The sequence below is a fragment of the Camellia sinensis genome, chromosome 8 (assembly GCF_055761805.1).
Source record: "Camellia sinensis isolate YWXY chromosome 8, ASM5576180v1, whole genome shotgun sequence".
Classification (NCBI taxonomy): Eukaryota; Viridiplantae; Streptophyta; class Magnoliopsida; order Ericales; family Theaceae; genus Camellia; species Camellia sinensis.
In genome coordinates this window covers 158651538-158723626 of record NC_138968.1, presented here as the reverse complement: position 1 = coordinate 158723626, position 72089 = coordinate 158651538, and the positions used below count along the sequence as shown (strand labels likewise).

The window sequence follows — 72089 nt, the reverse complement described above, 5'->3', positions numbered from 1 at the left end:
GTGCTTTTAAATACTTTGAAAACTCAAAACTGACAATCTTCTTGCTTTTTCTTCTTCTTCCTTTTTTTTTTTTTTTTTTTTTGAGTCAATCAAGGCAAACAAGAAATCAAAATGGCATGAAAATTGTTACATGACATGAATATTATAAGTTTACCAGGTGGGGTTCCACAACATAGTCTCCTGTCATCTATATGCTGCACATCAAGTCCAATGAACCAAGATCCCAACGAAACATCCTCATTAGCATACTTGTGTAGTACATGCCTGAGATCATCAGAGACCCAATAATCATCAGAAAAACAGCGAGACAAAGTACAAATTGTTTTTTTGATCTCTCATTTTTAACACCATGTGAGAGTGTAACTTAACTGGTTTATCGAGATGTAAGTAGCCAAATCTTTTGAAATGGCATATAGTTGTCCTGTAGCATGTCTAAAATACCTGTTTCCTGCCTCCCCGAATTTCCAATATTCAGGTTCATGGTACCTCACTCCCCTGTTCCACAGAGTGCACAAATAAGACATCTAAAAGCTTAAACAGTTTCTCAACATCCAGTTAACAGCAAGAATTTTAGGACAAAATTTCACTTACTTCTGAGCAAGGACAGGACCAGATTTCATACATCCGATATACACCCGTGGCTTTTTCCTGTATCTTGCCAAAGTTTCTCCTAGTGTTGCTGCAAAATTTACAACATCTTACCCAATGCAACAAAATAAATAAATAATTTGTAGAGTTACACAGACATATAATTTCATTTTCAAGTAAAACTTGTTTAATCAATCATATCAGTCATAGATTTGAATTTAGAGGTTCAGATGAACATGGGCATCTGAAGTTTCTACCCTGATTGGGAATTTAAAAGTTGTTACACATTAAGTGTCTTGCATCTATATATTGGATTTTAGACCTTCATGTATGCATTTTATTTTTATATCAAGTACTAAAAGAAAATTTATTACCTATATTTACATGAACATCATCATCAACTTTCACATAAAAATCTGCATCCCATAAAGCAACAGCAGTAGCAAAATATGACTTTGTCTTCGCAGACAGTTCAAGGTAGCCCTCAACATGATCCTGCTCACATTATGGTAACATAAAGTAAATAACAAAAGGATTTTTAAAGTGACCATAGTGCGTAGCAGAACAGCCAATAGTAGACGTAGAAGAGAGTTGGAAGAGAGGAAGTATTACCAGCCTCAATAAATCTCCATGTTTTTTGTCCTCTGCTTCAATGGCTCTGTCCAGTATGCCTCCAACCGTGTGACTGGTAATGCAGAAACAGCAGACTATATCATTCAGTATGTCTAAAACTGTACTCTATGATTGTTAATCTACAAGGACATGACAATAAGATTAATTGCCAAATGTGTGATGTATATGCATGGGATTTGAAGAGACAGTTTTCAGCGAATAAAGTAAGATTACAATATCATGATTGTCAAGTTATATTTGCAATTTCAAACTAAACTGGGAAAAAAAAAATTGCAGATAAAAACCTTTTATCTTCACCAAATGGATCACTAAGGTGCATTAAGGACTGTTTTATACATACAATTTACAACTAAGTAACACAGACTGAGTAGGGAAAGAGTTCGGCTTTGCTTCATGAATGTAAGTTACAGAAGCATGCTAAAGAACCGACAAACCTTTCAGCTGTAATAACATTGGGATATGATCTATTAATTGCAACCCATTGGCTGTTGATATGGTTGGCTACAAAATAACTATAATATGGCTACCATCCTTTTTTTTTTTGAAGCAAATGTAATTATATCATGTGGCTACATATATCGGATCATTTTAATTTTTATTTTAATGATCCACATATGGGAGCCTAAAATCTTAACAGATAGGATCATCAAAAATGTAGGGCCCATGAACTGGGACTAGACCGTCAAGGACTGGGGAAAAGCTACATTCTTAAAAATAGTTTAGTATTGGGAGAAGCATTGATAAAGACCTTCAAGCATAAAATGAGGGTCTAGTTAACAATAAAATCAAAACAAAACTTATACACTACCTATGACCAATGACAAAGCGAATAATGACACCCTTCTCTTCCTCCAGCTTCTTTCTTTTTTCACCTATTTTCAAGTTTTACAAAATAAGAGTCATCAGATATCACCTCCAAAAAAAAGCAACCAAAATAGCATTAAAAAATAAAATCAAGAAGTTAGGAGGAATCCTTGTTCAAAAAAGAAGTTAGTAGGAAACTAAAGAAAGAATCAATCCACCAACCTTGTAACATCCATGTAGTCCGAACTGAATCTCTTCTTTTCCGGCTGCTAAAAGCAGTATTAATTCCAACAACCATAAAATATTTTCTTTTAGAGGATGAGTCAGTCTTCGAGTCTTCTGATAGAGGAGAGCCACTGAGAATAGATTCCTGCGCGGCCCTTGCAGCAGCTAATTCCATCTCTAAATTTGAAATGGTTTTATCCAGTGTTCTACATTCAATATAGTACAGTATAAGGTCCACTCCAAGGTACCCAAAAATCAGATGGAAGTATACACACAGAATCTACTTATGTAAACAAGCACAAGAAGAACTTACTGTATAGCATGATGAGTCTTAGAAACTTCCCCCACAATGTCCTTAGATTCACGCTTTACAACCTTCCAGTCCAACTAGAAAAGCTCAATGAGATCAAATCATAGTGCAACAGGAATACAAAATTAAGAATCAAGATAAACCCAAATAGAAAGTGAACAGTGGAGATACATACAGCTTTTGGAACACAACCCTCCGAAACCAACTTTAGTTTTTCAGCTTCCACTGCAGTTGTCCTTGGGATACTTCTGGACTCAGGCAATGCCCACATTCTGTCCCCAATTTTTGTCATCGTTATAAAGACATCATTATTCCCAAAAAAATAACAGCTCCAACTGTTGTCTTAACAGTTGATTTCAAAACAAAAACATTTTTTTTTTGGTACTAATCAAAGCAAAATTGCAACAACTTTAGACCATAAGCCGATCATATGACATCAATGAAATGAGTGTGTGGCAGTAGATGTTTTTGTAATCCAATTTGCTTTATCAATAATTGAAAGAAAAATATACTATCTAGGGAGTTTTTCCAGATGATAACTACGTCTCATCAGTGACTTCCTGATCCATCTACCAGTAATAAAAATAGAGTATGGCAAATTATGGCAATTGTCAGACGCGTTGCCGCCTATTAATAAGGGTATGAATAGCAGAAGAGCATCATGCAATTTTTCACATGGTCCACAAATGCAGCCATCAATTAATTATGGGAACAATAGCATCAGAAATTGAGATGAACTAACAATAATAAATGATGATGGAAAAGGCACAAAACTGCCAACTGCATTTTAACCAAACTGTTATCATCAATAACCCAATTTGATCATCAAGAGGAAAACTGCACCCATTAAGGTTGGACTGCTTGGTTGTGTTTTTGTTTTCATTTACCACAAACACACAAAACTTGTTTTTGAATACTGCTTTTGGGAAAATTTTGTGAAAATCACTCACTTTTTAAGAAAAATAAAAAAGTTATTTTTCAATTTTCGAAAATTGTTTTCGCACAAAAGTGAAAACATATGAAAATGGTGGTTGTTTTCAAATTTTTTATTATTTTGTTTCCAAAAACAAGAAAAACAAAAACGAAAACACAACAAACAAGTGGTGTGCAGCCCATAGCCAAACTTATATTTTAGATCTATCCTCCCTCTTATCATCAAATGCCCCAGATTTATTAGCAAAAGGTATGGGAATGGGGAGGAGAATAATACTATCAAACAAATAATAAAAACCAAAAAATATAGGTCATGAAATAATGGAAACTCAAACTAAAAGCACCATGATGAGATGTCCAAACATCCAAAATCTTGAAAAAAATCACTGCTACACAACCCTCTAAACTAGTTACCCTGTGTTTGGTTGGGGACTTGGGAATTGATTTGGAAAAGAAAAAAGAAAAATAGATAAAATGTGAATAAAATACCACATTTCACCTAATTTTACAAATATTTTCCTTTTCATTTCTAAGTCACTTCCCAAATCCCCAGCCAAAAACAATGTAATGACCAGAATAACCAACACTTTAGTTAAGAAATTTAAGCATCAGTTCAATTTGAATCTTAGAAAAAAAAAATGAATAAAATACAAACGGCAAAATCATTCCCAACGAACTTTTAAATTCATAAAAATGGCTTATACCCATTTCACACACACAAAAAGCCCTCAAATAATTAATCAATCAACTAAAAACAGAGAAAGAACAAGAACAAGAACAAGAATTAAGTTCCATAAGAATAAAAGTAGTGATTAAGAATTTAAATAAAAATAAGAATTGTAGAAGAGATATATACCTGTTGGTGAAGAGCATGCCAACACAGAAACTAGCTATACAGAACAAAATGGTCCATTTTTTAGATACAACACTTCTTGAAGATTGGTCTCCTCTGCTCTTCACAGACATTTTCTTGAAATTTCTCTTCTCTCTCACCGAACAAACAGCTTTATCATCAAAAACCCATATGCAAAACACAAAGAACGAGCCACGATGAAGAGACCCAGAAGCCCTTTACGTGCTCAGAATTCAGCACCCTGAATCAATTCCAAGTGATCTCTTTTTTGGAACAAAATTTGAGGAAGATAGTGTGTGTGTGAGAGAGAGTGTGTGAGAGAGAGAGGGGGGGCTAGAGGGAGAAAAGGGGTGCCCTGTTTTTACTTGTAATTTGTTCCTTTCTTTTATTTATCCTTCTTTTTTCCTGTTCCTCTCTCTCTCTCTCTCTCTCTCTCTCTCTGTCGATTGATTCTGTCTGTCACTACACTTTGCAGGGAAGGGACATCGAACAGAAATGGGAAGACCCACTAACTGTCCAGGTCTTATAGCAATTTTACCAAACGGGGCCTTGCGTTACCTCCATCCTAACAGTTTGCTCCAAAGTGACATAAATGCCCTTCTACACTCCATGTAAAAGATGTTCAATGGAACAAAATAAAAATAAGAAAAAAATTATAAATTAAAAAAAAAAAAAAACTCAAGATTTGACATTCTGACAAAACAAATCTTGAATTTTTAATTGGGTAAATTACAATTACACTTTTTAATATTTGGGTTTAATACATATCATCTCATAATATTTGAGAAATTATATTAACTCTCATATCATTGTAATATTTATACGAAATGAAAATATTGAACTCATGCAATCTCTCTTTTCTTGCTTTACTTTATTTCATCTCTTTTTTTTTCCATTTCCTTTGTTTTACCATTTTTTTAATGTAATTTCATTTGTTTTTCTATTAGGAATTGTTTCCTTTTATATAAGCATGAGATTTGTGAAATGAGATTATTAACCACAGGAATGGGAATATAACTTCCAAAATGTTAGGGATAGAATGTAATTGGGCCAAACCTCAGGAGGTATCAGTGTAATTTACCCTTTTTAATTTTATTAATTTAAATTTTATTTATTTATTTATTATTTAAATCATCTGCCTGTTTTTATTAAATAAAATTTATTGAAAAATTATATTTTAATCATTAAATTCAATAAAAAAAATATTTTAGGTATTTTATGTATACCTATATTAAGTTTAATGGCTAAAATATTTTTTTCATTAGTTTTATTTAATAAAAATAAACGAATGATTTAAATTTAAAATAAAGCAAAATATTAAAGTTTCAATTGATAAAATTAAAAATTCATAATTTATTTTGTTATAGAAATCAAACTCAATATTTGTAATTTTTTCAAACAATTAATAAAAGATAAATTCAAAATGACCTACTTTAGAACCCTTTTTTAAATTTTTTTTTTTGGGCAATCTTTTGTACAAGTTTCATATCATTTTTTTAATATAATTTTTATAGGGACCCATTTAAAGTAGTCAAAAAATTACTATCAAAAAGTTAATAAATTTTTTTTTACTTTTTTTTATGTCTTTTTATAAAAAAAATTAAAATAATTAATTTCCAAAACAATTCGTAGACTAAATTTTTTTTTTTTAAATAATGACACCTAAAAATGCAAAATAACAAAAAAAAAAGGTTAAATTTTTTTTAAAATGGACTTTAAAAACAGGTGTCAAATCGACGCCCAATGAGATGAATTTCAATGGACAAATTATAATAATTGGTGTTTGATGTAATCATATGGTGCCGTGTTAATCACACCTAGCCGTCCTAGGTCAATAGTTCTTTTATTTATAAATTAGGTTAAGGATTCTAAATAAATTATTAAATTTTTTATCAAATTTTTTATTCTTACATAGGTGTGGGACTTATATACATATAATTTGTATGGATTTCATATCCATGTAAGGGATTTGATAGAAAATTTGATAATTTATTTATGCTGTTTGGTTAGGGAATTTGGAGAGTGATTGGGAAAAGGAAAGAGAAAAGGTGTGTGAAACTAGGTGAAATATATGCATGTTTTATTCACATTTCACCTACCTTTCCCATTTTCCTTTCCAAATCCCTCCCCAAATCCTCTAACCAAACACAGCGTTAGGGATGGTTTGGAATGTTCTGTACTTTTTAACTTTTTATGAAATATAAGTTGGATTTCGATTTAGATTGGATTTGAAGTAATGTGATAGAGATGTGATATGACTTAAATAAGATGATATGACTTAAATAGAGTAGTGACTTTTTAACTTTTTTAATATGTGACAAACAAGGCCTTAGAATCCATAATATTTTCTTTTATTTATTCATTATACTAGTTGACCAAATTTGGGGGCGGGTTTATATAATTACAAATGGGTTGTTAGTTTATAATTAATCTTAATGTGGAAACTACCTAGACTTGATGACGAATAAGTGTCCTTGCATATGTTTATAGGTTGTGACATTAAACCTAGTACTCTATCCAATCTTGGAAGATGCACCAAAAAAAAAAGGCTTATTACATCACAGTGATTAAAAGGACTTTAAATAGAGTGTTTATAATTACCAATTTGCTAATCATTTTAAGACTTTGAGTTGATATGAAATGATCTCATGCGCATTAACCTTTGACTATTAAAAAACCAAGACACAAAAATGCACTAAGGTTACATCATACAATTATGCATCAAGGGTTGTGAATGTTAAGCAATGTTGATAAGATTATAAAGTTTTACTTGTGAAATTAGCAGGGGTTTGGAGTCTGCTTGTTTCGATAGTTTTTTTTTGTAGTAATATTTTTTTTTTAAATTTCAAATAATTGTACGTTTTTAGATTAAATTCAATGAGATGAATTGAAAAATTAAAATTTTCAAAAAAAAATAAAAAATAACAAACTTTTTGAGTTTTTATATTTATCTATACAAGATGTACTAGAAAAATAAAAAATTTTGATATAATTTTTGAAAAAGTCATTAAAGACAAAAGAACTTTGAAAAAAATGTGACTATTTTATGACATCCCAAACACCGTTTGGTTTTGAGACCATCTCTAATGTTTGATGTCAAAATTAAATTTTGACATGTAAAAATTTTGAAATATATTAGTTTAAAAATTATATTTAAATTTTGTAAATGTTATTTCTTGTACTTTTCAAGATATATATATATATATATATATATATTAAAGGAAACTAGTATCATGAGAGAGGTAAAGAGAAAGAGGTTTTTTCAAATTTTAAAAATTATCAAATATTATAGAATAAATTACACTTTACCCTCTTTATATTTAGTTATTTTATTTTATTTTGACCCTTAAATATTTTTTTTTTTTCACTTTGACCCTTTATGTTTTAAGTTTTTCTTAATTTACTCCAAAACTAACTTATATCTAAAATTAAACAAAAAATAACACATTGACAATACGTGACATAAAAATATTTTATTATATATAACTCATGCTTCTAACACAAACCTAAACACTAATATAATAATATATTTTTATGTTATATAACAGTTAACATGATAATTTCTGTCTAATTTTGATCAGAAGAGAAACACTTAAAATAGAGAAGGCCAATGTACGGGGAAAAAACTCCACAGGTTAAAGTGATAAAATAGCCAAACATAAAATACGCAAAGTGTAATTCAATCCATATTATGTCAAATTTAATACAAACTTTGACAATAATTTTGATAGATCGTGGAGAATGAATTTTTAAAGGTTTTAGTCAAATTTTAAGCTTGTCATGGGTTGTAGCATAAATAATGAATAATTGCAATTCTACATAAAAAAAAAAAAAAAAAAAAAAAACATCTCAAAATAAGTGCATGCATTTCTACATTTGCTAGGTTGCCTTGCTATGTGTATCTCATGTTCTTTCTGTGGGTGCACTCAGCAAGTCAACATATCCCCCTGTAAGAGATTACAGTTCCATTACATAAATAGACTAACTTCCTTAGACTAGTATGAGGCCTTTTAAAGCCGAAAGGGGTTAGCTGTTAGCTTCCCCTAACTCCAAAGCAGACAACATCGTGCTAGTTAGGAAGGGTTAGCTGCTTCATTTGGCGCCGTCTGTGGGAACTCACTGCTCAGGAAGCCAATCCACTGGGAAGTTATGTGGGTGCACTCGGCAAGTCCACGCATCCCATATCGCTCTGTGAGAGATCACAGTTTCATTACATAAGTAGACTAACTTCCTTAGACTAGTATGAGGCCTTCTAAAGCCGCAAGGGGTTAGCTGCTAGCTTTGCCTAACTCCAAAGCGAACAATATTGTGCTAATCGGGAAAGGTTAGCTGCTTTATATGGCGTTGTCTATGGGAACTCCTTACTCAAACAGCCAGTCCATTGGGAAGTTATATGGGTGCACTCAGCAAATCCATGCATCCCACATTGCTCTATGAGAGATTACAACTCCATTACATAAGTGTATTAACTCCCTTAGATTAGTATGAGGTCTTTTAAAATCGTAAAGGATTAGTTGTTGGCTTCGCCTAACTCCAAAGCAGTCTACTGGGGAGTTATGTGGGTGCACTCGGCAAGTCCACGCATTTCGCATCGCTCTGTGAGAGATCACAGTTCCACTACATGAGTGGTCTAACTCCATTAGACTAGTATGAGACTTTTTAAAGCCGTGAGAGGTTAACTGTTGGTTTTGCCTAACTCCAAAGCGAACAATATCATACTTGTCGAAGAAGGGTTAGCTGCTTTAAAAGTTTAACTTCAAAGCGAATAATATCGTACTAGTCGAGAAGGATTAGCTGCTTTAAAAGGCCTCACGACTTTAATATCATTTGTGATATAATTAGTTGAGTTAGTATTGAAGATTTAGGATTTAATGTTGATAATAGTGGAGTTGGTATATTAAAACTATGGGTAAATTACATTGACAACCCCTGAGGTTTATGTTTATTACAGTTCTCCCCTTACCTTTTGACAATTACATCACCCTCCCGGAGGTTTAAAATTTCATTACAGATTGCTCCCTCAGTTAGTTGACTTCAGATTTTGCTAATGTCAGCAATTTAATTTTTTTAAATACCAATTTTGCCCTCACTGGGTAAATTACAGTGACACCCTCCACATTTTAGAAATTACAATCCCCTCCCCAAGATTTAAAGTAGCATTACCAATTGCTCCCTCAGTTATTAGTTGAAAAAAAAAATCATTGAAAAAAAATTTAATTGAAAAAAAAGAAATATTTGAAAAAAAAATTGATTGCAAAAAAAAATTATTTGAAAAAGAAAATTAATTGAAAAAAAATTTTGTTAGTCAAATTTTTAAATTTCTATTTAAAAACCAACGTAAATTCATTACGTTTTTTCTTCAAATTTACAAACTAAGGCCAAGTTTGGCATTCCCGATATAATCCATCTTTTTATCTTTTTTCCATCACATCACCTCTCTATTTTTCTGCACATCTTTCGTAAAAAGACAAAAAGTACACTTATTTAGATCATCCCAAACAACCCCTAAGACAACCATTTATAAACTAAAAAAATTACCAAATAAGTTTTTATGACAGTTTTTTTAATTTTTGTAAATATAAATTGAAAACGGAAAACGAAATGGTTACCAAACAGGATTCAGATGGTAAAAATGTCATAAAATTAATAAATAATTAAATAAGTTACCAATGTAAGAAATGACTTATCAAAGATTCTTAGGCTATATATAGTTTGATTTTTAGAAATTTTTTTAAAAAAATTAAAAATTAATTTGGTTAAGAAATAAAAAATAATTATCATTTTTATATAATTGTTATCTTTCAAGTGGTTGGAAATAATTTTTTACAAATTAAATATATTTCTTCATATTTATTTTTATTAATTAGTTTTTTTTTAAAATGTCAGGAGGGATTCGTATTAAATTGAAACTTCAGGGAGTGTCAATGTAATTTATCCTTTAAAGTATATCTAAAGGTTAAGGGTAAATATGTCATTTTAACTTAAAAATTAACATCGTCAAATAATTACTTTGACAAGAGGAGTCAGTGTAATTTTTCAAATATAAAAGGAGAATCGTAATAAATATAAACCTCAATGGATGTTAGTGTAATTTATCCTAAAACTATTGAATAGGGTTCTAAGCCAACAAAATCATGGCAACGTCGATGAAAATTGGATTCATTAAATACATATCATGTACTCTTTTTTTCTTTTTCTTTTTTTTCGATGGCGGAGTATGCATGTACTTATGTTTCTTTCTCAAGATGCATTCTCACTTCGTAAAATGTCTTTTTATAGAATTGTGTGGAGGAAAAGAATTTATGTAATCGATTTTAATTGATGTGATTTAAGATTTAATTTGGTTTGGCTTAGTTTGGTATTCTCACTCTATAAAATCTAGAAGGACCATTCTCAACAATAAATAAATAAACATTAATTTATTTATTTTTGCATGGAATGGACAAAAATTGTAAAATGTGACTGTTTATTTTAGTGTGTTGTAGTCAAATTTATGTCACACGCTTTATATCTTTGTTCATATATTTAATTGCTTAGGCGTTGAAAATTAAATCAAAAGTAAAGAAGTCTAACAAGACAAAAATAAAAACTAATTAAAAAATTTAACTTTTAATATTTTTAAATTTTTAGTGGGACTATTACTCTATTTCTGCAACTTTGAGCAACCTTTAGAATCGATTAAAAAACCAACACTGTCAATGAAAATCTTAAAAATAAATAATCAAAGGAAGATATAGCGAACGTTTAGGAATTAGCTATTTTAATTGATTTTTTAATTTTATATAAAAGGGTGTGTAAAAAAATAAAGAAAATAGTTGATTTTTTGATAGAGATTTTTTGGTTAGGGTTTGGTTTCTTCCAAATTGCTATCTTAACTTGAGAGAGTATTTGAGCTTGATAAGTCTATTTTGGAACCGATTTCAATGATCAAAATCGTTCACTTTTGCTTTGGCAAGCTAGCAAAAAACTTATGGGTGGTTTTGGGATGATCTAAATAAGTGTACTTTTTGACTTTTTATGAAAAGATATGCAAAAAAGTAGAGAGGCGATGTGATGAAAAAAGATAAAAAGTGTGTAATTATTAGTACACCCCAAACAAGGCCGGCTTTTTTAACCAAAAAAGTTAGCTTTTTTACCCAAGTCACTGACCCCGTTTGGTAGAGCTGTGAGAAAGTGATTATAGCTTATAACTTATAACTGTGAACATAAGTTGATTTTTGACTTATAAATTCCTCTCCCACTCAAAGAATAAGTTGATTTTTTACTTACAAAAAAGTATAAACTATATTGTTAAGCTGAACCAAACACATCAAAATAGCTTAAATTAAGCTAAAAGCTTAAATAAGCTGAAAATAAGCTCTACCAAATAACGCCACTACCCAAAAAGCTAGTTTTTTTGGCTAAAAAAGCCAAAAGTTAACTTTTTACTAACTTCTCAAAACACCACTACGACTCGTTGACTAAAATATTTATCCAAACAAATAAGATGATTGGATATCAGTAATTATATGTCTAAATCATATTTATTTTTAAAAATAGACGATAAGTATAATTTTAAAAATAATTATTCATTTTTTTATAACGCAAATGTGATTAAAATATATAGTTACCGATATCTGATTATTTTAATTTTTTGCATAAATATTTTACTCAATGAATCCAAAACCGATCTTAAAATGGATCTATCAAATCTAAATATTCTCTCAAATTAAGATGGCCAACTTAAGATAAATAAAATTGTTTTAGCTATATTAGCCACTTCTCAAATATCCTCATAGTTAGTTGTTGTTTGACAACAATTTTTTTGCCTAAATAAGTACACAAAGACAAAATAGGCGAAATAAATTAATAAGTTAAAATATCATATCTAAATCATAATTATTTTATTTTTTCTCTTACATTATCACATCTAAATAATAATAATAATAATAAAATTTCCCAAACAAAACTAATTTAATCAGACTAAATTAATTAGCCTTCGTTTGGCTAGCTTAGTTGGGCTAAAAAAAACACAAAAGACAAAATAGGTTAAATAAGTCAGTAAAACAAAATATTACATCCAAACTATAATCATTTTATTTTTTCTCTCACAAAAGTCAAAAAAATTAAAAAAATCAAATCAAACGAACTTTTTAATCTCAAATTAAAAAAAATACCAACTCAAAAAAATCAATTAAAAAAGTGAATACCAAACGGCGACCAAAAAAATCAAAAATTAGACTAAATTAATTATTCCCAAACGAAGTGTTAGGAAGAAAACTCCAATATGATTGGTCAAAGGCAAGTGATTTGCCCAGCTTAATTAGCTGAAATGCAAATAAACAAAGACAGGCACGTGATTAATCTGACAGTATAACACGTGTCAATCTCCCATTTGGAAACTCGCCATGAGGCGCGAGCAAGGATCCTCCCCTCCATCTCTTTCCTTCATTCCCTCCTTGCAGCGGCCTTCGGGTCCACTTTGAGTCCCAATTTTGATAATCCGAACCGTACATATTTTAATATTTATTCAGTATATCATATCTGTAAAAAATCAAGTTGATCGGATATTAGAAAGTATGCGTTCAGAAAATTGGGACTACAAACTATTTTTTAATAAACAGTTTTCCGAACACATACTTTTTGATATCCGATCAACTTGATTTTTTACAGGTATAATATACTGAATAAATTTTAAAATATGAACTGTTCGGATTATCAAAATTGGATCTCAAAGTGGGCTCGAAAGCCCTACAAGGAGGGAATGAAGGAGAGAGATGAAAGGGAGGATCCCAATTCATGAGGCGCACCTTAGCTTTGTTGATTAATCCAGTAACAGGCTCCATTCTGTCCCACGTGGATGCTGCATAAGTGGCCCCACCTCACGAGCCGTCCTGACACATGCCATAATGTGGTGAACTCCCTTCCCTACGAGAAATTATCAACTTTTCATGATTCTCCAACAACTCAGAATAGCAGACATCCCGTTTCACATTTCACACTCTTGAGGGCAATTCAGTCACTTTACATCCCAAATTTTTTTCGATTTCTTATTTTTTATTTTTTTATGGGTAAGAGATTGTGGGCTCATTAGGAATTTTATTTTCGTAACTTGAAATATTTATAAGTTTGTGGACGGAAAGAATTTCTTACGTGGTTTGATAATAAGATGATCTAGTACGAGTCTTCGATTTCTGCAAAAGAACACGACCGTGAGGACTACCCGATGATATTCGCCTCGAAGAAGCTTTCTAATATTCAAGTCAATACATTTTTATTTTTTACAATATAGTATTTTTTATTTAAAAATTATGGGCATGTAAATCAATGAAAAAAAATATATTCAGGTCTCGTTTGAGAATTAATTATTTTAATTGATTTTTTAATTTTTTATGAAAAAATATAATAAAAAAATAGTAATGTGACAATTTATAATGACTTTTTGATTAAAATTTAAAATCTAGTGTTCACGACATCATATTTTATTTTGATCACCTAAATTAAATAAGATTTGGAGTTGTTTGGGATGAACTATATAAATACACTTTTTGACTTTTTGAAAAAAAAAAGAGAGGAAAAAAATATACATGTTTGAAATAACTTTATGATTTTTTATGAAAAAATATGTATTAAAATATTGTAACAAATAGCAAAATTACATTTCTACCCTTGAGTGGACCTCCAACAAAGTTGCAGCGCCTGGTAGCTTTTACATTTCATTTTTTTTTTTTTTTTTACATACTACTGCAAATTTTGTGTGGCCCAACGTGTGCCACGTGTGTATAGATAGGGTGATGGGATGTCACAGTTAGAAGGGGGAAAACTGTCTTTTTGCTGTCTGAATTTTTAGACATACATTCCCACCCAAACAAGGTAAAAAGATGAATTTTTTGATTTTTTAATAAGTTTTTGATTTTTTTGATGTTTTATTTATACCTTTTATTTATTTAAAATCCTACTTTATTTGAAAATCAGTGAGATTATGTGATTAGGATAGATAATGGCATGTTGATTCTAGATTGTAAATAAAATTACTTATATGTCCACGCTTCAATTGCCACTCCATGGGTTTGTATGTTTGTACCATAACTTCTTAGGAAGTGAAGACTGTTGGGAACATGCATCTCGGGCTTACTTCCTAGTGTTAATAGAGGATTTCATTAGAGTGCTCAATTTTATGAATATATTTCTTGAGAAGTTTTATACAGTTTGGATAAACTTTTTTTTTTAACGAAGACTGCGTGATTGATCGGCTTAGAGAGGATTAAATGGATCAAACGAGTCAGATGTCGGTGAAAAACAACAAGGATCAAATTTATTTATGTTATTGTGTAAGTTAAGGTACATCAATTCTTTTGAATTAGTTTTATCATTAAGATGCGCTCAAATTTCAAAAAATACTCATTTTAAGCATTGCCCAATGATATTTGCCAATTGAAATGCCAATATAAGGCATAACTTGGCTTTTCTTTCTTTGAATTTAAAAAAAAATAAGAGCATAGTTTTATATGCCAATACCTAATACGGAATATCATGTGAGTGTGCATGCATTATGATGGAAGATCTAATCTAATATGGAACATGTAAAAAGTGTACAGAGAGAGAATTTGCCATAAGCTTAGATCTCATGTTTAGGTTCCATGAACAAATGTAGGAAGAGATCAAAGGGTTGGTATGATGGATAAAAAAATTTCTTATTATTATGTGTGATGTTTATATTCGAATTTAAGTGTTGTATTCAAAATTCATAAAAACACTATTCATTACTACAATCCTAAAAGTTATAGAGGATGATAATGTCACTATTCAATCTATAGAATATACGGCAAAACGAAAACGAAAACGAAAATGAAAACGAAACCAAAGTATATACTGTTTTTTTTATAGAAATGGCAAATAAGGTTGAATCAATAAACATGTTTGTGATATTGACCTTGTCTGAAGTTTTTCATTGATATTACAGGGGTTGGGGATATATATCATCCACTTTTACCCCCAATTTTAAATTTCTATTATGCTACTAATGATTGATTATGAGTATAGACTACGCAATTGGGGTTTTTCTAAGTTAATAAACATGATCAACCAAACACATTTGTTTAATTTTAATTAACACAGCATTCAGTCATTCTAAACTGTAAGCATTTATGGTGGATAATAAAAAATAAAAAATGAAAAAAAGAAAATGAAATGAATTTGCAGGAAACCCTGCTTGAAGTTATAAGAGTGTCGGTCACTTTAGTGTATCACAAGCTCTCTGACATTCACATTCTGTTTTTAAGGCTTTAAAGCAACCCAAAGCCTGCCAATGCACCAAACGGTTGCTTGTGCCCAACCCCAGCATACACAAAAGTGCCCTTACACAGTGGTCTTAATAGGGAACTGTAATAAAAGACACTTTTTAACAATGTATTCGGCGGCACGAAATTGGATCTTTTGTTTATCTGTATCTTGAGATTTACATATTTTAATTTTTTTATATATAATTTGACATGGATAGGCCCACAAGGCACACGGCCCACGGTAAACCACCCCGAACCCAGTGCTTGGGGCCAATGGCACAACCCGGTTGCTTGGGTGACAAGGCCCAGAACAGCTGGAGGCCACCTAGGCATGAAGGGCCAACGGCATTTAGGCACACGGCAGGTGGGACACGGGCCACATCAGCAGACAAAGATCTGCAGAGTTATTATCACAACACATCACCATTAATGCAACCCATCACAGCATTTATTACAACAGCACTCCCCGCCGGAACAGAGCCTCCATCACCCTAAACAAGATGAGCTATGGCACAGGCTTTCGGCGGAAAAAGCACGTCACAAGAGACAGGAAAAATGATGACAAAAGGATATAAGCAAGGATAAGAGGAAGAAAAAGGAGGTTAAGTGGCTCTCTCTCTCTTGATCTCTCGATATACAGTCTTTTCGTACTCTGCTCTTCTAATTCTTGCACCGGAGGGTTCACTGGGGGACTACCCCGTTCCCCCCCTGAACTTGCTTGCAGGTCATCTGGCGGAGCCCCCCTTTTTGAGTCGGAGTCTGGAGAACCTGGGCCGGTCCGACCCATCCACCCGGGAATCGATACATCATCAGTTGGCGCCGTCTGTGGGAACTTACTGGTTTATTCGCGCGGTAGTTGTGTTCACTACCGCCGGAGCCCTCCCTTCTCACTATCACCTCTCCTTTTTGCCCATCTAGGTGTATGGTCACGACTAGGTCCATGGCTTCTCACCACAATGCCTCCGGCCACCAAACAGACCCCTCCCACCCGATCAATCCACCACAATACATCATCGAGCTCACCAACAGCATTAACCGCATGGCCGAGCAAAACCAGGCCCTGATCAATGCGTTACTCCAAAGAAACCCCCCCGCTCCACCTCCAAACGTTCCACCCAACCAAGAAACAGCCCCAGACCATCTCGCTCCACAGCCCCCTCCACCTAACCCAGAAGGTTCGCAGCACCTTCCTCCCCAACATGAAAACATACCACCTCCACGCCCGCCGGTTGCAGTACTGACCCCTGAGGGGGAAGCTAGCAGCGTCCAGCCTCCATTGGCCGACCATGGCGACACCACCCCCCTCTGGGACGCTGAAATCCGAGCTATGAAACTCCAACTACAAGGGGTCATGCAGAACATCCAGCACAAGCCCTCGGCCACCGCCAACTCACCTTTTGTTGCCTCCATCCGCGACAAGCCATTGCCTGCCAAATTCAAGATGCCTACCATTGACTCCTTCGATGGCACGACGGACCCAGTCGACCATCTGGAAACCTACCGCACCCTCATGGTCCTCCATGCCTTTCCTGATGAGATCATGTGCCGAGCTTTTCCAGTGACACTAAAGGGATCAGCTCGGCTGTGGTTTAGCCAGCTACCGGCGGAGTCCGTCTCCGCCTTTCAACACCTCAGTGACTCCTTCCTGAGCCATTTTATTGGAGCCCAGCGTCAGAGGCGCCCGGCCACCCAGCTCCTTAACATTCGTCAGACTGAGGGGGAGTCGCTCCGCAGCTTTGTCACCCGTTTCAATACCGAAGCCCTTCAAGTAGCAGAAAATGACGACAAGGTCATCCTCACCGCCTTTATGGCCGGCCTGCGGTCGTCTGACTTCCTCTTCTCCCTCTCCAAAAACCCCCCAACCACCATGGCAACCCTACTATCCAAAGCTCAGAAATACATGAATGCTGAAGATTCCCTGGCCGCTCGACAAGAGCCGACCCCTAAAAATCCGACTCCCAGAGAGAAGAGGAAAGACTCCGAGCCCAGAACCGCCCAGTATAATGACCACCCCCCCCGAACTGACCGATCGATTCCGACCCGACCGCCCGGTCGGTTCGAGCGGTACACCCCTCTCAACTCCCCTATGGGTCACGTCCTAAACCAGATCCAGCGGGACTACCCCCTCAAATGGCCCCTACCATCCCGAAACCCTTCCACCCGGAAAGATCAGTCCAAATACTGCCGTTTCCACCAAGACCATGGCCATACCACCGACGAGTGCATTAACCTCAAAGACCAGATCGAGACCTTCATCCGCCAGGGCCGTCTCAGCCGATTCACAGACCCCCGTCCCCCACAGCGACAAAGAACTGACCATCCCAGGAACAATCGCCGACGCACACCGCCCCGCAATCCAGCCCTACCAAACGAAGGCCACGATCGCCCCCCACCACAGCCTCGACCTCCGGGCAATCCCCCCCCACCAGTCGGCGAAATTAGAGTCATTTCAGGAGGCCTTGCTTGCGGGGGGCCATCCCGCTCCGCCCAGAAGGCAGAACTCAGAAAAATCAGACAAGGCTCAGACAAATCAGTAATGACGGTGGACCGACCACCCAAACAGTCAAAACAATGGATCGAACCCATCACCTTCACTGATACCGACTGTGCCGGAGTCCGTTACCCACACGATGACCCCCTTGTCATTTCCGCCATCCTCTCCAACTACAAAGTCAGACGAGTCCTCATAGACAACGGCAGCTCTTCGGACATCATCTTCCTCAATTGCTTCCGCCAACTCAAGGTTGGGGAAGAGAGCCTGTCCCCTCTCCAAACCCCTCTGGTCGGCTTCACCGGAGACCGAGTGACCTCCATCGGCTCCATCGATCTGCCTATCACCATCGGTGAGCACCCGCGGCAGACCACTAAGCTGCTCACCTTCCTCGTGGTCGACTGCCCCTCCGCTTACAACATCATCCTTGGCCGCACAGCCCTAAATACCTTCCAAGCCATCACTTCCACGTACCATCTGGCCATGAAATTTTCCACCGACCTCGGCGTCGGAACCATCAAAGGCGAACAAACCACAGCCAGGGAGTGTTATGTCGCCTCACTCAAAGAAGTCAAGCTAAAAGAGGCCATGATCATCGAAGGGCTTGACGTCCGAGACGAGGACGAGCTGGTCAGAGGTGAACCTGTAGAGGAACTTGTTGAAGTCAACATTGATCCCACCAATCCAATCAGAACCGCCAAGATCGGCAGCCAATTACCCGCTCAAGCCAAGGCCGACCTTACTGCCCTCTTAACCGAGCACAGAGATGTATTCGCCTGGACTCATTCTGACATGCCAGGCATCGACCCCTCCTTCATAACCCATCGCCTTAGCATCGAACCTCATTTTCGACCCCACCGCCAGAAGCAGCGCATCTTCCATCCGGAGCGCAACACCCTTATAGCCGCCGAAGTTAACAAACTCCTCGAGGCCCAATTCATCAGAAATGTGGACTATCCTAGGTGGTTGTCCAATGTGGTCCTCGTCCGAAAACACAATGGCAAATGGCGGCTTTGTGTCGACTACTCGGACTTGAACCGAGCATGTCCTAAAGACAGTTACCCCCTCCCTCGCATAGATCTGTTGGTCGACGCCACCGCCGGTCATCAAATGCTCAGCTTCATGGATGCCTTCTCTGGGTACAACCAAATCCTAATGCACACATCCGACCAGGAGGACACATCATTTATTACCGACCGCGGTACTTACCATTACCGGGTAATGCCGTTCGGATTGAAGAATGCTGGGGCCATTTATCAGCGGCTGGTTAACACCATCTTCCATCACCAAATAGGCCGGAATATGGAAGTCTACGTCGACGACATGCTAGTCAAAAGCAAATACTCCTCCGACCACCTCACTGATTTACGAGAAACCTTCACCACCCTGCGTAAGTACCAGATGAAGCTCAACCCAGAGAAATGCGCGTTCGGCGTAGGATCTGGCAAATTTTTGGGTTTTATGGTCAGCCAACGCGGCATCGAAGCTAACCCTGAGAAGATCAAAGCCTTGGTCGAGATGCAGTCACCTCGGACGGTCAAAGAAGTTCAGAGGCTCACCGGCCGAGTGGCAGCCCTTAACCGCTTCATATCCCGCGCGACAGATAAGTGCTTGCCCTTCTTCAAAGTCCTTCGGCAGACCTTTGAATGGACAACTGAGTCCGAAGAGGCCTTCCAACAGTTAAAGCAATGCATGGCTAACCCCCCCTTCTCTCTCAAGCAATCACGGGTGAGCCTCTCTTCCTCTACCTAGCAGTATCTGAAACCGCAGTCAGTGCGGCTCTCCTCCGAGAAGATGGCTCAGTCCAACGACCGGTCTATTACATTAGCCGAGCTCTCAGGGGCGCGGAGCAGAACTACCCCTTGCTGGAAAAACTATCCCTGGCCTTGGTCATTGCCTCTAGACGACTCCGCCCATACTTCCAAGCCCACTCCATAGTGGTCCTCACCGACCAGCCCCTGAAGAAGGTCATGCAGCAACCGGAACTCTCAGGCAGATTGATGCAGTGGTCAGTAGAACTCAACCAGTTTGACATCTCTTACCGCCCTCGGACAGCAATCAAAGGGCAAGCTATAGCTGATTTCATCATGGAATTCACTAAACCGACCCCGACCACCACACCCCCGCCCTTACCAACTCTAACAGAGCCAGAAGATCCTCATTCCTGGACCCTCAATGTTGATGGGTCGTCCCGAAGAGAAGGAAGCGGTGCCGGCATCATCCTCACCTCTCCTGAAGGCGGTCACTTCAAATGTGCCCTCCGTTTCCTGTTTGAAGCAAGCAACAATGAAGCCGAATATGAGGCATTAATAGCAGGACTCCGCCTCGCCAAGGACATAGGGGTCAACCACCTCCGAGTCTTCAGCGACTCCCAACTCGTCGTCGGTCAAATGACGGGGGACTTTGACGCCAAGGACGATACGATGCGAGCCTACAGAGACCTGGCACTCCCTCTTGCTCGCCTCTTCAATACCTTCCACATCAGACATATTCCTCGGGCAGACAACTCCAAAGCAGACGAAATGGCTCAGTTGGCTTCAGCTGACCATCCTACTCTCAGCCATGACGTCCGCATAGAATACCTACACCACCCGGCCGTTTCACCGAGTCTACAAGCTATACAACACATTCAAAATGAACCTATCCCATGGGCATCCGACATCCTCCTATTCCTGACCACAGGAGCACTCCCAGAGGACCAGCAGCAGGCTTCCAAAGTCCGATCCCGAGCGTCCAATTACGTCATCATCGACGACATATTGTACAAACGCGGTTTCTCCCGGCCATACCTACGCTGCCTCAATCCAGCGCAAGCAACTTACGTAATGCAGGAAATCCATGAGGGGATTTGTGGCAATCACTCAGGAGGCAGGTCCCTTGCCCAGAAGATACTCCGTACTGGGTATTTTTGGCCAACACTCAGTCAGGATACGACTGATTTCGTGCTCAAATGCGACAAATGCCAACGCTTCGCCAACATCCCTCATGCTCCTCCTACAGAGTTAATCACACTCTGCAGTCCTTACCCGTTTGCCAAATGGGGGATTGACCTGGTCGGTCCCCTTCCCACCGGTCGAGGTCAGACCAAATTTGCAATCGTTGCCATCGATTACTTCACCAAGTGGGTCGAAGCTGAACCCCTTGCCACAATCACCGAGCGGAACACAACCAGGTTTATCTGGCAATCGATCATTTGCCGATTTGGCATCCCTCAAGCCATCATCTCTGACAATGGCAAACAATTCGATAACGCGAAGTACAGAAAATTTTGTGCAGATCTCCAGATCCAACCGTGCTTCTCCTCCCCCGGTCACCCCCAGGCAAACGGCCAAGTTGAAGTCACCAACCGTTCCCTTCTCAAAATCATCAAAACCAAGCTCGAAGCTGCTAAAGGCCTTTGGGCCGAGGAACTGCCCAATGTACTCTGGGCTTACCGAACCACTGCTCGCACCCCCACCGGCGAAACCCCTTTTCGCTTAACATATGGCGCTGAGGCGGTTATCCCGGTAGAGGTCGGCCTCCCCACTCCTAGGGTTTTACACCCGGATCTGGCCTCAGCCGAAGAGCTCCATCGAACACACCTCGATCTAATCGAAGAGCTCAGAGAAACCGCTGCTGTCAGATTGGCTTCTTACCAGCAGAAAATGAGAACACACTACAACCGCCGAGTCCGACCTCGAGAATTCTCCGTCGGGGATCTTGTCTTACGAGAAGTGACTCTCGCCACAAAGAATCCAGCCGAGGGCAAACTGGCAGCCAAATGGGAGGGCCCCTACATCGTCAAAGCCCGACCACGACCAGGCACTTACCGACTCCAAGACATGGAAGGCCGAGACCTGCCCCATCCCTGGAATGCAGAACATCTGAAGCGTTACTATCAATAAGTTCATATTTTTGTATTACCAATATTGTTGTGTTCCCCTTTTCTTTATATATAAAGCAAATTCCGATTGCAGATCTACACTGTCATAATTCAAATGTTTGTATGACGATCCCATAACATTGCCACCGACAGCAACTCAAAACTTCACAACCTCGGCCAGCCTCAGCACTTCAAAGCCTCGGCCAGACCGAGCAGTCAAAACCTCGCCCAGACCGAGCACTCAAAGCCTCGGCCAGACCGAGCACTCAAAGCCTCGGCCAGACCGAGCACTCGAAGCCTCGGCCAGACCGAGCACTCGAAGCCTCGGCCAGACCGAGCGCTCAAAGCCTCGGCCAGACCGAGCACTCGAAGCCTCGGCCAGACCGAGCGCTCAAAGCCTCGGCCAGACCGAGCACTCAAAGCCTCGGCCAGACCGAGCACTCAAAGCCTCGGCCAGTCCGAGCACTTCAAAGCCTCGGCCAGTCCGACCACTTCAAAGCCTCGGCCAGACCGAGCACGTCAAAGCCTCGGCCAGACCGAGCACTTCAAAGCCCCAGCTAGACTGAACACTCGACCGAGCACTTCAAAACCAAACAAGGCTACATTTTTTCACACTTGGTCACATTTTTAAACTTCACCACAACACTTACTTACTCTTACCTTCATGTTTACACGCTCACTCGTCCGTTTTGAAACCTCCTCATAACACTTACATTTTTCACATTCACTTTCAAATTTACACTTAACTGTCTAGCTACTACTTGTAACTTACCCTTTACCCTCATTTGTGGACTTTTACTGCACAAAATTTCTTACTCATTTTTACTGCACAAGGTTTTTATTCACTTTTGCTGCACAAACAGTCAGCTGCCAACAGACACAAAATAACATTCGTACACAAATTCATCTTAACCAAACTCTTCACGTATTTATTCATTCACTCATAGAATTACAATGTAAAAAAAAAAAAAAAAAAAAAAAAAAAAAAAACAATGCACAAAAATTACAATGTATACACTTAACCAAACCCCACAGAACACGCCCAGCTCTTCTTCTCCTTGGCTACTCTTCCTCGCTGGATGCTAGATCCTCTTCTTCAACGCCTTCGTCCAGGGGGGTCTGGGCCACATCATCTTCGCCTATTGTCACACTACTCAGGTCCAAGTCTGGAAACAGCTCCTCAGCTCTACGCTTGAACATTTTCCAACCACTGTCCCAGTACTCGGCCATTTCATGCTTATAGAAGTCGGACTGCTGGAAGCTTTCAATCACCTCTGATTCTGTCCTACCTCCAGCAGTCTTCATTGACGGGCCCAACCCCCCAGGCTCTTGACCAGCCAGACTCCTGGCGACAGCAGCATCCACCTCCATTTGAAATTCGGAGGATCCTTTATACTACTCCACTGCTGCGACGCATAGATCAGGGTAGGCCGCCTTTTCAGACGCCGCCTTCGCCCTCTCCTCGTCCAGCTCCCTTTGCAGAGCCACCCTTCCAGCAGCTGCCGTCGCCCTCTCCTCTTCCATCCCCTTCCTCAGACCCTCTAGCTCCGCCGCTATCTTCACCTTCTCCATCTCTCATTCCCTCAGAAGCCTCCCCTTGTCCTCCTCTGCTCTGGTGCGCTCCTCCCCCAGCTCCTTCAGCAGGTCTCCAATTCTGGAGTCCGCTTCATCCTTCTGCCTGACCAGCTCTTCATTGCTGGTCATAGCCTCCTCATGCCTCTCGACCGCCACCGCGCAGGCCTTCTCGGACTCTTCCAATTTTTTGTGCTCACCAGCCAGTTGGAACTCCAGCGACACAACCTTACGGCGTGTGTCCTCCAGTTCCAACTTGACTGCTGGCAGGTCGGCATAGGCAGTCTCCCAGTCGGCACTATCCTCCCTCAACTTGGCCAGCTGGACCCTGACCTCCTCAGCCTTCAACTTGGCGGCCCCAGCTTTCCTGAGAAGAGCCCCCGCTAAGGTAGTCACCTCCATTTGGGCGGAGCATAACCCCCTCAGCAGGTCGGCCTCACTATACCCAGATGCCGCGCGCAGAGCTCCTTCGTCCACAATCCTCACCAGGCGGTCGGCTCCCGCCCTGGCTGGGCCTTCTTCTCCCTCCATCCTCCCAGCTACCGCGCGCGCATGATAAATAGCCGTGGCCACACGAACCCCCCCTTCCTGGGGGTCGGGCCTCCTCTGAACCTGTTCCCTCCCGCTCGACGCCGCCTCCCCCACCCCAGCCTCCGCTTGTACTGGTGGACCCACCTCCACAACCTCCACCGTTGGGATGATCTCCACTTCCTCTGGGGCGTCCTTTGCCGCCGACTCCTCTGCATCCGTTGGGGCCACCTTCGCCCTCTTGGCCCCAGACTCCTCTGCAGCCTCCTCTGGGGCCCCCCTCTTCTTCTTCTCCTTCTTTTTCTTCATGGCCGTCACAACCCCTCTGGCCTTTTCCTTTACAGGGTCTACAGGCGGCGGAAGCGGCTCAAAGCTACCCAAGTCTTTTTCCCCCAAAGGCCTAGGGCGCGGTCGGATCCTCTCCCGCGAGAGCGGTTCAGCCGGTCGGCCCCTCTGCGCCTCTATCAACTTCGCGGCCTTGGCCATAATGGCTCGATCCTCCATCTCCTGTGCTCTTCTCCTCTCTTCCAACTCCCCCCGGTCGAGGTCTCCACCTTTCGGCTGCGGTCCCAGCCCCGCCTCAAACAGTGCTGACGGCTGGACAAGATCGTCCCACCTGGCTTTCTCTCTCTCTCTCCACTCCCTCACTTTCTTCACCCTCTCTTCCGCCACCACCCCCAGCCTAGACTCCATCGACCGATTTGGCACCTTCCACATGGTGCGCACCCCCATCCCCCCATTAACTGACACGAAAAACCACCGTGGCCGCCACCCCTTGATCGACGTAGGCAGCCCCGCCACCAACCCCCTGCCCATCACCGCCTGTAGGGTGACCCACGTTTCTTGCTGCCCCGACGCTTTGTAACATGAGAAGAACTCGTCGATCGTCATGGCCTCTCCTCCATTCGCCTTAGGCCACGCACTCGCACAAGCCATCAGAATCTTCCACGCATTGGGCATCAACTGCCCCGGCGCTACCTCCAGGCGATTTAGCACATCAACCACCACTTGAGGCAATGGCAGCCTCAGCCCCCCTTTCAGCGCCTCCTCGTACAGGGAAAACTCCCCTGGCTTCACCATAGACGGCCTTTCCTCTGGCGTCGGCAACCGTAAATCTACCTCCGCCGGAATCTGGTATCGCTCCCTAATCGCCTCCAAATCCGCCACCGTGAGCGTGGATCTGTCCGCCTTAGTGTGCCACTGCCCCGACTCCACCTGGTTTAATGGCTTTGGGGCCAATATCAAGCCCGATGCCTCTGCCCTGTACTGCGCTGCTAACTCCTCCCCATCATCGTCCCCCAACGGGTCTACCCTCACGTTAACTACTCCTTCTCGTGCCATTTCTAGGGCTTGCTCACAAAACACTTCTGACGCAACCACAAGAAAGTTGAGAGAATGCTACACAGATATGTCGCACGCCGTGAAAGAGTTGGATATTTTGAGTTCTTGTCCCACGGTAGGTAAAACGCATTATACCTAAAACCTACGGTTTTGCCCGTATTCCACGGATCCACATTAATTTTCACCCGTTTCAAAACCTTTCAAATCAACCGCCAAAAACGCCTTTTCAAAACCCCCCGTGACCTATCGCTTCATTTCCTGCTCCAACGCTTCATCTTCCCCCACGACACTGCCACGTGTATGGCCACGATGCACTGTCCCCTACCCTTACCCTGTCTTTTCCATTTTCACATCAGCACATTTTAGAACCCCACGCCCCCCTGGTCGGCACACCTCACGGTCGACCCCTGCCGCTCGGCCACCCTCGTGGTCGGCCCACCTCACGGCCGACCCCTCCCGCTCGGCTACCCTCATGATCGGCACGTCTCACGGCCGACCTCTCCCGCTCGGTCACCCCCGTGGTCGCCCCGCCTCACGGTCGACCCCTCCCGCTCGGCCACCCTCGTGGTCGGCCCGCCTCACGGTCGACACCTCCCGCTCGGCTCTCCTCGCAGTCGGCACACCTTCCAGTCGGCCTCTCCACCCGTTTCACACTTCTCTCCCTTCTCACTATTCCCTTCGTTGGTCTAAAGCTGCACTCGGAAATGGGGGACTACTGACATGGATAGGCCCACAAGGCACACGGCCCACGGTAAACCACCCCGAACCCAGTGCTTGGGGCCAATGGCACAACCCGGTTGCTTGGGTGACAAGGCCCAGAACAGCTGGAGGCCACCTAGGCATGAAGGGCCAACGGCATTTAGGCACACGGCAGGTGGGACACGGGCCACATCAGCAGACAAAGATCTGCAGAGTTATTATCACAACACATCACCATTAATGCAACCCATCACAGCATTTATTACAACAGCACTCCCCGCCGGAACAGAGCCTCCATCACCCTAAACAAGATGAGCTATGGCACAGGCTTTCGGCGGAAAAAGCACGTCACAAGAGACAGGAAAAATGATGACAAAAGGATATAAGCAAGGATAAGAGGAAGAAAAAGGAGGTTAAGTGGCTCTCTCTCTCTTGATCTCTCGATATACAGTCTTTTCGTACTCTGCTCTTCTAATTCTTGCACCGGAGGGTTCACTGGGGGACTACCCCGTTCCCCCCCTGAACTTGCTTGCAGGTCATCTGGCGGAGCCCCCCTTTTTGAGTCGGAGTCTGGAGAACCTGGGCCGGTCCGACCCATCCACCCGGGAATCGATACATCATCATAATTTAATAATTATTAATGTATTGAGACAGAGTAATAGAGAAATTTTAGACGAGATGAAATTTTTTTGATAATCATATTTTGATAGTGTCAATATCATTTCTTCTATTTTTCTCAAACAATGTCTTATAATAAATATTATTGATTCCTTATATTAGAAATTATCATTAAAAAAAAATGAAAGCAAGACTATTATCTCACCATCTGCCTAATTATATAATATAAAAGGATGAAAATATTCCTTGATATATAACTTCTTTTAATATTTTTTTCTCCCAATAACATGCTGCTTTTGGCATTCTTTAACTACGAGACAAGGTAACTTGGTATATCTATCAAAGACCATGCATTACAAGACTAATGATTATTTATTAATTATATATATTATAATAAATATGGCCAAGCCATGTAAGCAACCAAATCACATCTTGAATGTAGTATTCTTCTGAGCTTGTTTTGCTTGGCACATGATATGCTCGGCTTTCAAAGTGCTAAAGTATTCAATGGTGTTAGATGGCACATAAAGTGTCAAACCAAATGGTTATTGATTTAGAAAGGCTTTAATAATGATAGATTATTGAGATGTGCTGTGGATTCAAATGGTCGCTCTCGAAGATAGTGGATCAAGCAACCAAGAATCATGTGATGTAGTATGACAAATTGCATGTGAAATACAAAAAAGGGAATTGGGATACCAAGGGGACACCAATAAAGTGAGAAAATGAAAACATGTATCTAGGAAGGGTAAAGTTGGAATTTTATGGGATGGGAACAGAAAAGGGTGCATATATTGCGCCGTTCAAAAAAAAAAAAAAGGTGCATATATTGCATACAATAAAATTATGAATACAGAATCAACTATATAAATAATTCTGATCATACATATCATATAGTGAAATCTATCATAAAAAATATAATTACACTCGACTTCTCAACTTATGTTTTATATGATTGGTTTTGTGTAGGTAGACTTCTGGATTGCAAGATGTGACTCATGTAGTGGAGGAGCAGACATCTATGGCTATCAAGGAATTGAAAGCCTTAAATGAATCCATTTCAACTCTTGTTAATGCAACTATGGATAAGACTTCGGATTGGGGAAGACAAGTGAGTACAGATGATGACTTTGGCACATATGGGATCCTGTTCTCATTAATTCTTTTTGTCCTATCTCAAATTTCTTCTTTATCACATCATGAGTTAAAATTAATAAATTTTAAGTCTTGTTTTGGCACATTATGTGACAGGGATAAGAGTACAATTCGAAATAGCTAAATCTAAGTTAACCCACGCTCAGCCAAAACAAATAACTAAAGAATTTAAACAACACACTTTCAATTTGTTGCCAACCTAGGTTCTATTTTTTAAACCCGAATTTGATTATGAAAAAAGAAAGGAAAAAAAAAAAAAAAATCACCTCACATTGCTATCACAGCGTCCAAACCACTTGGGTGTTACTTCTGCTTGGAAGTCGACTCTAGATGGTGGCAATGGCACAAGCAAAACCTCCTTAATATTGCTTAAAACCCCTTTATCATGTGGGTTTTTAGAGCCCACATAGCACTTTCGGAAATTCTCGTAAAATGTCTGTTTAAGATGCAGAGGAGACGAAAAAGAAGAGATCATCAGTAAGTCTAGTAGTTGTGAATTTTTTTGGACAAAGGTACAGAAGATCCATGCCTCGAAATTTGGTCATAGAAATTAATGCTAGGATCATCAAAGAAATTTAGTATAGGTACATCGAACCAACCTGATTTATGGCAATCAAATAGACATGGTAAGAAGCAAGGCAGCCCAAAAACCAAATAGCAGCAAAACTAAATGATGCCAATGCCACTGTTTCAGGGCAGTTCCTTAGCAAGCCAAGCAATCCTGTGCCAGCTTTGAACACTCTTTTATGGATTCTCCAGAAGCAGAATGCAAAAATGTAGGCAAAAAACACAAAGGCTGTGGCTAAAAATGTCAGGTAAAATCGATAATTTCTCAATCCAATGCATTGACCAATCCATGGACAATGGTGATCGAATTTCTCAACACAATTGTTGCAGATAGCACAGTGGCAACATCTGGGTGGTCGATAAATCTTACAAGTCCGACAATACTTCAATTTCACCTCCATTCCATTGACAGTTATCCTCTTTTTTCTGGTTCTATCACTTGTACCAACTTCTTCAACTGATGATTGATCATTTCTGGGAATAATGCCCGGATCAATCATACTAACCCCTATCAAGTTAACAAGAACCTGCATTTTCAAGAATTTAAACAAAATAAAAAAAAAATCATTAAAACATTAATTGAACCAAAGGAAAGTATTAAAGCAATATCTATAAATATAAATATGTATGTAATTGATGAAACAAAGTTGGGGTAAGGACTAACTATTAGGGTTAAAATTGTAGAAAAGATGATTATGAGACCGGGGCGATTTGGCAGATCTTGTGAAACATAAACAGAAAAAATCCAACTTGAAAGGCTAATAGAAACAGCAGTCAAGAGCAACCCTCTTGGATCCGGGCCACAAACAAGTAGTCCTCTGAAGAAAAATACCTGTGCATTAAACAACAATTGTAAAAAATTTCAACCAACAATTTAAAAAAAAATACAGGTATAATTTTGAGAAATCCTTTTTAAGTAAAGCAAAATTTGTGTACATTGTTTCCTGGCCAAACATGGTATGCTCTAGTTCTGTCGACATGGTCACCAGTGCAATGTTGTAGCCATTGATCCTCAGCAACTCTTTTCATTCTAATCAGACTTTCCCACAAAGTAACCAAAATGTTCTTGTTCTGTTCAAGAACAACAGTTTGAACATTATTTTTGTCATCATTTACCGAATGGTGTGGAGATTCGACTTTGGGTGGGTCAGAAAGGGAAATGGGTTCCATGACTTCTGAACCAATTTCATTTTCTGTCTGTTGTGGTTTGATCATGGAAGCCATCTTACATGATTTGCAGTGAATTCTTTGTTTTGGGAATAAAAGATACACAGGACAAAAAGGTAACCAACTTTTGAGAACTTTTTCTTTTTTTGGTCTGGAACTTTTGAAAACTGAAAAAACGGTTACTTTTCTTAGCCTCTGGGATTCTACCATTTAGGCCTCCGTATTCCAATTTCATTCTTTTGGTTGTATTTAATTTAATTTAATTTTGACAACATAACAATACGAGAGAACATGAAATGGGAACAAAAGATATGGCAAATTAACGACTTCATAGGTATATAGCACAATTATTTGACTGTCACAAAAAATAATGATAATCATACACATCAGATAACCCGCCATTAAAAGGATTGTTCTAATTATTTTGTTCAATCCAATGTTTTGAAAATTGGACTGCATCGGTCACTTCAACTGGTCCAAATTTCGATCCGGATCAACCCTCAAACCCAGACTAGTTTGAAAAGCTGCCTTTTTAAGCTAAACCGGCGGTAACGGTTTGTTATATATAGTCCAATAATGAAGAAATTGATGCCACAGAGAGATGAACTCAGCACTTCAAGCTTTAACGAGTATGAATTTTCACTATATCACCATGGCTCCTTGGTAATACATACGAGATATATAATATTTATTGTATTCAAAGTAATTTCTTCAAACACATGTATAATTAATATTTTTGCTAACAATATTAATATAAAAAATATATATAAACATAGAAATTTGAAAATATTTTAAATGAAAATATTTTAAATTATATAAATATTTTAAATGAATGTATTTTATTTTTTTTTAAATTATAAAAATATTTATAAAATAATTATGACGTCACGATTTGATTCTGGTTCAACCTGATAGTTGAATCAATTACCCGTCCACTCGATTCTTTTTTCGGTTCACTCATCGGTCCAGTTTTTAAAATATTAATTCAATCTATATTTTCTACCGTCAGTATTGTAATTGATTCTATGTTTATAAAATTTTTGATATATAAATTGTATTAATCGGGTATTATAGATGTCAATAATTACTGGACATGAATTACTTGATTATATATCTAAATCCACAAGAAGTTGGTAGAGTCCCCTTGCCCGAATTATGAAGTAAAGATTTTAGAGTGCATTATATAAATTTTATATTAAATTCCTAACAAACTGGTTTAGTTTAAATTTTAAATTTTATACTAATAATAATTTTATACGAGTTTGTTCCAAAATTCTTTGTTTGATTTCAGATATGTCATACTTGGGCTTACCAGTCCTCCCTTGGAGCTTCTACCCATTGGGCTCTCCATCCACTGGGCCACATAAACCTCTTGCCGCATACGTGGTCAACAACACATACTACCACAAAAATACACTACCTTCTTCCTTCCTTCGAACTGTGCTTTCAAGTTCCAGCAATCAAACACCGAGCAAGAGAGACTGTTTCAGAAAACAGAGAAAACAAAAACAGAATCAACAACAAAAAAAAACAGAAAAAACGAAAATGGAAAACAAAACGAAGATCAAAATCGCATTCACGATCGCGACAATCGCTTGCTTCGCAGCAATCTCCGTCTTCATCACCGCACAGTATCGAAAGCAACGAAAGCAAAAACAACAATCTCGAAACACTTGTTACTTGAAAACAGAACCAAAGCCTCAGGACGCTTTCAAGCGAGTCTTGGCTGATAACTCATTCTCTCCATTCAAACACCTCAACCACAACAAAGGTAAACTCATTTGCTTCTCACACTCTCTAAAACCCTCGCTAAATAGAGATTCGTTAAACCCTAGTTAAATTTGGTGGTGTTTTTAGCAGAGAATTTGAGTAGCGAACACCCTTACAAAGCCGAGATTGAGGCTCTATTGAAGAGTGATCGAGTCGAATTCGAATTCGTTGATGATGGAAATGTGGATTTGGAATTGAGCGATTCGTATGTTTGGATTGAAAAAGAGTCGCAGTTGCAGGAACTTGTTGATGTGTTGAGTAAAGAAAGAGTGTTTGCTGTTGATACTGAACAGCATAGCTTGCGATCCTTTTTAGGCTTTACAGCTCTTATACAGGTAAAAAACCTTAATTGTCTCTCTTTTTGGAGTGTATATGTTTGTTTGTCTATTTTATACATGTACTTATAGTATGAATTTTGAATAGATATCAACTCGGAGGGAAGATTTTCTGGTTGACACGATTGCTCTGCATGATGCAATGGGTATTCTTCGTCCTGTTTTTGCCAATCCTGCAATTTGTAAGGTAGTTTAGGACTACATTGTGCTTTGTCATGACTTCTGTATCTTGTTAAGTTATTGGTCCGTTAAAAATGCTAGGTATCATAACAAAACATATGAAAATCCAATGTTTTATCCCAGATAGGAAATATATTCAATTGTTATATCAGTTAGTATCATATTTGGCGAGACTGAGAAAAGAAGGCGATGCAGCAAATGCTAATTGACGATCGCTAATGTTAGAAGTAATTATATCTTGCTAGAAGGTATATATACACACTCGATGAGTGAGCGATACTATATTATATTCAACATTTAAAAGGAAAAAAAGAAATTTGAAAAAATATATGCTGCCAAATATACGTTTTTTTTTCCTTCTTTTCATCCATTTTCCATTGACCAATGAAAAGGTTGTGAAATTTAAATGTTTCACAAAATTGTAAGATCAATTCACCATCAAGAAGGATCCATAATTGGCAGAATGAACACAATGTATATACTAGTTATTACACCCTCACACTGTACTATCAAATCATCTAGATTAGGAGCATTACCTTCAAAGAAAAACCCCAAAAACATACCTTCAGCCACAAATACCATTAATGAAATTTAATGAACAACTGAACATAATAAGAAAAAACACTCACACTGCAATGTAATATTTAGCCTAACATGTCCAAGCTGTTTTTGGTTCATCAAATAATGAACAGTGCACTTGCCTTGAATGAATATAAAAGAAAAGAGGAGGGTAGTAATAGACTAATAGTACCTTGCAAGAATAGATTTCAGGGAGAATAGCACTCCATCCTTCAACACCATGACTGAAACTAACAATAACCTGAACGACATGATTTATGGCACCACTTCCTTTCCTTCTTCCATTTGTTGGTCTCCTTTTCCTTCTATTTACGGTTGAGTCATAGTTGTGAAAAAATAGAACTCTTTAGCAATTACCAAGATGTGAGCAGTTATTATAAATAAGATGTATGATGTTTCCCCTTATAAAAAGTCATTTGCTCGGTAAGAAAGTAATTTTTGTGTGGATAAATTTGGATATTAAAAACATTGACACAACTTCACTTTTCGGAAAACATCAAACTAATCTTCATACGCATATATTTGTGTACATTAGCATTTGGCCTCCTTCGTGTGGCTTCAGTGTGAACTGTATTATTTAATAATTCCGTTGGAATTTTATTCTTCCCAAGTTTTTTTTTCTTTTTTTTTTTGGATGTTATGATAATTTGGTGATTAGTGGGAATAAATTCTGCTGTGTAGGTGTTTCATGGTGCTGACAATGATGTTCTTTGGCTGCAAAGAGATTTTCATATTTACATTGTTAATTTATTTGATACTGCAAAGGTGAGATGTTAGTGCTTAATTATGCTTCTTGTTTTCTCACGCAATATGGGTTATTTGGATTTTCTCGTGATTAAATGAATTTTGCATAAAAACTGGGGGTATGGAGATGGGAGGCCTTGAAGGGGAGATGTTTCCTTCTTCTAGATATTTTATACTATCTACAACTTCTGAATATTGTGATTGTGTGGCATGTCATTTGACTTGGCTGTTGATGTAATTATATTGCAGGCTTGTGAGGTGCTATTGAAGCCCCAAAAATCATTAGCATACTTACTTGAAACATACTGTGGTGTCATCACAAACAAACAGTTACAGGTTTGGACTTGGGCTTACGTTTATGCATATTCTATCATCCGCTTTCAGTGATTGTATGATGTGTTATTTTCTTAGCTTATGTACTTTTGTATGTGAAAGGGAAAAGAAACTTGTTCTAGAGAATAAAATGTGTGTGAAGGAGGAAAAGGAATCATCCAAAGAAGAGAAGAAAATTCATCAAACATTAGCACAAAAATTAAGTAGAGAGCAGACACATTAATGAGGCACTACCACAATTTGTACCAATACACCAAATTTTATGATAGTAGGACGACATGGAAATAATGGGGACTCCACATCCTATGTACTGAAAAAGAAGTGTGTACAAAAGGGAATGTAGATGTTTTGCCTCCTTAATGTACCTCATTCTCTGTCCCCTTAATGTTATTGGTCTACATAATCACTTGTGATAAATAATGAATCCATTGTTAAAGAAACCTTCCTTCACACATGTTTTTATAATTATCCCAAATGATGATGCGGCCCAATAAAATTATGGGGATAGATAAGGTGATACCAAAGGACGTAGAGGATTTTGATTCAACAAAAAGTTCTAATATCTATTTTAGAAAGACACATTCATAAATAAATTCGAAGTGTTAAGCTATTTTTATAAATAAAAATTTTTAGGCTTTAGAAATCATAAATTAAAAGGCCTACGAAGTAATTAATGAGTATAAATTCACATTATTTGAAATTTAATATTGAATTTCCAGTCTTGTGACTCCTATGGAGATGCACTTGTGCTTTGTAAGTCTTGCTCTTGATGCATAAGCCTATTGGCATCTTAGGCTCTTTCAACAGGCAACAGATTAAAAACATGCATTTGGTTATTCAAAGTCTGTAAATAACACTGTTTTTTATCAAACAGTCATCGTGACTTATTTGTTCTCTCTTCAAATTGTAGCGTGAAGACTGGAGACAGCGTCCACTGCTGGTAGAAATGGTGCAATATGCTCTAACAGATGCCCATTATTTGTTGTATATTGCGCATTGTCTTGCTTCCGAGCTAATACAACAGGACAGTGGTATGGCTTGTATCTCATGTCTGTGTTTCTAGTAAAGCATTACAAGGTCTGCCTGCATTGGCAGTGAAATTTATTATGTGATTAGGCTGGTTAAGTTTTGGTTTAGTAAGTAGGTACATTTTTCCACTATTCTTGCAACATTGCTACTGAGAGGTATCCCTCAGAGATGGAAAAGAAAATAGTTATTGGCTTATTGCATGTAGGTTCGTGTGGTACACAAATTATTCTTGTTTTGTAGCGTTTTACTGAAAACAGTTGTATTGTTTGTTACCAACTTAGGCTCAAGCATAGTGTCTGTAGCATACAACCTTTTTAATTTGGTATTTTGTACTCTTCATAGCATCAAAATTCTAAATATTTTAGTTTATCAGAAAATTCAGCTTCTCCCGATGACAAATTCCGTTTTGTTCTCGAGGCCAGCCGGCGTTCAAATGCAATTTGTCTGCAACTTTTCTCTAAAGAGATTGAGGCTTCTCCAGGAGAGTCTGCTGCTTCATCAATTATTTCTCGTAATTTGAATGATCAAGGAGGTCTTTCATCACATTTTAGTGACACTCAGGTGTGCTTTCTAATATTGTGTCTTAGGTATTAATAAAAGCTACCCCGTCTAAATGTGCCTAATCTTTCCATGAATTTTTCATTCAGTTTCAGGATCTAGTGAGAAGATTGTGTACCTGGAGGGATTTAATGGTTTGTGTTATCTTAGCATCTTTGTAGCATCTTTAGTTCTTCTAAATTAGAATTAGTTCTTTATACAACATGCAGTACTATATATTTATTATGTTGTGTTTGGGGGAAATTGCAAATTTATTTATATGCACTGGGCTCATTTTTTTGTACTCTCCCTTTCAGGCACGCGTTCATGATGAGAGCTTGAGATATGTATTATCAGATCATGCTATTATTAGTCTTGCGCATAAAGTTCCAGCATCTGAAACAGAAATTTATGACTCCGCATCCCAAGCTGATTTAAACGTTGATTCTTCAAATCTTATTGTTTCTCTCCAATCTCCATCACCTGTTATTTGTAGTCATTTGGAAGACTTTGATTATTTGTTCCAAGACGAGATAAACAACCTGGAAGATATTTTTCAACTGATTCTTCAAAACCACCTGGGTCCGAATGGGAGCTGCCCTCTGACTGTTTATAATTATGCTTTGTTGTCTAGAAATAACCTCATACTAGCAAATAGGCTCGTTTCCAAACAAAACGGATTTAGAAATGCAAAACAACTTGGTAAGAAGGCATCTCGAGAGCTATTTGTTCAAAAATTTTCTTGCAAATCTCCTGTTTATCATAATTGTAGGATCTATGCAAATGATGGACGGTTACTATGCTATTGTGATCGCAGAAAGCTTGAGTGGTTAGTGGGATACTTCTTTTCCTATTGATTTAATTAAAATTGTGTTTGTACATGCATACAAATATTCCTACATAATTATTACCTACATAATAGGTCAATTAAATTTGTGTATAAATTTGTACTTTATTCATACATACATATATACAACATCTACATATGTCTATATTTATATACAAATGAGCTACTGAACTTCGAATTTGTTTAATCTACCTCCTGCAGGTATCTTCGTAGAGATCTAGCAAAAATTGTTGATGAGAATCCACCTGCCATTATGCTTTTATTTGAACCTAAAGGTCGTCCAGAAGATGAGGATAATGACTTCTACATTCATAGTAAGAAAAATATATGTGTTGGCTGTGGTGAAGGAAATCACTATTTACGCTACCGAATAATACCATCATGCTACAGAATGCACTTTCCAGAGCATCTGAAAAGCCATCGTTCTCATGATATTGTCTTACTTTGTGTGGACTGTCATGAAATTGCTCATGCTGCTGCTGAGAAGTATAAGAAACAGATTGCTGCAGAATTTGGAATACCACTTTTCGTTCGTAAAGTAGTTGATTCTAGACAAACCCAAGATGCATCTGGGACATCTGCATCTTATGATGGGACAGGTGTGTCTCCTCTACAATTGCGAACGGCAGCTATGGCTCTCCTACGCCATGGCCAGAGAATGCCATCCAATCGCCGTGAGGAACTGATTCAGGTGTTGAACTTTACTGCTGTTTCTTTTTCTTTTTTTCCTTTTTTGTAGTAAAGATGTTATATTTGTAATTACTTTCTGTTGTCGGACAATATGCATCTGGGCACTGTTTAGACAATATACATTTTCCCGTCAACCTTTATTTGTGCATGCATTGATTATAATGATGCTCATTGCCTGACAAGAGTCGGGAACTTGGCATTAGTAGCACATTCTTGTGGATTTTGCCCCTTCCTAGTGTTCTTCTCACTGTGTTTAAAGGAGGTAAACTGGTTAGGGTAACAAAAAACTTAGTCACTTAATGGAACATGATAAGAATGTCTTGGAGCCAGTATTGTAAGAAAGCTGGATGCTTGGTATAATTCTGTATTTGGAAGTGAAATATGCTACTATTTAAATAAACATAATTTGTGTCAGGAACTCCTTTTCTATGCATGTTTAAAATTGAAGAAAAATGCTATTACCTAATGTTTTCCATTAACTACATATTGGAACCTTTTTTATTTTCATGAGTTAAAGGGCAGTTGTAGTGCATGAGGTTCCCACCACTATGGAGTCTAGGGAGATGTATGTAGCCTTACCCCACGGACATCTTGCCGTTCCTAGACCCCCTGCTTTAGCGGGAGCCTCATGCACAGGGTCATGATTTTCTTTATCTTTTCATGAGTTTGAGTTTGGAAAACTTTTGGAGAGTTATTTAGTTGCTATTATTTCATGATTTCAGATTGTCATGAAGTATTATGGAGGGCGGGAAATATCAGAGGAAGATTTGGAAAGAGCTCTGCTAGTAGGAATGACTCCTCATGAGAGACGACGCCTTGTGAAAAAGAGGGGATCAGCATATAAAAAGTCTACTAAGAGTGTCATTTCAGAGGAGCAGGAGAGTTGTGATTCACTTGCTTCTACAGGAAAAACATGTAGCAAAGAAGATAGTAACCTTTTGGCAGCAGAGGATATGGATGTAAGCAGCTTCACCTTATGTTCTGATCTGGATGTTAATGCAGAAATCTTGGCTGATAATAACGAGGCCACTGACTCTGACAGAAGTAGAGTTTATGAGACTAAATGCATCTCCATTGTGGATACTGATGTTAATGAAAGTATAAGTCCATCGAATGGTACAGTAAATTCAGTTTCTGATGGAACTATCTCACCTAAACATAATCCAAAGCTATCACTACTGGGACATGGACCACATGGGAAACAAGTTGTGGATCATCTACTGAAAGAATATGGGGAAGATGGAATTAGTCAGTTTTGCCAGAGATGGAGACAAGTCTTTGTTGAAGCTGTCCATCCTCATTTTTTACCTGCTGGCTGGGACGTAATGCACAGGTATACTGCTTCTTGATTTTTCTTTTTATCCTCTGCATCTTCTTTTTATATTTTGGATAGTTATTATCAAGTCAGATGCATAAGAATGTTATGCTAAAAAATAGTAGGTCGAATTATGTTTTGGGGGTCAATGGGTTGCATTTTGATGTTCATATCTTGATTGAATTTGGAAGTGGGCTTCCCTTCCAAATCCATTTCTAGATGTGAATTTGGATTGTCTAATATCTTGGTCTTTGAAGTTTAGATTTTAAGGATTTTGTAGTCATTGCCAATACTGGTACTGCAGGACTGCAAGTCTGCAACTGATGCCTCCACCATATCTGCTTCTTTAGGTAAATGATTTAAATAACAGAGTCCACAGTTTTTTCATCTACAAATTTTATACAGACAGATATTAACCAATTGAGTTGTGAATGGAAAATGAACACTAGATATTTTGTTCTTATCACTCTCAGAAGACTGCTGAAAGGAAACTTTTTTTGTTCAGTATTTATGTGTAATTTTTGTAGAGTTGTATCCAAAACTTGCATCATGTTTATTTATGTGTAACTTTTTTTGTTCAGAAGTGCAATTTTTGTGTTTGGGGGGGAGTTGCAGAAACATAGGAAATATTGCTTCAAAAGGCTTAATTCTTGTTTATTGCATATAATTGGGTGTCATAACTAGTAGGCATAGATTCTCCATTGCGCACGGATTGGATATTGAATCACACACAGCTATTGATGCAAGTTTTAACTTCTTGACTATGCTCTAGGTTGTATCTTTATATTTTAGAAAAATGGATAAACATGTTTGACAACTGAATCTTTGCTGGTTTATGCAAAGGATTTGATGTTAGACAATTTTTTTTCCAGTGGTAGAAGAGACTTTGGCGAATACAGTGTGTACAATCCTGCCAAGAAAGTTTCTGCAACTGCTCAGGATTAGCTTCACACAATCAAGGTACTACTGCAGTTCAGAGATCATGCAAAGTTCATATGCCAGCATTACACATTGCATTCACATCAAACAATAGTTTTTTTCCTTTTTTTTGTTTTTGTGAATTGAGCAGAGAGAATTCTCAGTTTAAAGCTCCCATTCTGTTGTATGTTACTCAATTTTTTGTATTTTCAATCCTTTTAATCTGCAATAAGAGAAGTAATCTCCGCCTGTGACTATGATGTGGATCATCTGATTGCCTTATCCATTTGCATTTCATGTTCTTTTTCATATTTTTAAACTCTATTAAAAAGTTTTTATGGGTAACTGTGGTAGGGTCATGAATTTCCTTTTAGCAAGTGGTGTTAACATTTTGCTATATGATCATTGGATTACTTCCATTCTAGAGGTTACAAGCTCCTTCACACCCCATGTTCCATTCATGGAAGCTTTGAAATTAACTGACTGTAGTCTTTGCTATGTTGTTTTATAACCTCGTATAGCCTGAATACGTTGCAATCCTTGGTGCGTAAGAATGGTGTCAAATACATTGGGGCATTTACTCATTTTATTATGAGAGAGAGAGAGAGAGAAAAGCATAGTGCGTGAGGACCAGTATGACCCATGGGATTGTTTTTTGAAACAAAATGATCGACATTCCACACCTACTTAATAGCAACAGAAATGCTCTATACATATACGATATTCCCAACAAAATCATTCAAAAAAAAACATTCAGTATTTGAAATCTACGAATTAGATTCATCATTGTGAGGAGCCTCACAACATGTTTTCAAATCCATGTCAAATTCTATGACTAGATTGCCTTTTCCTTGTATTCTATTTAGTTTCTCTCTCATAGTTTTTTTCAAATGAAATAGTTACAAAAACTTTCAGAGGAGCCCATGTAACCTGCCCCACCGCTTAATAAAAGAAGAATCATTTGGATCTCATATAGCCTTGCCAAAACAAGACCATTGTTCTGCCAATCAAACTAAAAGAGTGAAGATCCATCAGTCTTGAGGGTTTAGGACTAAGTTGCACTGGTCCGAATGAGAAACAAAAGCTGATACGAGTTGCTTGTAAAGCATTTCCAACCCAAATACCCACTATAATGACAAAAGCTGAGACTTGTGGTCAATGCCGTTGAAGATGAAAGTTCCAGACATAGGAACAAATTGCCTCGTGATCAGCTGTAATGAAGACAACAAATGATATCTCAGATCACAATTAAAAATATATATATATATATACTAACTTCTTCCAGCAAAATTGCAAGAAATGACTGAACCACCAATACAACATAATTTTGCAAATGAGCTTATTGTGAAATCAAGATAGAAAATGCAACCTTGATAACTTCCTGCGATGCAATTCCCCCAATGAAAGCAGCAACTGCATGGAGCTCTGCAGCACCATATCTGCACATCTCATTGGTAAGGTCTTCTGTCAAGGTTGAGCCATTGCAACCCAAGTCACTAAGTAGGCCAACAGCTGTAATTTTCAATCGAGATATATCCTCATCCATCTCTCTGTTGAAAATTAGTTATGCATTTTCAGGTCATGAGCTAGGCAGAAAAGCTTTTAAAAAATACATATGGAAGTTGGTCTGTAGCATCAGGTGTTACCCATCAAATTGGCCAGGGAAACTGTTATAGTTTGTGGCAAACCGGTCAACAGCTCGAAGCAGAATATAGAACCCTACAGCGATACTGCCAACATAAAGAAGAAAACTAAAGATTGTGGACTTTCACAATTTAAATAAAACTGTCAGTGATAAGCAAGGCAACGTGCATTCATTTTTTTAACCGTATTTTTTCACGTTGGATTAATTTGAAAAATAAATTCCAGTAGTTCACAAAGTGACGGGAGTCAATAAAGTTAATACAAGCTTTCTCAGATTGACCGCCACTAACTACGAGATAATTCCAAACATATGACCCAAAACTACGAGACAAACCAAACAGATAAAACACCACTAACTTCTGATAACAACAGCTATCTGTAATTGAGATTGTAAATTAACTAATACTCCAATCAATTAATATAAAGACACAAAAATACAGCCATTTGTCTGTGCTTTTTCTCATCCCTTTTTATTATGTAAGGGATGATTGGTCCCTTGTTCTGAAAAATTGAGTGAGGGGAAATCAGGAAAATAAGTTTTTTCTTATTTTCATGAAAAAAATCAGAAAAATAGTAATCAATGGCAATTCATGTATAAAACAAAGTGGTAACCCAGAAAGACAACCAATGACACGCAGCACTGTTCTTCGAATCTCATAGCGCTTACGTCAAGTTCACAATGAATGGCAAGGAAATTTCTCTTCCAACCCATGAAGGATTCGTTCAGGCCCAATTGAATCAATAGATGTGGGATTACTGTTCTTAGGAGCAGCAGTGGGCAAATACCCTGGTCCCGAAGCGAATGGCTTGTTTGCTAGTGGAATCATAGGCTTTAGATTCAACAGTAGAGATGCCGCAGAAGTCACTTCAGGGCAATAGGGAGTATAATCAGTCCACGTGCAGATTCCAAAATAGGTTGAGGAAAAAGAAAAATCACAATCCCCTGGAGCAACTCCAGCAATGTAGTATTGGAGTGATTTTTTTATTTTATTTTTTTATTTTTTATTATTATTATTTTTTTTGTTGCTATTATAAGTTCATACCATATAACACCGCTACACCTAAATACTACACTGTTGGAGTTGCTCTTATGAATCGGCCTTTTAGTTATTGGCAAAAGCATCTGTCAGAACAGAGCTCAGAGTGCCAGGTCTCCCCTGTGAGCAGATGAGGAGCTTGAGATATCTTTAAAATCCCTTGATATAAGAGTCCAACAATAGACTCTATGTATGATTATGTCATAAATGATCACTGATACCAGAGCCAAACAAAAAAAGTCAGACCAACTATAACTAGCCACCTCAAATCAACAGCTCTCTCTCTCTCTCTCTCAAACTAATCTTGTAGATATCCAGTCGAAATTAAATGTTCCTGTCCACAGAACCCAAAAGAGATCGATTTCCAGGGGTTCGTTCTTTTGTTTTCCATCTATTGTGTTTAATAAACATTGTTAAGTGAATTACTTTGCTTTATGTAAATTTAAGCAGCTTTCTTTTGGCCAACGGTTTTGCACATCAGGAAGCTTTCTACATATTGAGTCTACACAAGCAGCTATTAACAGTTCAAATAAACATCACAAATTACTTTTCAAATCTGTAGGATGTAGTGCATTTTATTGATGGATGATTTCTGTAACTGTAAAAAGATGGCATCACATACCTGTAGTCTTCATCTGTTAGATACTTCTGCAACTCTGGTAGTACAGGAGAGTTGAATTCATCCTCAAGGAGACGGTACCTGCATACCTAAAAAGAAGAAATGAAATTATTGAAAGACTCCTACTCAAATATCTGGGTAATGATGTGGTGAGGGAAGAAAAAGTGTTGGATGAGGAAAAGAATTGAAGACTTTTGGAAATTTGAATTTATTAGGAATTATACTAATATTAGAATATTAAAGATTTCATTGGATGCCTATAGATAGGTATTTGTTGACATAGTAACAAACAATTTTTTTTGGTTAGGTAACATATAATCACAAATCACATAATGCTCTTTTTCATGCTGATATGTTCATATATATGGAAGCCTCTATCATAATTCATAAGGACTACCTCCACTTAGTCAGCTAACAACAACAATGCCGTAAAAACAAAAGACACAGAAATAATTGCATTGATTCAAGAAGAGAATTGATAATGAAGCTATGACCAGAGTATTAATGTGAAGATAGGATAAAGTAAAAGTGAGTTGCCCATAGTACCTAAAAGAATATAATTAGATAAGCTTCAACACTAAACAGTCACTTCGGGGAGGTGTACATCAATCATATAGTTGTTTTTTTCTTTACAACTTAGCATATGATATAAAAAAAAAAAAAAAAAAATAGAGTGGATATAACATCAACAATAAGGACAATTAGTTTTCTATTAAATCAGGGGAGATATAGCTGGTAGCATATTGAATTGGGGAAAAAAACTGTAGTAACAGAATGTGCTTACTGTGAGCTTTCTGGCATTTTTACAGAAGCTTTTTATCATTGTCTTAGAGATACTATCTGGATCTCTCCCAATTTTCTTTAGAATATTTCTGACGCTTTGCTCAATAACAAAAAAATCAGCCTCAGCCTTGGCTTGATAGATCTTCTGCAGGTTTACATATAACCTGCAAAGGAATAAAACAAACTCAAATTTCACCAAATTAGATTTCCTTTCTTAAAAAAGAAACAAGAAAAAAAGAAAATGAAAGAGGATGTCCTTGGAGAAAATGAAAGTCACAAACTCGGTAGAAGATGTCATATCCGGTATTGATCCCTCAAGAGGTGTCTCCCCCCGACCTTCATTAGCAATGAACTCCTGAAATGTAAAGAAAGCAAGGGAATTTTTTTTTTTTTTTTTTTTTTTCAACATTTAAATGAATGAATGCAAGTAACATTTTTATTTAACTCCTCAATTAACACAGGTATAGGGGGGAAAATCACAATTAATTAATCCTGATCCATCAAAAATATAAAACTGGTTTTGTTGATAATTCACACTTTTTCTGTTCAAGGCTTGTGCGCACACATAAACATACGAGAACAAAGAGATTGATTTTGGCATATGCTGGATAATTTTGAAAATTGCCATCTTTAGATCATCACAGGGTCATCTCCAGAAGACTGATCAGGATTCTAAAACTTAGGTTCTCAAGGTATTATTAACTGCTTGTACAGTCAAGGATGACTAGTACAGACACAATAACAAAAATATGCATGCAGGCAAGAGAGAAGGAGAACAAAAGAGGGACCGAGTTTTAGATGGAAAACACAGCATTATGAAAAAAGCAAGAAGCAAATCCTTTAAAATATCCATCAAAGAAAAGGTAAGTAAAAAGATGGGTGTCCTTAATATGGTCTACAAACAGGCTCAAAAGGTAGATAATTAACATGCAGCCATTAATAGTACTGATTGCCTACTCCAACCTTACTAGTTCCTTTTAATTGAGCCCCACACACACACACACACACAAAGGCACTTCCCCAATTGTAAAGGTGATCAGCAATCCACAAGGCTACATAGAGTATTGGGCATAGAGCACAAGTACTAAAAAACAAACCAAGAGCCCAAGTGATTTAAGTAGAGCAAAATACATGAGAATATTCACAAACTAAGAATCAGCCCCACAAACAATCAGGCTTCCAAAATCTGAGAAATTACCTTTAGAGCTGCCACCATCACCCAAAAATCAGATGAATTAGAATCAACATCAGCACGACTATCATTAATTATCCACTGTAGATTTGAACCTGACATGCCAAACATGAGATAAAATTAACCATCTAATTATGTGCTACAGGTATGATTCACAGTTAATTACAGTAGGATGGAAGCTCCATAAGCCATATTTGCCAACTACTTAAAATTACGAATTCTGCTCCTATAATATCAGGCTAAATTATAAAAATGTTACTTGCCCATAAAAATCAATTAAAAAGCATGCCCAAAAAAAATTCACATTTTCCTATCATCTTCAACTGCAAAGCGGACTGCATAATACACACAAAGATGCTCATTGCATACTTTGAATGCACTCGGGGGGTCTGAAAATCTTTATCTGCCACATATTACAATCATGATTGAAATCCCAAAGCTTCTTGATGATTGGACAAAACACAAGAACAGTCGAATTTAAATAGAATAAAAAACTGTAAGGTTGAGGGACTTATTGGAGGCAGACTTGCTAAACCAACTGAAAAAACAATGGTAGAAAAATATTTGATGAACCATGAGAGAAATGAAAAGTACTCAAGGTAGAATATAAACACAATTCCTTATCATTGCAACTGTAAAAAGGTAGGATTTATTCAAATAAGTTTAATTCTCATATTCATCCATAATCTATCAGTTCAAAATACCAAGACTTGGCCAAGTGACAGCTATTTTTCTCAATACTGGATTCCCCTAAGAGGGCTGATTGTCTATAGAAACAATGCAACAGGTTCACAATGACAGAGGTTATATAATATCTTCGCCATGCCTCAACAACTATGCATGAATTTCTTCACACTAGTATCGCTCCAAATAAATTAGACAACATCCCTTACCAGCAAGTTACAGCTTAGTCCAGTGTCCAGGTGGCATTACAGGCGATGACATGGCAACAGGCAGAGAGAACAAACCAACTCAACTCAAGTGGGTTTAGGTTTGTTTCAAAAATTGTATTTTTGTGATGTAGATGGATACATAAAATTGAAGAGGAATTTAGACCTTAAAATATTAATCTATGCCAGTGATCACCTTCCTTTCTCCAAGTCTTGACAACAGCTATGTGAAATATAAGGCACAAAATACAACACAGGTGTAGCTCTTTAACAAACAAGAGAATGAGCAAATGAGAAGAAAGGGAATACGAAAAATCAAACTAATGCAAGTGCAATCAGTCTAATAATCTACAACCACTATGTGTTTTGGGATTGACCAATACAAGAAGACATCAATTGATTTATTCCAACAAGACTGTTCTTGTAATATATCAGTGCCATAATATTTTTCCAACGGAAATGCTAAAAACAGCGTTGGAAAACATGTATAAAGTGCATTTAATTTTGTAAAGAATGAATAAAAATATGTAAAAGTGATTTGGGATATTTAAAATGTATGTTGGGATTATAAATATTTTGGCATTATGTAGTTCTTACTGACAGACCTTAGAGCTGTCATTAGCAAGACCCTTTTCCAATTCCAATAAATTTTTGCATCAATTATATGTACCATATCATGCCATTTTTTAAACCATTCTATAGCTGAATTCTGAAGATGTTAGATGTTCAGATCCTGATCTTTAATTAATTTCTTTGCCCTTGTGTGGAACAAGAAAACTGCCCAAGCAAAACCATTTGAAGTTTAGAGTTTTCTTTTGTGTTAGGCAACATTGATATTAGTTTCTCTAGTTTTTTTTTTTTTTTTTTTTTTTGAACCTCATTGGCATGGGCCATCATAACGACAGCAAATTCAGTGATCAGATCAGAGGCTCACACTGGGCTCGAGGTCAGTCCTAATTGAGAGCCATTGATTGGTAGATTACATGCTCATGCAGATAAACAAGGGTAACATGCATTAAAATCATGTACTTACTAATACCCCGAGGAGCAAATACTTTAAATGATGCCTCAACCGCTTCTTTGTAGTTGTCTTCATCCATTGCTCTCATCCTGGCTCTTATTAGTTCCTAAGATGTTCAACGTCCCAATCATCCCAATCAAGCCACCGTAGTATACAGCAATAGAACAAAAAGGATAAGATGAAATGTGCGACTAAATGTGCAAACCTTGAACTCCTTTTTCTCTTCCCTGGTTGATGGAAGGCTTCCACCATGAGTTTTGGCCCACTCATCTGCCACCTTCAAAAGAATGATAACATATGGTGTGTGTTTATGGACAACAGAATCAGCCACATTCAAGTCAATTGTTTCTGCAAAGCTATCATTGACAAACATGCAATCAGCTTCTCACTTAAGATGTAAGCTGCTTAGATACACGGTAAAAAATAAAATCCATTAGCTTTTACAGTTCAGTAACTGATGTGCCAAAATAAACACACAGAAAAGCCAAACAGAGAGAGAGAGAGAGAGAGAGAGGGGGGGGGGGGGGGGGGGGGACTTAAGACCCATACCTTCTAAGCTCAGGCCATGGGCTATTTAGCCGGAGATCATCTAGAAAATGATCAGGCTTTGACTCGATCACTGTATGCTCCTGCCTCACAGAAGCAAAGTAATATTAGCACCTCCATTCTAGAGAAATTACAAATCTGATATTTTCTTAGGGGTAAGGAAAGTTGAACCCATAACCTCATACCAAGTGAGGTATATGGACTCTGGCCTAACCCCAGTTGTTCCGCTAGGCTTAGTTTCTACTCTTGCATTTCTTTCAATTCAAAACAACCCTGAATCAAATCCCACCTCACCATGGAAAGAGCAAAGAAAATTTTTCATTCTTATATAAGCAAACAACCACATAAGACATCCGTGGTTGGCAAACCTAAGAAACTTCTGATAAGGAATCAAAATGTTTTCATCCATGTCATCCCTTCAATTTCTATAGCCACTACCATCCTGATACTAATTTTTTTAAATAGCAATTTAATGAGTGTTTGGTATTGTTTTTATTTTCTGTTTGGGTTCTCGAAAACAGAAAAAACAAACCTAACTCGAAAAACTTGTTTGGCAAACCAATTTTGGGAAATTTTCTAAATGCCCTTCTTTTAGTAAACATTTTAAAATTATTTTCTGAATTTTTTAAACTTGTTTTCACAGAAATTGAAATTTTCTGAACTTCTCATTGCTTTGACATTTTGTTTTCAATAAAAGAAAAGAAAACATCAAAAAGGAAACTATACCAAACCCAAAACAAAAAAAAAAAAAGCAATCATATATGTTCAGGCTCATTACCTTCACACTGACCCGAACAAACCCAGTAAGGCCATAGGAGCGTGCAAATATCAACATAACATTTGCTTCCCGACAGATTCTATCCAACTTCACCATTGACTCTTCCACTAGCTGACAGTACAATAAGACCATCCGCATCAAAGATGAAAGTTTAATAACCAAAAAAATTCAAATTGTATACAACCTTATAGAAAGGAGGGGGGAAAGGCATCAAAGCACCAAATAACAATGAACCAAAAATTAAACAATGGGGCATGAACTCACATGAAAAATCAACGTTAGAAAAGACAAACCAACACAACCAACCTCCAATTTTATTTGGATTTTCAGGATTCACTTTTCAGAAAATTGAAGGTTGCGTTTGGTAGAATTTTGTAAATATGATTTGAGAGTATGAGTTGTATTTTGAGTTTGTGAGTTGTGAAATTATGATTTGAGTGTAAAAAATTTATTTGGTTATGGTTTTTGAATAGAGTGTTGAGTTGATTTTTGAATTGAGTGTGGAATTGAGTTTTGAAAGTTTAATTTGACATGTGAAGTAAGAAAATTTGTTTGGTTATGAGTTTTGGAAAGAATTTTCAAAACTTAATTCAAATTGTTATAACTCATAACAAAACACACTACTTTCACACTATTGAAAATTCTGATCAACACTCATAACCAAACTCTTTTTAAAATTCAATTAAAAAAATTTATTATTAACAGAAAATAACATTAATCAAATTTTTAATTGAAAATACTACAAAGGAAATAATTTTTTTTCAAAATAAATATTCAAAAAATTTAAATCATAAATATTTAAATAATCTAAAAAATTTAATAAGTAAAAAATTAAAATAAATATTCAAAAAATTTAAATCGTAAAAATTTAAATAATTTAAATACTAAAAAAAATTAAATAATTTAAAATGTTAATATTTTAAATTTAAAAACAACTCTACACTCAAATCGTAACCAAACACATAAAACAAAACTCAATTAATAAATTATTTTTAAAACTCATAACCAAACACAAAACTCGAAACTTCATACTACTTTCACAATTCTACACTCAAATCGTAACTAAATACATAACAACAAAATTAAAATATTTAAAAACATTTTTATAAAATAGAGTTTGAATTTATTTTTATAAAATATTTTAAATTTTAAAAAATTAAAATCGTAATATTTTGAAATTAAAATATTCAAAAAATTAAAAAAATCGTAACATATTTAAATATTAAAATATTTAAAATCTTAACAAAATTAAAATATTTAAAAAATTAAAATATTGATTTGAATTGAGTTTTAAAAAGAGTTTTGAGTTATATGTTTGGTCATGAGTTTTGAAAAGTAATGATTATGTTTTGAATTTAGTTTTGAGAAATGGGTGTAGAATTATGATTTGAAAGTTCAAAACAAACAACACACTCAAATCAATGGGTGGAACTAAAATTCGAAACTCTTATCAAACAGAGCCGAAATTTTTTGTTTTCCGTGTTTTTTTGTTTTTCATTGAATTTTTTTTAAAATTTTAGATACACTTAATATAAAACACTTAAAAAGTATAATATTTGTAAAAAAAATCTTTAGAAAATTCACTAAATACCAAAAATATATATTAAAAAGATACGAGAATTCATTACATTTTTCGTATTCTAGTGTATTTATTAATTTTTTAAAAAAAATTAAAATATTTACTTTTTAGATACATTTAAGTAAGGTACATCTAAAAAAGTAAAAAAATTGTCCAAAATTTTAAAAATATTCACTAAAAACAAAAAACTCAATTTTCAGAAAATTTAATCTAAAAAATTGAAACCAAACACACTAATTTCTTTTCAAGACTAAATCCCTTGACCTATATTCCAAGAAGAAAAAAAGTAGCCCGTGATTTACAAGATCTCTATTGATATTTGCCTCAGAAAATCAATGTGCCACCAAAAAATCTTTACTTGAATCTAAATCACTAGACCACCAATTTCTCCAGCACCACCTCCGAAAGTTGAAATTTATTGCACTAAATCAAAAACCCTATAATTGTTTAAGATCCCCAATTGCTAAAACCTACAACGTAGATAATCACTGAACTCAACCCTCCACACCTAACATCCTTTCAATCTCCACCCAACCATCATCACATATCTGAACCCTTCTTGTGTAAATATGTAGACTACTTGAAAGAAGCTTCTGGGAAGTGCTGCAACCCAATAGTTGCTGATCAAAAAAAAAAAAAAAAAAAAAAAAGCAATACATTTTAATACAGTATCACAAACACAAAACAATGATGCCAAAAATCCACACCTGGGTGGCTACCACCAAGGTAAACTGAGAAAAGAATGATGGATTTGTCTCGATTAATGTCCCTGGATACTCTTCTATAAATTTGGCTTTAACAGCATCATTTAGCTCCTGAAGAAATGCACACACGCATTTTGCTTTTGATTTCCCAACACTTGACTCGTCCACTGCCAACACCACGAGTAAAACGTAAGAACAGATATATAAGAAGTGAATAAAATGCCATAGTCAAGGCACATACCCATGAAGTTATTTCCAAGATCACCCACTTCAACTTTAGAACCATCAATAACAGTGATACTTCCAATACCACCAAGAACAAGATTTTTTAAGGTTTCAGAACCGGTAGGGCCACAGTTAAGCAAGCATATACTTGCTTTTTCAAGGGCAGCCTGTCCTTGCTCACCCCAGATCCTGCAATAAATATTAAAACTTATGACTTTATTTATGTTTCTTCAAAGAAGTATTATCACAAGAAAAAGTAATTTAAGGGGAAAAAAAGAAGCAGAAGAAGAAATAAAATAATTTTTCGAATGTTTTTTCTGAGTCCATAACCTGCAGCCAGAGTAAAACTTGGTAAAAATAAGAAATAAATAATAAAAATGGATGGTCAACAGAGTCAGCTTCTACAAACTGATCAATCCTAAAAACTAACTCAATGAGGTCCTGAAATTCTTTCCTGAGCTCAACCAAGCAAAGAATTGCCCTAATGAGTACTGGGAAGTGGGCTACTCCCCAAAAATGCCCCGCCCATAAGTTTCACACTTCAGTACTAAAATAATATAATTTAGATAAATATAAAGAGAAATGTGTTTTATTTTAAATAAGTTTGAGAGCAAATTCCCCTAAAAAATGTCATACATATTTTCTCTGGATTCTATGAACTGCAAACAGGAATGTCACCCAAAAAATCAAGTGCCCAACGCATGGAAAAAACCCCTATAACTGTTACACAATCTCCTAATAATTTCATTACCATCAAGACCCATTTCATATACACACAATTAGACACCCACAAGCAAGCAACTATACACTAATCTACAATTCCTGTTTCTCTCTTGTTTCTTCACTCAATAACTCTATCAAATACCATTCATTAAAATAAAATAAAAAGTCAAAACACGAATTCACAAGCTCATCTACCCAAATCCAGTAACAAATATCGATCAATAACAATCAACAAAACAAATTTCCCAATCTTATGACATCATATTTGTTTTGGTTATTCGTAAAAATTGGAGAACGAACCTCCAACCAAGCCAAAGGCAATAAATATTGTTATATTGGACCTGAAATTTTAATTTCTATTTGTTTTCTTAATTTTTCTCTGGAACCAAACGGAACGCAATGTGAAAACGACTAGTGGAGTAGGAAGGTGAGTGTTTAGTATCAGAAGGTTAGGGCAAGGGGATGGGGTGGGAGAAAGAAAATAAGAAGAATGTTGGAGGGCAAAAGGGTCATTGAGAAGCAGAGTAGAGAGAGAGAGAAAGTACCTGAGTTGACGATCGTACTTCGTTTTGGGCTCCGCCATTGTTGGTGTTGGACGGTTGATTGTTGCGGTGGTGGTGGTCTGTAAAAGGAAAGCTATTTGTGTTTAGCTTACTTACTACGCCCACAGTGATACCGTGAGATAGCGTGCGACGCCGTTTTTGTGAAGGATTTTTACTTGATATGGAAAAGGAAATTCTCAGACATTTTTAAAAAAAAATTTAATTATTTACAATTAAAAAAATTATATAAAAAATAATACTAAGTGTTTCTTATTTTTCCTTTTTTTTTTTAACCAGCCTATTTTTTTAAAAAAAAAAATCAGAAGTAAATTTTGAAAACTTAATATAGGAGTCAAAAAAAAATGTAAGGCCTAACAATGCGCCCAGCCCAAATAAGAAAGTCCATGGGACAAATATCACGCCCACATCTATAAAAGGAAAGCAGGATATAGAAGGTACTCTCTCTAATCTTTGCAACACAAGACAGCACAATGAATACTCTTGATTTCTTTGTCTTTTTTTTTATTTTTTATTCAAGTTGTTAACTTTACCATTAGAGTGTCCCCGGCTGATAATCCCTATTAGGTGGCGCCAATTATGTTCATCTTTGCAGATTTATAGGCGTTCAGCTCATCTTTTCGTTGGATCTCTTCAACAATTCATGTGAGAGGATTTTTCTGGATCTCACAATTGGCGTCATATGTGAGAATCATCTAAGAGAGTTCAACGAAGTAAATGGCAAATATGTTATTGTAAGTAAAACTTCAACAACACTGTGATGGTGATTTGCCTTCTCTCTTATTAAACTTATTTTTTTAATTATTTTCAAATGGGTTCTTGAATCGAATATACATCTTTGTGTGCTTACAAACTCTATGGAAATTTTTGTTCATCATAAATTTTGATGAAAAGTTTTAACATAAAACGGAGCTCATGAATTTACTTTTACATCTTCATTTTCTCTCTCAAAAAATAGATTTCACACTTTCTTGGAAAGAGCATCTTTTCTGCAATTCAATAAGATTGCTCGGCCAAACTCACCCCTGAGTCTTTGTCTATTTATTTTTTTTTTTTTTGTCTTGTAAAGCTTGTTTTAAAGTTGATTCTTGACATACATACATGTACCTATCCTAACAATTTCTTTTGACTCCAAACTTGGGTCTTTACTTTCTCTCTGTAAAAGTTGTTTGGCTAGCATGACAACACAGGTTGCTAAGTACCAATAGCTGTTAGTCAGCACTTTATTTGGGTTGACCATAAGCTCAACAACAGTACCTCTTTATTGGTGACTTGTTTTTTTGGCTCAAACAAGATGTTCTAGGCTGACCACGACTCTCTCTTTCTAGCATTATTATCAGTAATCTTTAATTTTTGGTGAGCCAAAGGTGGAGTCGCTGACCAAGTGTTTCGGTAAATCAAAGAGCCAATGAGTTACCAACCATTGCCAACCAAGCTCTCAGCAAAGACAAAGAGGACAAGCCGAACAAGCAATTTCAGCAAGAGTTATTCAGCATTTGAACCCATGCATGTGCATTTCGGCAATACCGCAACTTATGAAAGATTGCTTAGCAAAGCTACAAAGCTGTTCGGCAATGCCATGCCTCATACAAGGATACTCAACATCTCTGCTGCCTCTCTTGGCATCACTTCTGCTCGACAACACCAAAACCAAATTACATCAAAACACAACGACTCCATAATTCGGTAACATCATTACACGGCAACTTGAATAAGCAGCCACTCGACTATTTTTCAATGCTCGGCACCACAACTTCATCATCAAGCTCATCAATAGTGATAATTGTCGTGGACGACAAGTATATATCTTTAATCATGTTGGCCACAACCATGATGCCGAGAACAGATTTATTCGTTCTCTTTTTGAAATCATGTCTCGACAACATGCTCCACAATATTGGACATTCTCGAAACAAAAACTACCATTATTAATTCATCTACGTCTTCGGCAAAAATCTCATGATTTAATTCTCGGAAATACAGCAACATTGCTCAGCGCTATTGTCTCGGCATAGAATTGGCATCTCGGTTTCAAATTTGTCAAAATTTCAGAGGTGCCAAAATCAACATCTGAATATACCAAAAGGTTCGTGTTGACTTGACGAGTACAAACCCACCAACTAGAGGAGCCAAAAATTAACCAACATCAGCCTATAGTTGCGCAGCAAACCAAATTTTCAACAAATTGAAATTTCCAAAGTTGTGAAAATCAAGTTTTGCACGTATCAATGTGAAATACTCATTGAGACGAGTCTAACACAACAAACCGTGTCAAAATCAGACTTAAAACGAAGGAGATATAAGGGCTCAAAGTCATGAGTCTGAATCTGAAAAATTCTGCCTTTCACGATGTGCTACATGAAGAAGATGACATAAGAATTTATTGGGCACTTCTCGGCACAAAGTGCCCTGTTGCATCTTATCAGATTTGGGTTAATTAGATGGTCCGATCACTTCAAGAATGCCTATCTTATAGTTTTTCGCCGTGTAGATTCCATTTTTGAGATCCAATTTTGCCAATTTCGAGTCTCACGTTGGGATCCTCAAACAGGCCGATCGAGGACATTAAATGATAAATCAACAATCAGATTGTGTCTGATCAGCATGCAATTTCAACAGTAGTCTCATGAGGCTAAGCCACAATCATCCATTTTCGTCGATCCTTCATTTATCACCTTGGCCATTTATCACCAACTGGGGCAGGACCCACAACTTGGATTTCTTTTACTTTCGACTCTGCAACATGAAATCTACGCCGTCTGAGGCCCTATCACAACAATCCAATAGTCGTTTCCAGTTATTTGAAGCATTCCAGACATATCAGTACGATTTGATTTTGCCAATTCCATACCCTAAATTTGCGCGTTTCAACAACTAACAAATATTTGATGACTTCCCAACCACCTGATAGCCCGCATCACTTCTCCCCAATGCGAAACATGCCCACTGAAATGCGTAATGCTGCAATTTTGGCTCGTATCCATTTCAAATTCCTTCTGAATAATAAATGTCATTTGAAAGCAATGAGGCAAATATATGTTGTATACAATGCAGGACTAGCTTACTCCGACTCAGCACAACCATAATTTATGCTAACTCAAGGGCAAGAAATCAACTTAACAATCCGCTTCAACTTGCTCCACTCGGCAATTCCTTACAATGAAGCGATGCTATTTTTTAATGCTTTACCATAGGAGTAAGTTTTTCAACTTTCACTTTTTTGTGCCTAACAAGTTTGTATTATCTTGTACAGGCAATCAACGACACGAGATGTATTATTCACAATCCTTGCAATGTCAGAAATTGATCAGCACGAAGAGCCATCACCAAAGCCTCCGAATTTGGAGCGCCTTTTGTGATCGGCACGATTAACCATCGAAAAAGCCTCCGAATTCGGAGCACCCTTCGTGCTCGGCAAGATTGGCCATCACAAAAGCCTCCGAATTCGGAGCGCCCTTCATGCTTGGTACAATTGGCCATCGCAAAAGCCTTCAAATTTGAAGAGCCCTTCTTGCTCGACACGATTGGCCATCGCAAAAGCTTCTAAATTCGGAGTGCCCTTTGTGCTAAGCACAATTGGCCATCGTAAAAGCCTCTAAATTCGGAGCACCCTTCGTGCTCAATACGATTGGCCATTGCAAAAGCCTCTGAATTTGGAGCGCTCTTCGTGCTCAACACAGAGAGCCATCAGCAAAAGCCTCTGAATTCGAAGCAAGACATACGTTAATACATTCAAACATACATTCATTCATATAGTTATTCATTCATTCATTTTATTCATTTATCAAAAGAGTTCTTTATTAAAAAGCTAACATCTATTCGAACAACGTAGTTCGGCAATAAAAACTCTCATTCCTTCTACCGAAGACAATGAAAGTTTTGAGACAATTGTGGGAGCCAAAAAAAAAAAAAAATCAGCTTACTGGGCTAACCCAAACAAGGCCTAACAATGGCCCCAACCAAATAAGAAAGCCCATGAGACAAATATCACACCCCTCATCTATAAAAAGAAAGCAAGACATAGAAGGTAGAGGGCTCTTTCTAATCTCTGCAACACAACACAGCACATTGAATACTCTTGATTTCTTCATCTTCTTTCATCGATTCAAGTTTCTAACTTTTTCATCAAAGTGTCCCCGGCTGGCAACCCCAGTTAGGTGGCACCGACTATGTTCATCTTCGCATATCTATAGGCATTCAACTCATCTTTTCGTTAGATCTTTTCAACAATCCATGTGAGAGGATTTTTTTGAGTCTCACACTTTTAACAAAGAGTTTTTGACTTTGTAGTCAAATTTAAATTTTGAATTTTTGAAATTAATTTTTTTGGGTCAAATTTCACCATATTTTTTGAACACCATCCTCACCAATCACCATACTATTTCCAATGACCTAACATAAAATCATTAATCTCACTCTCTTTACAAATCACAATTCTCTTAGAGCACCACATGATCATATCCCAAAACCACCAAATAACTTCTCCGTAAAGATGTTTTTAATTTCATTGTGTTTTCACTAGGAATTCAGAAGGACTACTCCATGAAGATGTTTTAAAGTTCATTGTATTTTCACTAGGAATTCAGAAGGGGGCAAAACACTTCTGTAGCATCACAAATGCTACTTAGAAATTGCAATCTGGTCTATAATATTCAGTTCTTCTTCGTATCTTGCTTTATGGAAATTGTTCACAATTTTTTTTCCTTTTCTAGTGTTCTGTTTAAAAACTAAGCTTATTAAAACACTGGCTACAACCACAAGTCTATTTTAAGCCAAGTGCCTGTTGTTGTCGAAGCTTATCCTGTTAAACTATTAAGAGCAAGCTTGGCTTTTTTAGGCAGGCGCACGATTTTAGTAACAAACAAAGCTTATAAATTGGTGATCAAAATGTTTGTCCACCAACTCTATAAAAGGCTAGATTTTAAAACATGCATAGTGCAATAGATAGAAATAAAATGAAAGTAGTTTTCTTTACAAACACGACCATATACATAGCATACTCTTTAAATGAAAGTAGTTTTCTTTGCGCCGTTTTTGTGAATGATTTTTACTTGATACGGAAAAAGAAATTCTCAGACACTTTTTAATCTTTTTTTAATTATTTACAATTAAAAAAAATTATATAAAAAATAATAAGTGTTTCTTATTTTTCCTTTTTTTTTTTTTAACCAGCCTAAATAGAAATAAATTTTAAAAACTTAATGTAGGAGTCAAAAAAAATATATATATCAGCTTATTGAGCTAACCCAAATAAGGCCTGACAATGCGCCCAACCCAAATAAGAAAGCACATGGGACAAATATCACGCTCACATCTATAAAAGAAAAGCAAGACATAGAAGGTAGGGGCACTCTCTAATCTTTGCAACACAGGACAGCACAATGAATACTCTTGATTTCTTCGTCTTTTTTCTTTGATTCAAGTTGCTAACTTTATCATCTGAGTGTCCCCGGCCGACAATCCCTGTTGAATGGTGCTGACTATGTTCATCTTTGCAGATTTACAAGCGTTCAGCTCATCTCTTCGTTGGATCTCTTCAACAATTCATGTGAGAGGATTTTTCTGGGTCTCACAATTGGCGTCGTCTGTGAGAATCATCTAAGAGAGTTCAATGAAGTAAATGGCAAATATGTTATTGTAAGTAAAACTTCAACAACACTTTGATGGTGATCTGTCTTCTCTCTTATTAAACTTATTTCTTAAATTATTTTCAAATGGGTTCTTGAATTGAATATACATCTTTGTGTGCTTACAAACTCTATGGAAACTTTTGTTCATGATAAATTTTGATGAAAAGTTTTAACATAAAACAAAGCTCATGAATTTACTATTACATCTTCATTTTCTCTCGCTAAAAATGAATTTCACACTTTCTTGGAGAGAGCATCTTTTCTGCAGTTCAACAAGGCTACTCGACCAAACTCACCCCTGGGTCTTTGTCTATTTATTTATTTATTCTTTGTCTCGTAAAGCTTGTTTTAAAGTTGATTCTTGACATACATACATGTACCTATCCTAACAATTTCTATTGACTCTAAACTTAGGTCTTTACTTTCTCTCTCTAAAAGTTGTTTGGCCAGCATGACAACACATGTTGTCAAGGAAAAATAGTGGAAGTGTCCAAACGGCTGGTTTGTTAATCAACACAGGTTGCTAAGTACCAATAGCTGTTAGTCGGCGCTTTATTTGGGTTGACCATAAGCTCAACAACAATACCTCTTTATTAGTGACTTGTTTTTTCAGCTCACAAACAAGATGTTCTAGGCCGACCACGGCTCTCTCTTTTTAGCATTATTATCGGCAATCTTTAATTTTTGGTTAGCCAAAGGTGGATTCGCCGACCAAGTGTTTCGACAAATCAAAGAGCCAATGAGCTACCAACCATTGCCAACCAAGTTCTCAGCAAAGACAAAGAGGACAAGCCGACCAAGCAATTTCGGCAAGAGTTATTCGTCATTCCTGCCTATGCATGTGTATTTCGGCAATACCGCAACTTATGGAAGATTGCTTGGCAAAGCTATAAAGCTGTTCGGCAATGCCATACCTCGTACAAGGATACTCGGCATCTCTGCCTCCCCTCTTGACAACACCAAAACCAAATTACATCAATAAAACCCAACAATGACTCCACAATTCGACAACATCATTACACGGCAACTTGAATGCACAACTGCTCGGCTGTTCTTCGACACTCAGTACCACAACTCCATCGTCAAGCTCATTGGTAGTGATAATTGTCATGAACGGTGCAAGTATATATCTTTAATCATGTTGGCTATAACTGTGATGCTGAGAACAAATTTAGCTGTTCTCTTTTTAGAGTCACGTCTCGGCAACATGCTCCACAATATTAGACATTCTCGAAACAAAAACTACCATTATTAATTCATCTACCTCTTCGACAAAAATCTCATGATTTAATTCTCAAAAATACAGCAACATTGCTCGGCGTTAACGTCTCGGCATAGAACTGGCGTCTCAGCTTCAAATTTGTCAAAATTTCAGAGGTGCCGAAATCAACATCTGAATATACCAAAAAGATCATGTCGACTTAACGAATACAAACCCACCAACCAAAGGAGCCAAAAATTAACCAACGTCTGCCTGTAATTGTGCAACAAACCAAATTTTCAACAAATTGAAATTTTCAAAATTGTCAAAATCAAGTTTTACAAGGGCCAATGTGAAATACTCATTGATACGAGTCCAACACAACAAACTGCATGAAAATCAAACTTAAAATGAAGGAGATATTGGGGCTCAAAGTAACAAGTTTGAATTTAAAAAATTCTGCCTTTCATGATGTGCTACATGAGAAAGATGACATAAGGATTTATCGAGCGCTTCTTGACATAAAATGCTTTGTTACATCTTATCAGGTTCGAGTTAATCGGATAGTCCGATCACTTCAAGAATGCCTATCTTATAGTTTTTCGCCATGTAGATTCCATTTTTAGGATCCAATTTTGCCAATTTCGAGTCTCACGTTGGGATCCTCGAACAGGCCAATTGGGGACATTAAATGATAGATCAACGGTCAAATTGTGTTTGATCAGCATGCAATTTCAACAGCAATCTCATAAAGATAGGCTACAATCATCTATCTTCGCCGATCCGTCATTCATCACCTTGGCCATTTACCACCAATTAGGGCAAGACCCGCTACTTGGATTTCTTTTACTTTCGGTTCCGCAACATGAAATCTATGTCGTCCGAGGCCCCATCACAATGATTCAATAGTCGTTTCCAATTATTTGGAGTGTTTTGGACATATCTGTGCGATCTGATTTTGCCAATTTCATACCCCAAATTTGCATGTTTCAACAACCAACAAATATTTGATGATTTCCCGACCACCTAATAGCCCGCGTCATTTCTCCCCAATGCGGAACATGCCCACCAAAATGCATAATACGACAATTTTGGCTCGATTCCATTTCAAATTCCTTCCAAATAACAAATGTCATTCGAAAGCAATGGGACAAATATATGTTGTATACAATGCAGAACTAGCTTACTCCGACTCGACACAACCACAATTCATACTAACTCAAGGGCAAGAAATCAACTTAACAATCTGCTTCAACTTGCTTCACTTGGCAATTCCTTACAACAAAACGATGCTATTTTTTAATGCTTTACCACTTGAGTAGGTTTTTCAGCTTTCACTTTTTTGTGCCTAACAATGCATTATCTGATACAGGCAATCAATGACACGGGATGTATTATTCACAATCCTTGCAATGTCAGAAATTGATCGGCACGAAGAGCCATCACCAAAGCCTCTGAATTCGGAGCGCCTTTCGTGATCGGCACAATTGGCCATCGAAAAAGCCTCTGAATTCAGAGCACCCTTTGTGCTCAGCACGATTCGCCCTTTGTGCTCGGCACGATTAGCCATCACAAACGCCTTCAAATTGGGAGCGCCCTTCGTGCTTGTCACGACCCAAACCTGCCCTTATGGGTTTAGCATCGTAACCGGCCAGTAATCCGTGATTACCAAAGGCCTGCTTAACAGTAATAACAATCATACAGAGTAACGAGGCTGGCGGAAGTCAAACAGTAAATAAAATATGTCCAATGAGCTGTGAAAACTTGAATGCATAAAGACTTTTATGCACAAGCCACATTCATAACCAAAACTTATATACATACATCATATACACATGACATCCGGGTTAGGGACCAAATCCCTAAAACATAACTGTACAGTCAAGTCTTATTCATCTATTACAAAATAGAAACAAAAGGGTGAATCTGAAACACCCCAAAATAACCGTGGCTTGAACGAACTTGGAACCTCGAAGTAAGGCGCGATGGTTGGCTTGACAAAACAAGAGCTTAACTTGACGCTCCTAGCCTCGATCCGGTGCCTGGACACCTACATAAAAATATAAACAGTGAGCTAAAGCCCAGTGAATAACAAATGCGTAAAGGGGTTTAGAATGAATGTCCTTCTTTAATTAAAACAGTCATTTGCATCAGTAAATCAGTTATTCAATCAGTGGCTCATATTTCATGGCATATCAGTCATTTAGAATTCATAACAGTCATACGTGGTACATCCAATAGCAAAACAGTACAGTAGGTCTTAATAAACCAAACAGCCAGTTGATGGCCATCATAACAGTAAACAATAGTAGTTCCAAACATTGGAACTGACAGAGATCTCTGTAACATAGCAGTAACAGTACAGTAACAGTAAGTTGATATGGATGTCACGAATACAGTTTACAAATAGGACAAACATTCATTCAGTAAGTAATGTCATTTCAGAAAGCGGTACAGTCAATCGTTTAGAAATAATTATAATTGAACGTATCTTTACAACATTGTTACTCACAGAGCACTGGGCTAAAGACAGGCTAGTCAGCGTCTTCGGGTGCCAACCCTATACAGTTGCAAAACGAACACACACTAAGTTACACACTTGGGATTAATAACTTAGCCCCTTAACTTGACTCGGTGTGGTTCTATAACATTATCCTCATTAAGATGCCTTAAACATGGCCTAGGAATACCTAGGAAGGGATGAGGATGCAAAAATGTACTTTAAAACACTTTTCAAAATTTGCTGAAAACAGGGGTCTCGCTCGAGCGTGGCTTTCTACGCTCGAGCGAGCTTATCAAAACAGAGGGGTCGCTCGAGCATAGACTCCCTCGCTTGAGCGATCTGTAAAAACATGAAAAGTACTGGATGTTGAAAATCCTCGCTCGATGCTCGCTCGAGCGTGAGACACAGCCCTTCGCTCGAGCGTAGGTCTCGTCGCTCGAGCGTGCGTCTGCGTGCACAAAAACCTGAGAGCTTGCAATCTACGCTCGAGCCAGCATTTCGTCGCTCGAGCAGAGCTCTGAACAAAAGATGGTCGCTCGAGCGTGGAAGCCAAAACCTGGAATTTCCAAATTTGCTCCCAAAGCTCAAATCAAGAATTAAACATATCAAAACTCAACCTTTTGGGCCAATTTTCTAGAAAACACTTGGAAACTCATACTACAACATGTTTAGAAGATCAATTTGTAAAATCAAGCCCAAATGCAAGAACATAACATACATGAGTTTTTATGAATTCCAATGCTCTAAAACATGATTAAATGCAAGATTGAGCTAAAAAATATGGTGAATTCATGGACTACAACCAAAATGTGAACTTGCATGTAAGAATTTTCATGAAAACAACCTCAAAATTCCATGATAGAGGCATGCATGCATGAATGGACTCTTAATTTAACACATTAAGCTAATTCTTGTCTCAAATCACTAATTTCTCATGAACCATGCATGTAACAACTCAAATTCATAATCAAGGGGGTGAATTCCTACCTTAGGCCTTGAATTCCAAGTATGTTAGCTCAATTTTGTAAATCTCTTCAATTCCTCTAATTTTTCCAAGCCAATTCTTGTTGAAATCAAGTTTTTCTCCTACTCTCCCTCTCTCTCTGGGTTTTGGTCTAGAAGATGAACAAAATGATGCATCAAAAATGTATGAGGTGTAATATAGGTTGGTCAATGAGTCAAGCCACTCAATGGCAAAAAAGTAATTACCAAGGTTCAATTAATCTAGCATTATTTAATCTAATTAATCATTTCAAATCAAATTTTAATTAAACTTACCATAAAATCACATAAATCCTAATTAGCATAAAACACTAATCAATTTCTGATTTGGTCGCCGATAAGGCCTTCAATTTGCAATTCGAAATTAAAACATGAACAGATCATTTAATGACAAATAGATAAAAATGCATTTCAAACAATACACTCATGCAACCAGATTAGGATTTCATTCTAATCAATTACTTATCATGCTCAATCACAGTTTAACACTAATCAGAGGTGAGGGTTGTCACAGTGCTTGGCACGATTGACTATCGCAAAAGCCTCTGAATTCGAAGCGCCCTTCATACTTGGCACAATTAACCATCACAAAAGCCTCCAAATTCGGAGCGCCCTTTGTACTCAACACGATTGGCCATCGCAAAAGCCTCTGAATTCGAAGTGCTCTTCATGCTCGACACGGAGAGCCATCAACAAAAGCCTCCAAATTTGAAGCAAGACATACATTTATACATTCAAACATACATTCATTCATACAGTTATTCATTCATTCATTTTATTCATTTATCAAAAGTGTTTTTTATTAAAAAGCCTAACATCCATTTGAACAACGTAGTTCGACAATAAAAACTCTCATTCCTTCTATCGAAGACAATGAAAATTTTGGGACAATTGTAAAAGCTAGAAAAAATATATATATATTAGCTTACTGGGCTAACCCGAACAAGGCCTGACAATGGGCCCAACCAAATAAGAAAGCCCATGAGAAAATATTACACCCCTCATCTATAAAGGGAAAGCAAGACATAGAAGGTAGAGGGCTCTTTCTAATCTCTGCAACACAACACAGCACACTGAATACACTTGATTTCTTTATCTTCTTTCTTTGATTCAAGTTGCTATCTTTATCATCGGAGTGTCCCCGGCTAGCAACCCCAATTAGGTGGCGTCGACTATGTTCATCTTTGCAGATCTATAGGCATTCAACTCATCTCTTCGTTAGATCTCTTCAACAATCCATGTGAGAGGATTTTTTTGAGTCTCACACTCTTAACAAAGAGTTTTTTACTTTGTGGTCAAATTTAAATTTTGAATTTTAAAGTTAATTATTTTTTGTCAAATTTCACCATATTTTTTGGACACCACCCTCACCAATCACCATACTATTTCCAATGACCTAACATAAAATCATGAATCTCACCCTCTCTACAAATCACAATTCTCTTAGAGCACCACTCCCAAAACCACCAAATAACTTCTCTGTAAAGATGTTTTAAATTTCATTGTGTTTTCACTAGGAATTCAGAAGGACTACTCCATGAAGATGTTTTAAATTTCATTGTGTTTTCACTAGGAATTCAAAAGGACTACTCCATGAAGATGTTTTAAAGTTCATTGTATTTTCACTAGGAATTCAAAAGGGGGCAAAACACTTCGGTAGCATCACAAATGCTACTTAGAAATTGCAATCTGGTCTATAATATTCAGCTCTTCTTCATATCTTGCTTTATGGAAATTGTTCACATTTTTTTTTCCTTTTCTAGTGTTCTGTTTAAAAACTAAGCTTATTAAAACATTGGCTACAACCACAAGTCTGTTTTAAGCCAAGTGCCTGCTGTTGTTGAAGCTTATCCTGTTAAACTATTAAGAACAAGCTTGGCATTTTTAGGCAGGCGCACAATTTTAGCAACAAACAAAGCTTATAAATTGGTGATCAAAATGTTTGTCCACCAACTCTACAAAAGGCTAGATTTTAAAACATGCACAGTTCAATAGATGGAAATGAAATGAAAGTAGTTTTCTTTACAAACACGACCACATACATAACATACTCTTTAGGTTGAACATGATAGCTATTTCCACATGAGAGAGAGAGAGAGATGAACAGGTGAACACATAAATGTTGGAATCTTTTTTTTTACTCATATGACTTGGTGGATGGATATGCACATTATAAATTAAAATCTAATGTCATCATATCATGAACGATTTTAGATGCAATCATACCATGAATAATTAAATGAAAACGGAAAATATATATACTGCAATATATATAAAGAATAGAGTAAGAGAACCTGGATATAGCATGTTACTTCTTAACTGGACACTTCGCAGCATGAATATGAGCATTCTGGAGCCTATTTGCAGAATAAAAAGGAATTCCTTATTCACAATTACAATGGTTCCAAAAGCACCTTCATGCTACATTTTGCCACCTAGATCAGAACCTTGACACTATAACTTTCACAGGCAACACAACCAGAAAGGCAACTAAAATCAACCAAATTCCTCTTAGGAAGCATTTCATCCTACAAGTTGGACAGCTTGAGCATTTTGCTCAACAAGTGTAAACTTGATGACAAACTAAATCCTCAATCGCATATACTAATTTCTGTACAAGCTGTAATCTTCTAGGCTTAACTTCTTTGGGCAGGACCGGAAGTGTTTTCAGAAAACAAGGAAATGAAAAACAAGATTGGACCAGTTTGAGTTCACTCACTTTCTGATTCATGTCTGGTCTTTTAATAAGCTAAACTCAAAACTCGACCGACATAACAGTTGAATTCCCCCCCCCCCCCCCCCAAAAAAAAAAAAAAAAGCCTTGAATGTTGAAACTATTGAAGCAGCATCATCATAATTTCAACAATTCAAACCGCAGGCATGCCAACATTATTAAACAAGGTCTCCGCTGATCAAACAACATACATACATCAAATTGGCTTACAAACTAAGATCACAACAGAAGATTGTAACTGACGGAATTGATTTTGAATATATATATATTATAGAACTTTCACATCATTATCAAGAGGTTCTATCTCAGCTACACTAACTGATCTATCACAAGATTCACAGCAATGCCAATGTCAGAGTAATACCATCTAATCAGCAGAGCAAGAGAATCTGTATGGTTTCCCTTCTACAAAGTGTTTATGAACAGAACCTATTCATCAGTTTCCTAAAAATAAATCAACTAAACAAAACAAGTTCAAAAAATGATATAGTTAACCAGGACAAACAGGAAAATAGCTTTTAAATACATCATACATATACCAATCAAAACAACACAACAGTGAGAGAACAGTGTCTTTTGGAAATTAAAGTTGGAGCAAGTGAAACTGTATCAACTACCAAAGCAATGAAACAATCAACTCAACACACAACATACCATTCTAGGAGGGACACATAACATGACACTTTGAAAAAATCATCATCTTTAGAGCACAATTTATACAATAATGAACTCAATAACATTCAACAAGAAGAACATGACACTATAATGACATGATGTGATGATTTATAACATTTACACACACAATTTACCAAGAGATGATACACAACTTGCAAGTGCAGTGAAAGTAACTACAATTCATTTAATTAACACTACAAACAGTTACATAATGCATAAATAAAGCATTGATTCAATTATAATGCATCACAAAAACAGAAATTTTTTGTCAAATAGATTGTGGACATATATTTGTCAATCTAAACAGCGCATCCTTGTCAATTTTTCACCGTCCATTGAGAATTACTTACTTCATAAACAATAGTTCTTAAATTCAAAAAATAAGTATGTATAAATTGCCAATTGGAAACGAAATCTAAAGCAAAATGAAGTATAAATCAGAAATCAACGAGTAAAAATGAACTATAATGGAACAACTTATTATTAATTTTTGGCCCTAAGTAACATATTTTTCACATATAGTTCCAATAAAGGCAAAAAAACTGTCATCCACTACAGAAGCCAATCTACAATAGGAAAAAGCAAATTCGCTTCACAGATTGAGTTCAGTCATTCAATGTGCAACAAGAATATCATTACTGAACAGATCAATGATCGAATCAGGCGAATCCGAGGTCGGACTCGATGGATTCGAACTCAGAAAGAACACTGACTTAGCCGCCACCAACTTCTTCCTCTGCGGGCATCGAGGACCGTAGATCCTCCCTGAAAAGCAAGGAAAACCGTCGATCTGAGCGTTCGCGGCCCGCACTGGCGACGAAGAAGGCGATGGCGTACGGCACAGAGAGATCTGAATCTGCAAGTCGGTTCGGTGAGATCTGGCACTGATTCGCGAGTCTCGAAGCTGAGCGAGAGCTCCTGGCTTGAGATATCGGAGGTAGCCTTCGTCTGAAATCTTCTTCGAAGATGGCCTTCGGACTCGGCGGTTCATGGCTGCCGAAGGTGGTGCGAGGGCAATGGGGGGAGAGAGAGAGAGAGAGGGGTTAGAGTGAGAGGGAGATTAGGGAAGGGCGTCCTTTAAAGAGGAGGGAGAGGCGGGAAGATAATGGAGGGAAGAAGGGTTAGAGAGAGAAAAATGGTGTTTCAAAATAGGAGAGAAGCGCGGAATATCTTAGGGTTCGGACTCGTGACAAATTTGACACCTCTCTCGCGCTCTCTCTCTCTCCCTCTCTCTCCTGTTTTGTATGCGAACTGTATGCGGTTTTATTCGAGCGAGCTCGAGCTTGATTTTTGAAGCTTGTCTAGAGCTTCGCTCGTCTTAGCTTGTTTGCAATCCTAATAAGAAATAGAAAAAATTTTATTTTCACACATTTAATTATCTCAATTCACACAGGCATGTTTGATTGGAAGGATTAAAGTATGGGATTAGGATTATTAATCCGTGGGCCCAATCATCCTATGTTTGTTTTGACATTTTGGTTTAGGACTATTAATCCAATGGATAATTAATCCAATAAATTTGTAGGATTATTAGTAATGGGGTAGGGGTGAGATAGTTAATACCACACTAATTTGATAGGATTATTAATACCTCACTATTAGTATTGTGAATCAAACATGACCTTAATGAAATAGAGCTTGAACATTCACTAGTAAGTCTACTTACACCACTAATCTAACTCCTTACACCCTCAAATTTATTTATTTAATAATTTATACAATTCATTTATTATCCTCATCTCTAAATCTTTCTCCTCATTCTCCTTCTCCTTCTCTTTACACTCAAAACCTAAAATGGCGGCCACTCAACCCAAAAACAATCTTATTGACCTAACTCCGTAACCTAACAATCCACACAGACCAAGAAAAGTCTACAACGTTATCACTACTATCTCTCTCAAACCACGATTCAAACCATACATTTTTTTTCGGTTTTGTTTTTTCTTATTTTTGTGATGTATAGAGAGAGAGAGAGAGAGACTAGGGTTTAGATAATTTGTGTATTTGATTGATAATTTGAATCGGAGGCAATGGATAAGGAGTTGATCGACGATATCATCCGGAGGCTTCTTGATGCGAAGAACGGGCATGTGCCGAAGCAGGTATAGATTACGGAGGCTGAGATTCGGTAACTCTATGTCTTTTCCAAGGAAATCTTTCTTAATCAGCCTAATCTTCTTGAACTCGAAGCTCCTATCAAAATTTGCGGCAATGGTTTTTCAATTAATTCACTACCTGTTTGTTTTTAATATATTTTGAATTTTGGAACTGCTTAAAGTTACTAATTGGCTAGGTAGAGTCAAAGGGTAGTGGAGTAGTGGAATAGTGGTGGCACCGGTAGTGGGCCGGTGGAGGTAGTAATGATGGGAGAGAACTAGGGTTAGGATTTTTTAGGTTTTGGATATAAATAGAAGGAAAACGAGGAAGGTTAGAGATGAGGGTAATAAAGGAATTGTATAAATTATAAAAATATAAAATACAAAAAATTAAATTTGAGGGTATAAGGAGTTAGATTGGTGGTGTAAGTAGAATCACTCAATGAAATATTATTTTAATGACAATTATACCCTAAATTAAAATGACTATAATAGACATCCACTAACACTCATAATATTATATCAAAATATTCTCTGTACTTTCTCAAATTGCAGAGCTTGTCAGGGCAACAGTGGAGTCTGTATACTATATTCTCTGTTCATAGTGCTTTAGGGTTGTGGTTTCTCAATCAAAAAAGAGTAAGGCTACGAAATTTTTTATTTTTTATTTTTTACCAAAATGATGTCATTTTGGCACCACAACACGGAGTGTCTCAAGTGTTAGTGTTTTTCCATAATAATACATGAAAAATATATAAAATAAATTAAATAAAAATGACAAAACATTTTTTTATTAAAATGATGAAATACAGAATAATCGACACAACCAAAAATACAAAAATAAATTAGATTACATTACTAATAGAATAAATTATTAATATGGATAACTAAAGATTAGAACTCATCTTTGTAAAATAAATATTAAAAAATTTAAGAACAAATGATTAAAAAAAAAAAAAGCATACCGAGCCTGCACTAGACAGTTTTCTTAAAAGAAATTCACCGCCTTCTGATGGATGCTGGAGGTACGCCGGTGTCTATCTCCCAGGATACGATGGTTGAAACCAACTAATGCAGAAGCACCTTCTGAATAGTTTTGGCGAACTTGACAATAGATGCACTCTCTCTAACAAGAACTAAAGAAGGGGCTAACAAAAGAAGATAGTAAAATTTTTCTTTGGTGTAAAAACTCATCTCTAACTTTTTTATCTCAAAACACCATCTCCATTCTCCATCAAAAATCTTTTAAAAACTCTTCTTCTAAATTGGGAGGGAAAGGCCCTTTTCATACTTGTAAGGAAGGGGTCTTAGCCATGAAGGCTACCATAAAACCTAGCATCAATGGCCATCAACTCTAACTATTAGGGCTAAAGTTACAAAGATACAAAACTTCCATATGCATATTATGATCATCAACTCTATCATCAAAAGATGAGAGTTACAAAGGTTGAATAAATAAAAATATACATATATAATGCTATTTAAATAATCCAACTAGATGGGTCGCAAAATGGATATAGGTGTTGGGTCATAACTCGATCCAAACCCAGTCTAAAACATATGCACAAGACAAGCCCAATCCAGCATAGCACAATCTAGCCTATGCCCAAGACTAAGTCTAACACATGCACATACACAAGCCTAGGCCAGTCCAAGTCCAAGCCAAGGCTCAAGCCCAACTTTTATTGATGCCCATTTTATGAGACAATTCTCATTCATAACTCAATGGTTTCGACCCATCATTTTTATATTATAATCTTTTTACTTGAGAGAATACAAAACCACTCAAACCTACCTCAACTGGCGGTTGGGTCTTACTTTAATTTCGAATTAAAGTTGCCGAAAAATTATTATTTTCTAACAACCCCGCACATGAATAAAATTGGCCGAATAAACAAAAACGGACAACGCTTAACAACAAAGACTCGGAGAGAGAGCACACAGAATAACTCTGTATTAGAAAAGGTAGTTGTTAGCCTTGAACCTTTTGTAGTGAAAGCCTATCGAATTTACTAGCTAACTAGTGAACATGATGTCTTGAACTATTCTGTCGTTTGTGGAAATCGAGACAATATATCTCACACAGGAGTTACTCCAACCATTATTCTTGTTCTCACTGGTGTGTCTAGTTTGGCCCTAGAATACTAGTCTGGTTCAGTGAGTGTTTTTAAAGAATTCAGCCTTATCAATTCTTAAAGAGGCGACCCACTACGCACTTACATAAGTGACCTACATAGGTATCTCGCTATACCACAGTTGACTATTCATAACACTTAGGTCATTAAAAGCATCAACTTAACCTCCCACCCCACAGGGTATCACTGTATACAAGAATGAACAGGAGGATTTACTTCCACAGTGACTCATCCATTGCACGCAATTAAGTTGTCCCTTTGAACCTAGATCTTGGGATCTCAGGTCAACTAGGTTGGGTTTTCCATTCCGATAACATTCGCTAAAGGCCTTAACCTCATTTCTCTTGACAACCTCTTACTAACTTTCGATTTAACCCTTAGATTAACGGATCAGTAATATTGTCTTTAAACTGTATATAACCTATAGTGACAACACATGAGATTAGTCATCGTATGGAATTATGCCTTCGACGAAAATGTCTAAATTTTCTATTATACGTATTACTCTATGCCCTACCAATACTTGATTGGTGGTCGCAAAGTATACAAAATTGTTAACATAAGTTTCGATCAACATGGAATATCCTTAAGAAAACGGAAAAGCCATTCAGCTACTTCGGTAGCTTTATCTAAATCACTGAACTCCGATTCTATCATTAATCTGGTGATACACATCTGCTTGAAAGATTTCCAAGACACAGCTGCACCTCTAATAATGAAAACAAATCCACTAATGGATTTGTAGTCTTTATATCAGATATCCAGGTGACGTCACTATACCCTTCTAGTACAACTGGATATATGGGATAACCTAACCCAGAATCCCGACTTCATTGTAAGTATCTTAGTACCCGTACAAACGCCCTCTAAAGATAGGCATTAGGATTACTCGTGTATTTATTTAGCCTGTCTACTGAGTAGGCTATACATGGCCTTGTACACCTTATTAAATACTTTAAACTTCTAATGACCCGAGAATATTCTAGTTAAAATACACTCTCACCATTATTCTCGGCCAAATGTAGACTCAAGCCTACGGTGTCCTCGACACACTTGTGTTTGATTTACTAAATTTCTCAAGTATGTTATCAACATAATGAGATTGAGAAAATACAATACTACCAGATGTTCTGGTAATCACATATGTAAGGCCTATGTCAGACTTAGAATTTAACAACTTCTTCATAATTACCAACTGTACAGACACAAACTGACGTATCTATTTGTCAGTGTCTTTGACATACACATATTTGTTAATCCCTATTTATTTAAAACTCTCTTGACAACATTGTGTTGTCAAATTTCTCATGCTAGTGTTACGGTACTTGTTTCAAATAATATAAAGATTTCCCAAGCTTACAGACTTTCCTCATCTTGGAACCGACAAACCCTTCAGGTTGTTCCATGAAGATTTATTCAACTAAATCTTCATATAGGAAAGCTATCTGACTATCCATCTTGAAGTATCTCTAGACTTCGCACAATTGCAATCACACTTACCATAACTGATGATCATGTATCAAAGTAATCCAGGTATCCTTTGATAACAAGACTATCTCATTGGCTTTTATTCACTTGCATTCTGCGGCTTACTACCTATGCAAGATAAAGTAAAATTAATAACTTCTTTCTAGAGAAATTATAACTTCAAAGAAGCTTTTAACCTCACTAGCCACCATATAGGTTTAAGAAGATTGGACAGAGGAACTTTAAAAGTCCTAATCTTTTAACATCTTCTAGACTTATCTTTTTTCTCATGAAAATTGTTTCCTCAATTCCATGATGGCATTCTTGTGTAAATTTGAAAATTAGATTTGTCCACAAGAAAACCAATATGCACTACTATATTTTGCATAACCATTGAGCACAAAGTCAACGAATTTTTAAGGCTATCTGTCTGCATGGGTTTAGGTATTGCCACATTTGTTGAATTTATACAAAGGCTTTCAGTCTTTCCAAAAATTCATGCAGGGTCTTTAAACAATTTCTTGTGTCACAATGATTATGAGACTCTCATAACCGAATTAGGTTTCTGAATTCAAGGCACCAAACAATTTTGGAACAACCTGTCACTCTAAAGCCAATAGACTTACTATTAGAAAACACAGGTCTAGTGTTCAATAGTCTACTGTTTCAAACTTCATAACATGGCCAGTAGTTTTATCACTAAGAATCACTAATTTCTTAGCATTTGGTCAGTAGACTTTCCATTACTAGGAATCACAATGCTTGACATGTGATCAGTAGTCATTCTACTACTAGAAATCACAACGTCTTGACATAAGATCAGTAGACCATTTCATAACTAGGAATCATTATGTCTTGACATATGATCAGTACACTCTTTTACTACTAGGAACCATAATGTCTTAATATATGATCAATAATTTATTTACTACTAGGAACCACAATCTCATAACTGTGTAGCTAGTGGTCTAACACCTCCTAGGAACCACTAGTTTTCTATCTCTGTGATCAGTGATCTTGCATTCACTAGGAGCCACCAATTCGAGAATATATTCAGAATTATAAAAATTCAAAAAATACATTCACCCACCCTAACAGGTTGTCTCATCTTTGCTCTTAAGCAAAGCCACATAACAATTATACGTGCTATAATTGACACAATGATAACATATTAATTGCCTTTAATAAATTTAGAGATATCATCATGCAATCTAATAATTTCTTTTAATCACACTTGATCTCTCTAAATCTTCCTTTAAGAACCTCACAAGGTTTACGGTTGTCAGGTGAAATAACATTTCTAGTTGTCACCTCTTGAAGCAATATTTGAAAAATCACAATAGAATTTCACTATTCTGTTTTTCCAAAAACTAAACTTAACACTAGAAAATCTCAAAGTCTGAAATTTAATTCAGAACTGATCTCACCACTTATCCTAGAATCAAATATGGTCAGAAAAGT

General features: G+C 37.1%; 4 protein-coding genes across 9 annotated transcripts in view; 1 reads left to right on the top strand and 3 right to left on the bottom strand.

The window, feature by feature from the left end:
• Positions 1 to 4876, bottom strand: part of LOC114263905 (putative beta-1,3-galactosyltransferase 2) — a 5612-nt gene extending 736 nt beyond the window's left edge. Inside the window, exons 1-10 of one of the 2 annotated variants that reach the window (XM_028204483.2) lie at positions 4350 to 4876; positions 2736 to 2832; positions 2564 to 2637; positions 2248 to 2456; positions 2030 to 2093; positions 1201 to 1273; positions 963 to 1083; positions 592 to 679; positions 370 to 495; positions 155 to 264 (exon numbers count right to left, since the gene is read on the bottom strand). In XM_028204483.2, coding sequence (XP_028060284.2) covers positions 155 to 264; positions 370 to 495; positions 592 to 679; positions 963 to 1083; positions 1201 to 1273; positions 2030 to 2093; positions 2248 to 2456; positions 2564 to 2637; positions 2736 to 2832; positions 4350 to 4459 — 1072 coding nt within the window. In that variant the 5' untranslated portion in view covers positions 4460 to 4876. The remainder of the gene's footprint in view (positions 1 to 154; positions 265 to 369; positions 496 to 591; positions 680 to 962; positions 1084 to 1200; positions 1274 to 2029; positions 2094 to 2247; positions 2457 to 2563; positions 2638 to 2735; positions 2833 to 4349) is intronic. The other variant, XM_082883913.1, reaches the window with a different exon arrangement.
• Positions 4877 to 27906: 23030 nt separating this feature from the next.
• LOC114263927 (putative protein S-acyltransferase 7) lies at positions 27907 to 29679 on the bottom strand. Its single transcript, XM_028204508.2, has 4 exons — positions 29377 to 29679; positions 29105 to 29272; positions 28473 to 28967; positions 27907 to 28309 (listed from the first exon to the last, which is right to left on the bottom strand). Exons 1-4 carry the CDS (start codon positions 29662 to 29664, stop codon positions 28136 to 28138), a joined length of 1125 nt encoding a protein of 374 aa, XP_028060309.2. The 5' UTR covers positions 29665 to 29679; the 3' UTR covers positions 27907 to 28135.
• A 1329-nt stretch (positions 29680 to 31008) lies between these two features.
• LOC114263906 (Polynucleotidyl transferase, ribonuclease H fold protein with HRDC domain-containing protein) lies at positions 31009 to 39141 on the top strand. 4 transcript variants are annotated; one of them, XM_082883909.1, is made up of 13 exons: positions 31009 to 31378; positions 31468 to 31712; positions 31801 to 31899; positions 33153 to 33236; positions 33465 to 33551; positions 34459 to 34579; positions 34951 to 35138; positions 35225 to 35269; positions 35432 to 35943; positions 36163 to 36652; positions 37374 to 37984; positions 38271 to 38316; positions 38839 to 39141. In XM_082883909.1, exons 1-12 carry the CDS (start codon positions 31153 to 31155, stop codon positions 38314 to 38316), a joined length of 2754 nt encoding a protein of 917 aa, XP_082740035.1. In that variant the 5' UTR covers positions 31009 to 31152; the 3' UTR covers positions 38839 to 39141. The 4 variants fall into 4 exon arrangements, with proteins under 4 accessions (XP_082740035.1, XP_082740033.1, XP_082740034.1 ...); XM_082883908.1 differs by having other exon boundaries at positions 31033 to 31378; positions 31465 to 31712; XM_082883907.1 differs by lacking the exon at positions 38271 to 38316.
• A 500-nt stretch (positions 39142 to 39641) lies between these two features.
• Positions 39642 to 51330, bottom strand: LOC114263907 (NEDD8-activating enzyme E1 regulatory subunit AXR1). 2 transcript variants are annotated; one of them, XM_082883911.1, is made up of 14 exons: positions 51171 to 51330; positions 49919 to 50091; positions 49681 to 49844; positions 47395 to 47505; positions 46620 to 46699; positions 46276 to 46426; positions 46083 to 46176; positions 44166 to 44254; positions 43249 to 43322; positions 42969 to 43131; positions 42188 to 42273; positions 40531 to 40614; positions 40254 to 40434; positions 39642 to 40095 (listed from the first exon to the last, which is right to left on the bottom strand). In XM_082883911.1, the coding sequence occupies exons 1-14, from the start codon at positions 51206 to 51208 to the stop codon at positions 40012 to 40014; spliced, it is 1572 nt and encodes a 523-aa protein (XP_082740037.1). In that variant the 5' UTR covers positions 51209 to 51330; the 3' UTR covers positions 39642 to 40011. The 2 variants fall into 2 exon arrangements, with proteins under 2 accessions (XP_082740037.1, XP_082740038.1); XM_082883912.1 differs by lacking the exon at positions 47395 to 47505.
• Positions 51331 to 72089: the final 20759 nt, after the last annotated feature.

Coding starts and splice junctions, on each gene's coding strand:
- LOC114263906 (XM_082883906.1), top strand. CDS start 31,153: ATGGAAAACAAAACGAAGATCAAAATCGCATTCACGATCGCGACAATC. Junction 34,580..34,950: donor GCTAATACAACAGGACAGTG/GTATGGCTTGTA, acceptor TTAGTTTATCAG/AAAATTCAGCTTCTCCCGAT. Junction 35,270..35,431: donor GTACCTGGAGGGATTTAATG/GTTTGTGTTATC, acceptor TCTCCCTTTCAG/GCACGCGTTCATGATGAGAG.
- LOC114263907 (XM_082883911.1), bottom strand. CDS start 51,208: ATGGCGGAGCCCAAAACGAAGTACGATCGTCAACTCAG. Junction 46,700..47,394: donor TTGTTCGGGTCAGTGTGAAG/GTAATGAGCCTG, acceptor TCTGTGAGGCAG/GAGCATACAGTGATCGAGTC. Junction 40,615..42,187: donor CTAACAGATGAAGACTACAG/GTATGTGATGCC, acceptor TTATGTTGGCAG/TATCGCTGTAGGGTTCTATA.
- LOC114263927 (XM_028204508.2), bottom strand. CDS start 29,664: ATGGCTTCCATGATCAAACCACAACAGACAGAAAATGAAATTGGTTCA. Junction 29,273..29,376: donor ATGTTTGGCCAGGAAACAAT/GTACACAAATTT, acceptor TTTAATGCACAG/GTATTTTTCTTCAGAGGACT. Junction 28,310..28,472: donor ATTTGATTGCCATAAATCAG/GTTGGTTCGATG, acceptor CATCTTAAACAG/ACATTTTACGAGAATTTCCG.